The following is a 71834-nucleotide window of genomic DNA, read 5'->3' on the forward strand; positions in this document are numbered from 1 at the left end:
CGCACCGTTTTTCCAGGCCTAGCTCGATTATGCCCTCCTCTGGTAACCCTTTCATGCCGGCCTTCTCCCAACCCAACAATTACATGTGAGCTTTTGCTACTAGGTGGGTACCTGGGGAGACATCGTAACTGGCATGCCTGGCAATGCCATGGGCTCTGGGGTCAGACAGCATTGGGCTGGACACAGAATAAAGCCCCAAAGTATGCTTGGAATTTTGGCAAGCTAGCTGAGCTTGTAGCGAATGGGGGCTGGTCCGGGGAAATGAACACCAAAGGTCACTCATAGCAACCACCCAGGATTAATTGCCACCACGAATTCAAACAATTCCCAGCCATCACACCCTACCTTTTCCTCCCTCGACCTTGGAAACCCCCTTTTCGCTTTCAAGATTCAGTGTAAACATACTCTTGTCTGACCCCTTCGTGATTGCATGGTCCCGCCCACACCCCTCTGCAGAGGAAAGATTTCTTCTGTTGCCAACTGCAGGGGTTAAAGACACAGCGCTATCAAGCTATCGCCAGCCGCTGTAACATGAGTTCCATCCCCGGCCAGGGAACACTCAGATATCATCCTAAGTAGTGACTTCATTTAATGCGTTTGCTTAACTCCCCCGTATAGGAATTTACTTAGTTCCTGCAACAAACGTATGTGGTCGGTCGTCTTCTTCTAACCGACATGGCGCAGCAGACCTCTCCTGTCTCCCCGGCTGCTCCCCTCAGCAGTGTATTCCAGTAGATCCGCCTGTTCTGCGCCCCAAGCTGTCTGGTGAATCCTCCCACACACACTCCCCCCCAACTCTGGCCTACACCCCCTTTCTTGTATGCATAAATATATAAAAATCTTTTCTTGAAAAGATTATGTTCGGGGCAAGAGTGGACATAAGTGAAGTAAACACAATTTTGACTTATGAATTGGCCCCATCATTGGCCGTATGTTGAAAATATGTTTTAATTTAGGAAAATTTAACATCTTTATGATTGGGAGTCACCCTCTCTCGGACTGGGATATCAATTCGTGTTTGAGTATTCCTTTGTGTCCCTCTTAGGCATCCCAAACCTTTCTTCGTGTGGTTCTTAAGTTTAAAAAACATGATCTTAGGCATCATTTCCTTTGAATTGCTTTTCTGAATAGGATCCTTACCACCATTTTATATTTTAGCTGGTTATTTTTCCTACATGTAAAAGCTGGTGATTAGTTTATATTAATTTTTTTGTGTTCAGCCACACAATTGAATGGCCGTAATGTGCAATCGTTAATTTCCCCTACACTTTTGAGGCTCTTATTTAGTTATTCCTTTGGTCTATCCTAACATGCATACTTTTATAGAATATTTGGAGAGCATCCAACCTCTCTTACTTCTTTCTGTCTTTCAGTTACTAATATTGATTATTCTCTTTTGGTCGCTGACTATAACAAATTACGACATTTCTTAGCCTTTAATCATCCTTACGTTACCTGGTCATGGTGCATCATTCTCTGACTCTACTGCTCTGGATGTGTTGACTATTTTTTAGGGCTTTTCCATTCATGTTGCAGACCACTACACTTTGGGCCTAGGTGCCAGTAATCCCTGCCTGAGGCGTGCATAAATCAACAGGAAAACATGTTCACAGAACCTCACACAAGGGGTAACGGGAAGTCAAGGGGACACTAAGGAACCAAGAGCAGCAGTGAGCTGCAGGCAGGGAGAGTGTGCACCAGGCAAACTCCTTAGCCCTAGAGCACTTGGACCATCTCCTGTCCAAGCCCAGCAGGATCAGCCCTCACAACAGAGTGCCAGGTAACCTGGGCTCCCCCCTGATGCCCGTCCTCCTCCCCTGAAGCCCTGTCCTCTTCCTCGGCCAGCCTTGGAAAACTCGGCCCCGCCCCCCAGGTTCCGACCCCGCCTCCTCCAGCCGACTTTGGCCCAGCCCCTTTCCCTGGAGGACCCGCCCCTAGCTGGTCACCCCTTCTGTGTCCCCCTCTTCCAGTATAGCATCTGCGCACTGGCGACTACTCGGCCTTCTTCCTGCCGCTAGGGATCCCGTCTTTTATTTCTTCCTTCCATCTTCCTTCTTCCGTTTGTTTGTTTGTTTGCTTGTTTTTATTTTTTATTTTTTATTTTTTTAAATAATAAATTTTATTTTTATATTCCCGATACAATTGCAACCCCCCCCCATTCTGACCCCAATCCCTCCCCTCCCGCCCCCACCCCCCAAAAAGTGTCTCTGGTTCATAGTTTTTTGTTGATTTTCATTTTCACTTTCTTAGAGTTATTCATTTTCCTGGTCCCTTATTTAAGTTTTCTAGATTCCTGCTATGAGTGAGACCATCCGGTATTTTTCTTTTTCTTTTTGGCTTATTTCGCTGAGCATGATCCCTTCCAGCGCCATCCATGTTGCTGCAAATGGCATGTGTTTATCTTTTTTGAATGCTGAGTAATATTCCATGGTATATATGTACCACATCTTCTTGATCCAGTCATCTATTGTTGTTTGTTTTTAAATCTGCCTTATTGCACTGGCTGGAGTCTCCAGTTCAATATTGAATTGAAGTGGTGAGAGTGGGCAGGCTTGTCTTGTCCCTGATCCAAGGGTGTAAAGCATTCTGGCATCTTCTTCTTCTTCTTCTTCTTCTTCTCCTTCTCCTTCTCCTTCTCCTTCTCCTTCTCCTTCTCCTTCTCCTTCTCTTTCTTCTTCTTCTTGAGGCTAGCTATGGTATTTGTGGATGCCTTTCATGAAATCGAGGAGGTCGCTTCTATTCCAAGTGAGATGACAGTTTTTTTTTTTTTTTTCATAAGCACGTAACACCGAAATCCTCTCTCTAGGTGTTTACCCTAGAGAAGTGAAAACATGCTCACAAAAAAAATCTGTAATTAAAGTTTACTGCTGATTTATTTGTAACTGCCGGAAACTTTAAAATGCCAAAAGTCCTCGAAAGGTGAATGGATGACCAGACAGTGGTACACACATTCACACAGTGGCAGACAGACTTGAAAGTGGTCCCCGCGTACCCTACTTCCTGCGTATGCTTTTGAGTGTGGGTAGGGACTGTGGCTGGCTTCCAGTCAAAAGAAACGAAAAGGTGATGAAATGTCAATAGTATGACGAGGTTACACTACACACAACTACATCGTGCGAGCACACATTCCCCCTCCTCTGCTGGTCTGAGGATGCAAGCTGTGCTGCTGTCAACTGCCTATGGTGAGGGCAATATAGTAGAGAATTGCCACCAGTTTTAGAAAACAAAAAAAGTAAGAGATTTCTTACGTTTAACCCTCTTTCCACTAACTGGTTATGCTGCGATATTCTTTGTACATTCTGTTCTGGGTTATTTTGGCGACTATTTGGGGCTTTCAAATCATGGCACAAGGAAACCACACCTGCAAACAGCGGTGTATGTTTCTCTGACGGACAGATTCATGAATAAGCAGGGAAAAGAGTTCACAGACCCTCCCTCCAGTGGCGTCCAGAGGCGAGGGTCAGCAAAGGCTATGTACGGTAGGGCCTGTGACAGACGTGCGGAAGGCGGCGGCAGGAGGACAGCTCAATCGGCAAAAGAGGGAGCCCAGCGTCGGGCTTCCAAGCCCCGCGGGCTAGAACCTCAGCGCGCCAGACCAGGGGTCCTGGGCTCCTCACAGGCCCCACCCCTCGCCCTGGGCGGAGCCTCCTGGAGCAGGCTCGGCCCGCCCCTTTCTGCCCAGCGCCTTAGCGCAGCCTCCCCAGCTGCGCCTGCGCACGACCCGGCGAGGCGACCACCCGGCCCTGTGGGCGGGGCCCGCGCAGGCGCCGGGTGCCGCCCACGGCCCCGCCCTCCCCTGGCCCGGGCCCGCCCACGGCACACACGCACTTCCCGCCACGCCTCCCCGCCCACCTCGGCCCAGACCCGCCGAGCCCAGCTGAGCCCCGCGGCGCGATGGACGGCCGAGTGCAGCTGATCAAGGCCCTGCTGGCCCTGCCCATCCGGCCGCAGACGCGTCGGTGGAGGAACCCGATTCCCTTTCCCGAGACGTTTGACGGCGACACCGACCGGCTGCCGGAGTTCATCGTGCAGACGGGCGCCTACATGTTGGTGGACGAGACCCTGTTCTCCAGCGATGCCCTGAAGGTGACGTTCCTCATCACCCGCCTCACCGGGCGGGCCCTGCAGTGGGTGATCCCCTACATCCGGAAGAAGAGCCCCCTGCTCAATGATTACCGGGGCTTCCTGGCCGAGATGAAGCGGGTCTTTGGCTGGGTGGAGGACGAGGACTTCTAGGCGGGGGCGGGGAGACCCCCGGGCCTGGGGGCGGGCCCCGCGGAGGGCCCGCTGCGCCCGTCGCCTGCGGCCGGTGGCCGGTCGCCTCTCGGCGGCCCGTGGGCAGCGGGCAGTCGCCGCCCGGACCGCCACAGGCGTCCTCCCGCCGCGCCTCCCCGCTCCCTCACCTTCCAGTCGCCGCGCTGTCCCCCGCGCTCCTGTCCCCTCCCGCGTCGTGCTTGCCTTTGTTCCAGAATAGCGCTCCAGCCTGCCGCAGCTGCCTCTGGGCCTGGCTGCGGAGCGCGCCGCCGCCGCCGCCCCCCCGCGGCCAGCCCGGCCCCTCCCGTGCACGCTGGGACCCTGCGGGGCGCTCCCGCTGCCGTGGCGGCCCCGGTTGCGCCCTGGGCGGACCCCCCGGGGCCGGGGCCGGGGCCGGGGCCGGGGCTGGGGCCGGCCGCTGCCGGGGCGCGCCTGTCAAACTGCCAGGCCTTGCACCAGAGCGCCCAGAGACCAGCACCGCCGCTCCGAGACCAGAGACCAGAGACCAGCACCGTGCAGGCGCCCCCCACGACAGGCTGCTGCCTTCAGCCCTCTGGACTCCCCCAGGAGCTACCTGAGCTGGCCACAGCCCCTGGACAGTGACTGCAGCAGCTGGCCCCCTGCCTGGAGGGGCCCGGCCAGCCTTTCTCCTCCAGCGGGACCGCTCCCTCCCTGCTCCCAGGGAACATCCTCTGCTCCTGCCACCTGGCTGCCAGGTCCCAGGGGTGCCTGGCGGCCCAATCCAGCCACTCCCTTTCTCCTGTGGACCTCTTCTTTTGCCCACAATCCACGTCTCTTCTGAATTTGCCGCTGTCTCTCTGATGTGTGCCTTTTGTTCAACACAGTAACCCCTGCACTCTGCCCAGCTCTTCTACACTACCTGGACAAAAGTCTTTTCCTTATTTTCAATAAATGTCAGATGCTATTTAAAAAGAAATTGAGTCTCAATGACTATGGTGCCTCTCCCTCCCTGGTCCAGTACATGGGTCCGTGTCTTGTTCAGCAGATATGTCCCAGGCCATTCTGTGGCCGATGTCCAATCTCTGGCATCATAAAACAGAAAAGAGTCCAGCGGAGGTCCTGTGATGGACACCTCACGGTGAGTATTTTTTTTTTAAGATTTATTTATTTATTTATACAAGCACTGGGTACAGTCAGAAGCGCCGGAGGGTGAGAGGATTCACCAGAGCCAGAGAGGAGAGCAGAACAGGCAGACTGACAAAATACACTGCTGAGGGGAGCAGTGGGCAGCAGGAGAGGTCTGTGTGCCATGTGGGACCCTTGCCTGGCAGCCGGGGATCAAACCAGCGCTGCAGAGCTTCGCAGCCCAGCACTCAACTGCTGCGCCACCGAGGAGGCCCACGGTGAGTATTCATTTTGTCTCCCCTGATTTACGTGCCTAGAATGTGTGGTGTGTGGTAGAGTCCTGATGTATAGCACCCCCACAATTGGTACTAATATGCGTGATGAACAATATACCTGAAACATCACAGATTAAAGAAAATGATGAAAATTTCTATGAGTGACAGTGAAGAAAAATAGGCTAACTATTTTGAAGAAGCACATTTGGATTCTAACTGCATGCCATATATCAACATAAATCAGAGATGAATTACATTTTCAATGCAAAAACTGAGGGAACAGCAAAATTCAATAAAAATTATATGAATGTGTATCCTTTGTCTGCATGAGTAAAACTTTCTTTACCTGGATCAAAAGAGAAAACCAACTGTAGAGAAATAAGGGGTGAACACAGAGCAAGCAGCCTGAGTCTGAACTAATAATTGATCTGGTCAGAAAGAAGATAGAGCCCACAATAATCAAGAGGTAAACAGAGTCTGGGACTTTTTTTTAAAATAAGTATCACATATCAAGAAGTGTGAGACTGGGTCCCTTTTTATTAAGCCCAAACCTTCCATGGGACTTGGTGTTCTTTCAGAGCACCCTAGATGGGGCTTCCCCTCTGTTCAAAAAAATGGTTGTTGTTCTTCACTTTGAAGGGTAAATGTTAGGCTGAAGAAATAATGCTCTACTCTCTACTATAGTTAGGCCTTGGATATGGTGACCTGTTCACTGTACTGCAGGTATGGCTGCTGCTGGGAAGGACTGTTGCACCAAAATATTCTTTCTATTTCGGTTAGTAATTGTTCAGATGACATGGACTTCTTAATGCACCACAATGTCTTAGTCACTCCTGAGAAAATGTCTTCCTGTTTTCCAAGAGCATGATCATTCTAATGGTCTACCATGTGGTATCCAGACTGAGGATGCCATCTGCTTACTGATCTTGGTGGCTACTGTGAAAGACCAAGACTGCCGTCTAGCTAATCTCTACACCACCCTCTTACTTTGGGAGAAGAGTAATTGAGTAAGAATTTTTACAGAAAAAAATTAGAGTGGAACTCACCACTGATCAGCCTCCTTAAGGCAATTATATCACCAGCACTACCTTTCTTACAGGATAGGACTCTGGGTGCCAGGCAATGAGGCAGTGGAGGGGCAAGAGACACAGTAACCCAGAAAAGCCACAATACACACATGAAATTGCATATTAAGGCAGGCATCACAAATCAATAGAAAAGGGATAAAATAGTCAATGAATGATCTGTTTTTAAAAAATGTTCTTAAGTATCTTCTGGTTTTTAATGCATTTAGATGTATACAAATAACATTACATATAGTGATAAAAATTATAAAATCTGAAAATGTAGAAAACAAAATTGAGGCTATACCTGCCATAATATCACAAATGGTTAATATACTTCATAAATAAGTAGCTTATAAAAATCATTTAGAAACACAACAACCCTGCAAGAAATGTATGAACATTATCTGAGCAGCCAATTCAGGGTAGATGGAAAACAAATGGACAGTAAATTTATGAACATGGTTCAACCTTAATGTGACAACCATAGGAAATGAAATGGAAGAAATCATTAAAGACCCTTTTTGGCTGTCAATTTAGAGGAATGCAAAAAGATGAGCACTGCTTGAGGGAAATGGCATCACTGTGTACCAGTGGGAGTAAAATACAAGCTTAAGTAAAGCAGTTTTCCAAAATGCATTAAGAGTTTTAAAATGACCATATATTTTGTACAATAATTCCATTTCTAGAACTCTAACCTAAAGAAACCATTACAAAAAATATGAAGATTTATGTTCAAAAATAATGATCAAAAGTATTAAATAATAACAAAATGACTTGGAGGAAGTCACATCACAATAAACAGAATAGTCATTGCATATATATTACGGGACATTTGTATTACACAGGTATTAGAATTAGGTTTTGTCAAATTGGCAAGGCACGGCAAAAATAATTCTTAGACTGTGAAAAATATACTAGCTACCTGAGGGGATAGGGAAGAAAGATGATAGGACATTGGCACGGAAGTTTTGGTGGAGGGTGAGTGAAGCATGTGCATGTGTGGAGGGGTGAAGTTGTATTCCCAAAATTATATAGCCATGTAAATGATCGACAAATTAATAACATTTTAGAAAAAAATAGTGCTAGGTTTTCTGAAATGCTGCACTAACACAGGTTATGGTTCATGATATAAAATGAGTCGAAATGGCTGGATCCTCCACTGTGTACAAGAGCTATAACAATTTCTTTTTTAAATTTATTTATTTTCTTACATCTTTGTTAATTTTTGGACATTATTTGATTTCTTCACTCAGGCGTAGTTCCTGTAGTTCTCCCACCACCATAGCATATAGAGACAATTTAAAAAAAAAGATTATTTATGGACCCAAGAACTGGGGTACAGGCCAGAGGTGCGGCAGGTGAGAGGATTCACCAGAGATAGTGGGAAGCAGAACGGGCAGATCCACTGAAATACACTGCTGAGGGGAGCAGCGGGGTGAGGCCCAGGAGAGGTCTGCTGAGTCATATAGGTTAGCTCCCTGGCTGGCAGGGGCAGGGGATTGAACTTGTGTTGTAGTAGCTGGCGATAGCTTGCTAGCACTGTCTTTAACCCCTGAGCCACCAGGGAGGCCCCATATAGAGACAATTCTTAAAGAAAAAAAAAATAACATGTTAAATTGGTTATGGTGTGTGATACTCATTTCCTATTTGATACTATTCCATATATGCCAAGATGAACACACATCACATTTCTAAGCAGATGTTGATGCCTTCACTCCATTGGAAAAAAGCTGGAGGGCTTCCTTCCTCTTCCACTAAGGTTCCACTCTGAGTCAGCACAGGAATGGTCCAGAGGCTGTATATGAGAAAGCAAGTTTAGTGCCTCTGCTCAGGAGGCACTTACTTGTTGATATAACCTCAAAAGTTGGTTACCCATTGTGGATTCAAGAGGACTTGCTCCTGAGGGACAATTATAGCCAGGAGGAGGCAAGAAAGTTGGGGTCCCATGACTGTGACTCTCTGTCTTGATCCAATTTTTCCTCTACCATCAAGGAAAACAGATTCCCAGGAATTGAATTGGCTTCTTTGTTAGACTGGATTCAACTGCCTTAGGAACCCAGGAAGTAGAATATTATTCACTATTTAAAAATAAAATGCTGCCATTTGCAACAAGATGGATGAACCTACGTAAACTAAGTCAGAGAAAGACAAATACTATGTGATATCATTCATGTGTGGAACACTAAAGGTCAAACTCATAGAAACAAAGTAGAATGATGATTACCAGGAGCTGAAGGATGGGGGAAATGGGGAGATATTGGTCAAAGGGTACAGACATCCAGCTATAAGATGAATAGGTCTTGGTACCAGCTGGTGACTATAGTTAACAATACTGTATTGCATACTTGAAAGTTGCTAAGAGATATAGATCTTAAATGTTCTCACCTCAATAACAACAGAAGAAAATGGTAATTATGTGAGCTGATGAATGTGTTAACTAATCTTATTGTGCTAATCATTTTGCAATATATGCATACATCAAATCATCATGTTGTACACGTTAAATTTTTATAATGTTATATGTCAGTTATATCAATAAAACCTGAAAAAAGAAACTACCATTAAAAATGACATTAAGCGGATCAAAAATAGAGAACCCAGTCAGTGGCGCAAAAAAGGACTTCTTTTTTCAAATAATTCAAATTGTTCAATTAACTTTAATAGGACTTTGTCCTAGTGTATGAAAACTCTGAACTGATGAGATTTAATACTCATATTGCACATAATGTACCTCCAGCTTCATGTGCAATCCAGCAAATCCCCAGAATATAGTATTAATGGATGGCAAAACTTACCTGGCAAAAAGAACAAAACAGGAAAGATATAGCAGTTACAGATACACATTTCCTTCCCCTTTACTGGAAAAAAACACCCAAACATTAAATGAAGCAAAAAGATGGCAACAGATGGCACCTTCTAATATTAGGGGAGAGCATTTTCTAATAACCGCCCACCTTAGGGATTATCCAAGACTCTCCAGATATTTAATAACTGATTAGGGAGATTTTTTTTAACAATACTGTATATTTAATGTAAGATCTACCTTCTTAGGAAAATTTTTAAGTATACAATACAATATTGTTAGCACCATGCTGTACACTAGTCCAGAGCTTACTCATCTTGCATAACTAAAACTTTGTACCCTTTGAACATCAACACCTCATTTTTCCTTCTCCTTAATCCCTGACAATCACCATTCTATTCTCTGTTTCTAGATTCCACATATAAATGAGACCATATAGTATTTGTCTTTCTGTGTTTGGCTTGTTTCACTTAATTCCCCAGGTCCAGCCACGCTGGTGCATATAATAGGATTCTCTTCCTTTTTAAGGCTGAATAATACTCTCTTGTACAAATACACTATATTTTCTTTATCTGTTCATCCGTCAATGGACACTAAGATTGTTTTCATATCTAGGCTACTGTGAATAATTCTGTAATGAACATGGGAATGCAAGTATATCTTTGAGATCTTGATTTCAATTTCCATGGACATACATCCAGATAAGGGATTACTGGGTCATACAACAGTTTGTTTTTTAAGGAAACACCACATGTTTTCAATAATGGTTGAACAACATACAGTCCCATGAACAGTGCACCAGTTTTCTTTTTTCTCCACATCTTTGTCAACATGATATCTCATTTTGTCTTTTTGTTATATAAATTATTCCATGTCTTATAGCTTAGAAATATTTCAAGTGTTGAAGCTTTTACCGCTCTTCCAATTTCTTCAGTCTTCTGATGGCAGACTTTACTGTAACAGTAGAAGTGGCAAGTAGGTGCAGGCACTGCCAACCACTGTTTTCATGCAGGAACCACAATGCTAGAGCTGAACAGCTCGCCTCTTCATCTTGGTTTTGCCCCAGAAGGTGCAAGTGTGCTTAGTATGCTGGCTGACTTCAATTTTTATCATCATTTTCCTGAGGGGGCCACCACAATGGGCCCTGTATTTATCAACAATTCAGGATTTCTTGGTGTACTTAGCCATGTTTCCACAAATTAGGTCGTAGTCCAGAGAGCATCTTTTGGTTTTTGATAATAGCCATCTTAGCAGGTATGAAGTGATATTTCACTATAGTTTTGATTTGCATATTTCTGATGATTAATGATGTTGAGCGCTTTTTAATATGCCTGTTTACATATTGCATATCTTTGGAGAAGTGTCTATTCAGATATTCAGGTCCTTTGTTCATTTTTAAAAAAGATTAATTTATTTATGCATACAAGAACTGGGGTAAAGGCCAGAGGTGTGTGTGTGGGGGGGTGAGAGGATTCACCAGAGACGGAGTGGAGAACAGAACAGACTGACTGACTGAAATACACAGCTGAGGGGAGCAGCGGGAAAGACAGGAGAGATCTGCTGCACCATGTGGGTAGCTCCCTGGGGATGGAACTCATGCTGCAGAGGCTGCGGATAGCTTCACAGGTTGGGTCTTATCCCCTTGCGCCACCAGGGAGGTCCCTTTTTTCATTTTTAAATCAGGTTATTTAGTTAGCTTTTTGTTTTGTTTTGTTTTGTTTACTATTTAGTTGTAGGAATTCCTTATGTATTTTGGATACTAATTCCTTATCAGACATATGGTTTGTAAATATTTTCTCCTATTCTATAGGTTTCCTTTTCATTTTATTGTTTAGTTTGCTGTGCAGAAGCTTTTTAGTTTTATGTAATCCGACTTTTTAATTTTTGCTTTCATTGTCCATGTTTTTGGTGTCAGATCCAAAAAATCATTGCCAAGATCCATATCAAGGAGCATTTTCCCTATGTTTTATTCTAAGAGATCTTACATCAAGTGTTCTATTGATAGTAGATCATAAATGTTCTTCCACACACAAAATAATAATAAAAGGGGCAGGAGGAAATATTGTGAGGTGATGGATATATCAATGACCTTGATGGGTGTATATTTATCGCTAAACTCATCCAGTTGTATACATTAAATATATATCTTTTTTTTTACATATGAATCATACCTGAATAAAATGTTTTTCTAAAAAGAGACCAAAAAGGGCCTCCCTGGTGGTGCAAGGGGTTAAGTCTCAGCACTATGAAGCTATCCACAGCCTCTGCAGCACTACTTCAACCCTAGTCAGGGAGCTATCCATATAGCACAACACAGATGGTGCAGCAGACCTCTCCTGTCTTTCCTGCTGCTCCCCTCAGCAGTGTATTTCAGTAAATCCGCCTGTTCTGCTCCCCACTCTGTCTCTGGTGAATCCTCTCACCTCCCCATCTCTGACCTACACCCCAGCTCTTGTATGCATGAATAAATAAATCTTTAAAAAAAACAAAAACCAAAGACCACACCCTTCCTTGTCCCTTTGTAAGGATACAGCAGGAAAGTGGCTGTCCACAAATGAGTTAAGAGTGCCCTTACTATAGATACCAAATCTATCAGCACCTTGATCTTTTACTTCCTCTCAAGAGTTATTAATAACTCAATGTTTGTCATTTAAACCACCAAGTTTATGGAATTTTGCTGCATAAACCAAAACTAAGATAGGGAATGACTGATATGAATATGAGGTTTCTTTTTAGGGTGAAGAAGATGTTCTAAAATTAGATTATGGTGAGGTTGTATAACACTAAATATAAGTCATGGACTTGTAAACATTTTCCTCCACCACCATCCCTTATACCCCTCTGATCATTTCACCCTTTCCCCTCCCTCTTAACCTCAGAAATCTTACTTCATTTATGAAATCTGCTGGTTTTTGTAAGTCTTTTTGCTCTGTTAAATCATCTGTTAGGTAAATGTCCAATATTTGTCTTGTCATTTGACTTGTTTCACTTTACATATTCCCCGAGAATTCCTATTTTGCAGTAAACGTCAACATTTTGTCTTTCCTTATGGCTGAATTGAATTCTATGGTGTGGATATACCATGTTTTCTTGATCCAATCTCCGATCAGTGGGAACTGCCTGGACCTGGAAACTGGTTTCAGTTGACCAGACGCTATATGGGATAGGCTAAATGACACCTGGCAGCCTGGTGGACAGCAAATTTTATTTTATGCTCTTTCCCCCAACTCCTTTTTCAACTCCGCTTTAAACCAACCACTTTCGTTGCTCTGTGACAGCTTTAAGATGGTGTGCAACATTATAAAGTTTAACCATGAGGCCTTATGAACAGGATCATCCACATTTCCCTAAGTTTACCCCAATCACAAGTGGATATTTATTAAGACTCAATTTCTTTTTATAGCATCTGACATTTATTGGAAATAAGGAAAAGACTTTTGTCCAGATAGTGTTAAGTTGAGTAGAATACAGCAGATATTCTGTTGACCCACAAACACAAAACTTCAGAAAATACTCCATACAGAAGAGACGTGGATTGTGGGCAAAAGAAGAGGTCCACAGGAGAAAGGGAGTGGCTGGATTGGGCCGCCAGGCACCCCTGGGACCTGGCAGCCAGGTGGCAGGAGCAGAGGATGTTCCCTGGGAGCAGGGAGGGAGCGGTCCCGCTGGAGGAGAAAGGCTGGCCGGGCCCCTCCAGGCAGGGGGCCAGCTGCTGCAGTCACTGTCCAGGGGCTGTGGCCAGCTCAGGTAGCTCCTGGGGGAGTCCAGAGGGCTGAAGGCAGCAGCCTGTCGTGGGGGGCGCCTGCACGGTGCTGGTCTCTGGTCTCTGGTCTCGGAGCGGCGGTGCTGGTCTCTGGGCGCTCTGGTGCAAGGCCTGGCAGTTTGACAGGCGCGCCCCGGCAGCGGCCGGCCCCAGCCCCGGCCCCGGCCCCGGCCCCGGCCCCGGGGGGTCCGCCCAGGGCGCAACCGGGGCCGCCACGGCAGCGGGAGCGCCCCGCAGGGTCCCAGCGTGCACGGGAGGGGCCGGGCTGGCCGCGGGGGGGCGGCGGCGGCGGCGCGCTCCGCAGCCAGGCCCAGAGGCAGCTGCGGCAGGCTGGAGCGCTATTCTGGAACAAAGGCAAGCACGACGCGGGAGGGGACAGGAGCGCGGGGGACAGCGCGGCGACTGGAAGGTGAGGGAGCGGGAGGCGCGGCGGGAGGACGCCTGTGGCGGTCCGGGCGGCGACTGCCCGCTGCCCACGGGCCGCCGAGAGGCGACCGGCCACCGGCCGCAGGCGACGGGCGCAGCGGGCCCTCCGCGGGGCCCGCCCCCAGGCCCGGGGGTCTCCCCGCCCCCGCCTAGAAGTCCTCGTCCTCCACCCAGCCAAAGACCCGCTTCATCTCGGCCAGGAAGCCCCGGTAATCATTGAGCAGGGGGCTCTTCTTCCGGATGTAGGGGATCACCCACTGCAGGGCCCGCCCGGTGAGGCGGGTGATGAGGAACGTCACCTTCAGGGCATCGCTGGAGAACAGGGTCTCGTCCACCAACATGTAGGCGCCCGTCTGCACGATGAACTCCGGCAGCCGGTCGGTGTCGCCGTCAAACGTCTCGGGAAAGGGAATCGGGTTCCTCCACCGACGCGTCTGCGGCCGGATGGGCAGGGCCAGCAGGGCCTTGATCAGCTGCACTCGGCCGTCCATCGCGCCGCGGGGCTCAGCTGGGCTCGGCGGGTCTGGGCCGAGGTGGGCGGGGAGGCGTGGCGGGAAGTGCGTGTGTGCCGTGGGCGGGCCCGGGCCAGGGGAGGGCGGGGCCGTGGGCGGCACCCGGCGCCTGCGCGGGCCCCGCCCACAGGGCCGGGTGGTCGCCTCGCCGGGTCGTGCGCAGGCGCAGCTGGGGAGGCTGCGCTAAGGCGCTGGGCAGAAAGGGGCGGGCCGAGCCTGCTCCAGGAGGCTCCGCCCAGGGCGAGGGGTGGGGCCTGTGAGGAGCCCAGGACCCCTGGTCTGGCGCGCTGAGGTTCTAGCCCGCGGGGCTTGGAAGCCCGACGCTGGGCTCCCTCTTTTGCCGATTGAGCTGTCCTCCTGCCGCCGCCTTCCGCACGTCTGTCACAGGCCCTACCGTACATAGCCTTTGCTGACCCTCGCCTCTGGACGCCACTGGAGGGAGGGTCTGTGAACTCTTTTCCCTGCTTATTCATGAATCTGTCCGTCAGAGAAACATACACCGCTGTTTGCAGGTGTGGTTTCCTTGTGCCATGATTTGAAAGCCCCAAATAGTCGCCAAAATAACCCAGAACAGAATGTACAAAGAATATCGCAGCATAACCAGTTAGTGGAAAGAGGGTTAAACGTAAGAAATCTCTTACTTTTTTTGTTTTCTAAAACTGGTGGCAATTCTCTACTATATTGCCCTCACCATAGGCAGTTGACAGCAGCACAGCTTGCATCCTCAGACCAGCAGAGGAGGGGGAATGTGTGCTCGCACGATGTAGTTGTGTGTAGTGTAACCTCGTCATACTATTGACATTTCATCACCTTTTCGTTTCTTTTGACTGGAAGCCAGCCACAGTCCCTACCCACACTCAAAAGCATACGCAGGAAGTAGGGTACGCGGGGACCACTTTCAAGTCTGTCTGCCACTGTGTGAATGTGTGTACCACTGTCTGGTCATCCATTCACCTTTCGAGGACTTTTGGCATTTTAAAGTTTCCGGCAGTTACAAATAAATCAGCAGTAAACTTTAATTACAGATTTTTTTTGTGAGCATGTTTTCACTTCTCTAGGGTAAACACCTAGAGAGAGGATTTCGGTGTTACGTGCTTATGAAAAAAAAAAAAAAACTGTCATCTCACTTGGAATAGAAGCGACCTCCTCGATTTCATGAAAGGCATCCACAAATACCATAGCTAGCCTCAAGAAGAAGAAGAAGGAGAAGGAGAAGGAGAAGGAGAAGGAGAAGGAGAAGGAGAAGGAGAAGGAGAAGAAGAAGAAGAAGAAGAAGAAGATGCCAGAATGCTTTACACCCTTGGATCAGGGACAAGACAAGCCTGCCCACTCTCACCACTTCAATTCAATATTGAACTGGAGACTCCAGCCAGTGCAATAAGGCAGATTTAAAAACAAACAACAATAGATGACTGGATCAAGAAGATGTGGTACATATATACCATGGAATATTACTCAGCATTCAAAAAAGATAAACACATGCCATTTGCAGCAACATGGATGGCGCTGGAAGGGATCATGCTCAGCGAAATAAGCCAGAAAGAAAAAGAAAAATACCGGATGGTCTCACTCATAGCAGGAATCTAGAAAACTTAAATAAGGGACCAGGAAAATGAATAACTCTAAGAAAGTGAAAATGAAAATCAACAAAAAACTATGAACCAGAGACACTTTTTGGGGGTGGGGGCGGGAGGGGAGGGATTGGGGTCAGAATGGGGGGGGGTTGCAATTGTATCGGGAATATAAAAATAAAATTTATTATTTAAAAAAATAAAAAATAAAAAATAAAAACAAGCAAACAAACAAACAAACGGAAGAAGGAAGATGGAAGGAAGAAATAAAAGACGGGATCCCTAGCGGCAGGAAGAAGGCCGAGTAGTCGCCAGTGCGCAGATGCTATACTGGAAGAGGGGGACACAGAAGGGGTGACCAGCTAGGGGCGGGTCCTCCAGGGAAAGGGCTGGGCCAAAGTCGGCTGGAGGAGGCGGGGTCGGAACCTGGGGGGCGGGGCCGAGTTTTCCAAGGCTGGCCGAGGAAGAGGACAGGGCTTCAGGGAGGAGGACGGGCATCAGGGGGGAGCCCAGGTTACCTGGCACTCTGTTGTGAGGGCTGATCCTGCTGGGCTTGGACAGGAGATGGTCCAAGTGCTCTAGGGCTAAGGAGTTTGCCTGGTGCACACTCTCCCTGCCTGCAGCTCACTGCTGCTCTTGGTTCCTTAGTGTCCCCTTGACTTCCCGTTACCCCTTGTGTGAGGTTCTGTGAACATGTTTTCCTGTTGATTTATGCACGCCTCAGGCAGGGATTACTGGCACCTAGGCCCAAAGTGTAGTGGTCTGCAACATGAATGGAAAAGCCCTAAAAAATAGTCAACACATCCAGAGCAGTAGAGTCAGAGAATGATGCACCATGACCAGGTAACGTAAGGATGATTAAAGGCTAAGAAATGTCGTAATTTGTTATAGTCAGCGACCAAAAGAGAATAATCAATATTAGTAACTGAAAGACAGAAAGAAGTAAGAGAGGTTGGATGCTCTCCAAATATTCTATAAAAGTATGCATGTTAGGATAGACCAAAGGAATAACTAAATAAGAGCCTCAAAAGTGTAGGGGAAATTAACGATTGCACATTACGGCCATTCAATTGTGTGGCTGAACACAAAAAAATTAATATAAACTAATCACCAGCTTTTACATGTAGGAAAAATAACCAGCTAAAATATAAAATGGTGGTAAGGATCCTATTCAGAAAAGCAATTCAAAGGAAATGATGCCTAAGATCATGTTTTTTAAACTTAAGAACCACACGAAGAAAGGTTTGGGATGCCTAAGAGGGACACAAAGGAATACTCAAACACGAATTGATATCCCAGTCCGAGAGAGGGTGACTCCCAATCATAAAGATGTTAAATTTTCCTAAATTAAAACATATTTTCAACATACGGCCAATGATGGGGCCAATTCATAAGTCAAAATTGTGTTTACTTCACTTATGTCCACTCTTGCCCCGAACATAATCTTTTCAAGAAAAGATTTTTATATATTTATGCATACAAGAAAGGGGGTGTAGGCCAGAGTTGGGGGGGAGTGTGTGTGGGAGGATTCACCAGACAGCTTGGGGCGCAGAACAGGCGGATCTACTGGAATACACTGCTGAGGGGAGCAGCCGGGGAGACAGGAGAGGTCTGCTGCGCCATGTCGGTTAGAAGAAGACGACCGACCACATACGTTTGTTGCAGGAACTAAGTAAATTCCTATACGGGGGAGTTAAGCAAACGCATTAAATGAAGTCACTACTTAGGATGATATCTGAGTGTTCCCTGGCCGGGGATGGAACTCATGTTACAGCGGCTGGCGATAGCTTGATAGCGCTGTGTCTTTAACCCCTGCAGTTGGCAACAGAAGAAATCTTTCCTCTGCAGAGGGGTGTGGGCGGGACCATGCAATCACGAAGGGGTCAGACAAGAGTATGTTTACACTGAATCTTGAAAGCGAAAAGGGGGTTTCCAAGGTCGAGGGAGGAAAAGGTAGGGTGTGATGGCTGGGAATTGTTTGAATTCGTGGTGGCAATTAATCCTGGGTGGTTGCTATGAGTGACCTTTGGTGTTCATTTCCCCGGACCAGCCCCCATTCGCTACAAGCTCAGCTAGCTTGCCAAAATTCCAAGCATACTTTGGGGCTTTATTCTGTGTCCAGCCCAATGCTGTCTGACCCCAGAGCCCATGGCATTGCCAGGCATGCCAGTTACGATGTCTCCCCAGGTACCCACCTAGTAGCAAAAGCTCACATGTAATTGTTGGGTTGGGAGAAGGCCGGCATGAAAGGGTTACCAGAGGAGGGCATAATCGAGCTAGGCCTGGAAAAACGGTGCGAGCCCCATTCCTAACATCAGACGTGACAGGAAGTAGAGGATATGGTATGTGCCAAGGTATGAGTAGTGGAAACGCACATTGGGAGTGGGTGTAACAGGTACAAAAGCCATACCCCCGTGGGCAAGGAAGAATTCAGCGGGACCTTTAAGACATCTGCAGAGGTGGCCACTGCAGAACTGGTGCGAGTGGACCGCGTACCTGTCCATCACTGAGGACAACCAATAGCGACGTTGGAAGGCGGGGCCAAAATAACCGTTGGCGAAGACCCCCTAGCTCGTGCTGGGCCCGCCAGCCTTAACACTGTGGGTGACACAATGGATTTACCTGGCGGCTTCGCGGACGGTTCCTCCCGGTGACGAGGGCAGATGGCGTCGCCCTTTCCTACGATCTCAACAGATGTGAGTGTCGTTGGCTTTCTGTGGCCCTGGGCTCTTGGGAGTGTGCTCGGGAGTCTGGGCGGGTGGTGGCTCTGAACAAACTTTGACGGCTCTGCCCGTGGCCTCGCGCCCGGCTCCCAGAGAAGGGCCTTTGCCCTGTTGGGGCACGACGTACCCACGCGATGGCCCTTCGGACCAGTTTGTCGGTGGCAACGTGGGTCTCGAACCCCCTCGGTGGCCCTGTTAACGTTTGGGGGATGTTTTGGTGGTGACGACGACGACGACGAGGAGAGGGCGGCGGGATGGCAGGGGTTGGGGCCCCTAGGTTTACCATCTCGTTGCCTGTTCCCCATCTTTGATTTTCCTGCACTCTGGTCTCTCCCGTTCCCCGTGGAGAAATGTTCTTGAAGAGAAAACGGGGTGATGTCGATGGGATTTGAAGGGCAGCGCCGGCTGCTGGCCGAGGCCTGGCCTCTTCCGGCAGTCGGGGCTCCGCAGGGGGTGGGCCTTGAGCCCGCGGCTCACCTGTTCTGGCTCTGGTGTTCGGCGGTTGTGTTTGGTAGCGTTTTGTCCCGGTCGGTGTGGGTCGGCCCTTTTCCTAAGCTTTGCCTTGAACGTTTTCCAGTTACCTTTAATTCGCAAAGGAGGAAAAGTTGGTCTGCCCGCCTGTGGGGCGCTTGCTTTCCGGCCGTGGCCGGTGCCCAGGGTCCGCTCGTCTAACCTTTCGTTTTCTTTACCATTAAACATGTAAGACAGCATCGTTCCGTGTGTCTTATTCCATAGATGAGATCAAGGTGAATAAAGTTGTGTTTAAAACGTAAAAATTACACAGCTCGACCCTGTCGGGGGCGGAGGGGGTTCGGCGGTTTCACCCCAGTCGAGTCCCCGGAAGCGCCGCTGGCGGCCTGCGCCGGCAGTGGCTCCCGTTCTTGGGGCGTTCCGTTTCTCCAATAAGTGCATGAGGCATAGCACGTTATTTGACTTAGTTCTGCCTTTAGTGGTTTCGTGCATTTCCTTGGACAATCGCGGGGCTTTTTCGATGTGCGTATTAGGAAGTTCACCCCCAGAGAGACCTCTAGGAGTGAGCGGTCCTTGCAGGTCAACAAGCACACTTTTGAATTTTATTTCGGAACCAAAAGGGGCATCTCGTGTACTGCTATTTCTGTTAAATGTTGGCCTAGGGCCTCTGTCCAGCTCTTCTGCCATAGGAAAAAAAAGTACGCCTGCCCAGTCTGGCCCAGGACCACGCCCACGCTCCTGGCTTGAGCCCCTGGTCCAGACTGGACATGCTGCTCCTTCCGCCCCCATGGCAGAGGGTGCTGACCTGCCTCCTTGGTCACGAGCCACAACTGTGCCTTAAACCCCAGGTGCTAGCTCAGTGACTTAAGGAATCGGCTGTGCCAGCCCCTTTATGCTCCTGCCTCCTTCCGGTGTGGCACCCGAGGTGTTTTCCAAAGGGGCAATTCAAACACAGGCAAACTCTTTGTGTACTCCAACCCTGAGGACCTTCCTCCCCGGGAGTGAACTGATACTTGGTGTCCAATTAAACAGTTACTTCCTCGGGGTGAGGAGGATGGTTGAGTTTGCTTACTATTAGCATTTTAGCTGCTTGATTCTTGACATTGACTGGAATCTTGTGTATTACTCCATGTTGAAAAGGCCCTGGCATTGTCATGACATGGGTATCCCCCAATCCACCTCCATTACATTTTAGACGTGTGAAGGAATTCATTGCTGGTATTTCAGTTTTCCTTGATCTGTGTCCCTGGTCCTGCCAGGAAAGCAGTTTTCAGGAATTGGGATCCCAACTAGCCGGGCTCTAGAGCTTGAACAATGTCTAAGTGTGCAATGAAGGCACTTTGATTAACTGCCCATTGCCCATAGTGTCTGAGGGGCACACTTGCAAATGTGTGGAGCAAATGCCCCAGATGTCTGATGTATTCACAACTGCTCCACATTTTCATTGTTTTCTCCACGTTTTCACTGAACACCATGTTCAGTTTCACATGTTAATATACTTATTTATACATGGAATTCTCCATGAGGCTGTTCTATGTGGTTGTTTTTTTTTTTTTCCCGTTCATTCCTATGTAAGAAATGTCCCAACTTACTATGTTATCGATTGCTGACACCAACACACCAAGTTTGCATTCAGGCGGTGTTTATTTCACAGTCTGTTACTGTGAGCATTTGGTAACAAAGACTTGAAACCCACCGGAAATGTTTTACCCACCCACTTGCATGGCAAATGAGTGTCAGTAATGGATGACAAAGTGAGGAGAACACAACAGGCATTCTAGCGGTTGGTTGCCTATAGTTTTGCATAAGCGGTTTCCTTGTGCCTACAGGGGAGAGAAGTAGACTTTTCTCTGCCATTCCTGTCTCCAGTTTAGTGGCATTGCCTCTCACTGTAAATCAGCATCATTCCCCTGGGATGCTTGGTAAAAACAGGAGGAGCTGTGGTTCATTTTCAAGGGGCAGCCAGGCCTGTGACCAGCACTTCTGTCTTACCTTATCTTCGATAACATCTGGCCTACTCTGCTTGGTATAGACTACATGAGTGGAAACTCAGACTGACCAAGTGTTTTCCTCTCCTTGAAGCTCCCCGGCTTAAGGTAAAGTGGATGTTTGTCCCAAACACCCACCTCTGTGAGTTTCCAAGTTACCCAACTTTCTTGCAGTTATGCTAAGCTCCGTAGCCACAGGTAAGTCTCTTTCAGACTTGTGTAATCACTACTTCCTTCAGGGCCTGTGATGGAAAAGTCCAGTACTGACCAGCCTAGGGGCCTGTGATGAGAAGAGAGTGAAACCAGAACCAAGGGTGCAGAACCACCAGACAAGTAAGAGCGACCTTTTGTTATATACTGCCAAGGCGTTGGGTGGAGGCTAGCTCCCGTCTCCTCTCTCCTGGGTATCGTTTCAAATGGGGTTGAAGCCCCTTCCCTGTGTCTCTGAGATAGAAACTGTCTGGGCACTGTTCACCAACGCTGTGGTAGAAACCCTATGTCTACAATTTCTTTCACCGGGCAGTGACATGTTTGTTTCCCCAGTCCTATTTGTGTTCCTCTGTCCACTGTGGGTGCTCTTGTTACGGTCACATTGACTTTATTCGAATGTCAGCTTTCAAAATGGGCTCATCTCGAAATTCTACCGTCAAAGTTCTGATGGATTTTTTTATTCGGGCTGCAAATTCTGGCAGTAGCAGGCGGCATCGAGGTGGACTGGACTGGACTGGACTGGACTGGACTGTCGAAAGCAACTTTGGGAATGCAGGAATCGTGGGAGTGCTGCTCAGGTGTCTCTTTTCCTAGAATGAGAGAGAACGTCGATCAGAAGGTATTTTGAAGCATTTCTGTGTGTGAAAAAAGGGTAAAGGTGGGGCCTGTGGGCCAAGGAGGTGGTGGGAAATGGTAGTTACCAGTCTACCCCCACAGTTGTAGGGGGAGCAGTTACATGTGGTAGGGGTCCTGGAGACATAGGCTAACGATTAAGATAACACAGAGGCCAGTATTTCCTTCAGCTTCACCTGCCAGCATTCTCGGCCCGTCTTTGCTTTCAGACCTTGCTGGGACCGCACATCATGATTCATTCACAAACAGTCTCCTGTCTCTGAGCCTCAAAGTCTCACGGTTCTTTTCACTTTCATCTTTGAATCTCAGTTTCCTCCTTTGCACGGTGGGAATCGTACCACGATATCATGATGTCGTGAGGCTGAACTGTGGTCCCCGCTGTTAAGTGCTTAGCGCGCAGGTGACGCTCAAGGAATCAGTACCCTAGTCCTGAATGCACATGTGGGAGCAGATGTTTATGGTACTTGCTTTAGCTCTTCTCCCAGCAGCTGCCCACGCACCTCCATCCAAGCTCTGTAGACGGTGCCACATTTCATTAAACTTTTATGTTTCCTTTCATAGGGCCAGCAAGTTGCCTCTGGAGTGACTCAAGCATCCTCTTAGAAATCACCCCTCTTTAATCCTGCTGTGAAGCTAGAGGCATCCCAGGAGCCCAGGCTTTGCTTAACCTCAGCCACCTTCTGTTCGGATGGACTGGGATGGCTCAGCAGCCAGCACCTGGAAGGACTTTCTAGGGCGTGTGCACTATGCAGGCCAGAGGGTGCCTGTCCACAGGCAGTGCCAGAGGTCTCCACTCTATGCTTTTCCAGGTCAACCACTTGTGTTCTGTGTGGGGAGTAATTCACTGACATTCAGGTGAAGGCATTTGAGAAACTGAGAGGTGGGGAAGTGTGCTGACGAAAAATGCACTATTGTAAAATGTTTTCAAAGAGCACTAAGCTGCCTTGTCACTTAGCATTACAAGGCATATACCCAAAGAGTTTTTCCTCTTCCTGGGTTAGGAATCGTAATGTACCGTAATTTCTTGGTGTGAAATATTATACCTCAAACTCCCATTTTCCTGAACCGTTTGTCGCTGCCCCTTATTTATACGGGTAATAGAAAAAGGATGGATACTGTGGCAAGGTTTTGGAAATGGAGTATGGGCCTTGTTACACCGATTCCCCCTCACATGCAGACAGTAGTGTGATTGGCACAGCAACAGTCACTTTGAGAGGCGTGTCAGTCACCGGGACAGACTGATGACTCGGTGGTTATGATGGTGGTCATGATGCAAGTCGGAAAAGAGCTGCCCCTCCCACAGACAGAGAGCTTCACAGAGCCAAGGTCCGTGCTCACTTCTTTTCTGTGACTTCTTACCTAGTCCCCCCAAGCCCTGAAAACTTAAGTACTACTGCTGTCTACGTTTTGCAGAACTGTTGATGCTAGAGAGATGGGTCATTACCTTGTCAAAGCAATAGCCGAAAATTCGGGACCCGGGCAACTCAAATGGGAGTTCAGCTGGCGCTTTCCCGGTGGCGTTACTCCCTAAGCTGTGAGCACCTTCTTAGGGAATGTTTTCATGTCTGACGTGGTTACCCAGATCTCTGTGTCTTCGTTTCTTTCCCATATGCTTATGTACACGATACAGATTTGTATGCGAAGTGGTGGACATACCTGGTACGGAAACAGGCCTAGACGTAAATGGCTTTCAAGACTCATTTGCCAGGCACTTTGATTTTAGGCTGCTTTAAAGAAAAGTATAGAGTTTAGAGTGTCAGAAAGGGACAGGGACTTCCCTGATGAGAAAAGATAGGATGACGGCCTTGAGATGGCCATCCCGTCAGGGGCCTAACACCCAGAGGAGGGGAGAGGCCTATGAAGAATGGCTCTCTGTTGGATGCTCTCAGAGAATGAGCATGGGATAGAAAAGACAGCCCTGAAAGGCAAGGGGGTCATTGCCTGGCTCAGGTGTCTCCTGCTCACTGCCACAGCTCGTGTCAGCCCTGACTGAATAGGGAAATTCTACTTGGCCATACCTGTCTCCTGCTCATTGCCACATCCCTGATACTAGCCGGGTTAGACATAACTGGGGGAGAGAAGACCACGGCTCACGTCTTTGAGTGTGATTTGAGACCACAGGGCCCTCAGGCAAAGATGAGGGTGTTGATGGGCAGTTGCATTGCCTCGGAGGCTCTCAGCCTACCCTCAAGGAAAAGTTGTGGTTCTAGGCGTCAACTGCACATGGTTTAGGACTATGGGAAAAGCAGCTGTGGGAAAAGCAGCTGTGGGAGATGCAGCTGTACAGGGCTTTTTGAGGGGGGAGCAGTACAGTGGATTCCCCATGACTCTCCACCGTCAGAAATGCAGCGGACGCATGGTGGACCCCAGGAGATTTGGGGGCACACTGAGGGCATCAGGAAACAGGAAGGGCAGGAAAGGGGACCGCTGTCAGTGTTGTGATGGGCATTGCGGGTTCAGGCTGTGTGTACTGTTCCCAGTCCCCACTCTCCCCGGCTACCTGTTGGCTGGCACAGCTGGGCGGAGTGTTAGCAAGGCCCGTGGATTTATATAACATGAGAAACAGGCCTTTTGGGAACTTCAGACCTTTATGGGGTGGGCAGATCCTCATTTTCTGTCTGTCCGTGCAGGATGGGCTTTCTCTGCAGGCGACGCTTTGCTGCATCTTCCTGCTTCCGTGTACTGTTTTGTATTGCTTGTCATGCTGTATGTTGCTCAAAGGCAAATAATGTGAGGGATTTGAGGAAAGCCGGGCTTGCTTCTGTTGACAGTGTGCGTCATGAGCCAAAGCATTTTTCAGATTTTTGATATTCATGTCCCTTTTCCGGCTCGCGTGGCCCTGGCTTTGATGGAAATTTCTCTTTCCGGTGCTCATCAGGTTCAGGCTGAGATTATGGTTGTGGCTGTTCAGTCGGGAGACAAACCCTTCCTGTCACTAGCGGTTTCATCTACGCTGCTTGTGAACCACAGGACCTCAGAGATCCTTGGTGGAGATGGGGACTGAGACCCCCCGTTATGGACCTTTAGTGTGTCCATCTTTCCAACAGAGGGTGAAAAGACTGTGCAGGTTGTGTGCACGCGCGTGCAATGGAACAGCCTTCTGTAGATGGGCCTGCATTTGAACTTGGCTTCTCATTCCACTAGACTGTGTGCGAACACAGCTTCAAATGAGGGCTTCAAATGTCTGCTTCAAATGAGGGCCTCCCAGTTCACATTTAGGTGGGGCTGCCGGGCTTCCCTGGCCTCCTGTTCTCGCAGAACTACTCTACCGCTTCTTCGCCAGTTGGCAAAAGAGCATGGGTAGGCACGTTTTCATTGAACCCTACGTGGATGCACTGCTCTCGGTCACCCTCAGTCAGATCAAGTAGCCGTGCAGAATGGCGCAAGGCCTTGATGGACTGCTGTCTGCTGTGAGTGTGGAGAGTACAGGCTGTTCAGTTGGGGTGCTGACCCTCAAGGTGGGCAATATGCCTCCTACCAGGAGCCAGCCACTTGGCTCTTCCTCCTGTGTCCTGAACTGATGTCTCAGACCATGGGGTTAGAGTGAGCTTAGAACCTCCAGTGATTGTGGGTGTGTGGTCCTCTCACATGCTCTTTTATTAAGGGGGCACTGGTGGGATTCCTTCTGCTGGGGGGATGGGTAATGCCATTTACAGCTTCACTACCTGTGCTTTCTGATTCTTCTCTTGGTATGCAATACTTTGTGTTCAAGATGTTTAAGGCTAACCCATAATCCAAATGTTTCTGAATCTCAAAGTATTGCAGCTGTTCTACAGGGGCCATGAACTTCACCTGGAAGATGGCACTTGAGGAGCGGCCCCAGGGCTTAGCTATATGTTGACAGAAGGGATTGGCCTCTGGGGTCTGTGGTTTGGGCATTTGTTTGGATGTGGGGGTGCTTTCTTGGTCCACAGGATGGGTTCTTGTGACATTTTAGACAAACAAGGTCTTTGAAATGGAATATGTACCTTTTCATATCTTTGTTGTAGGTACCTGTGTGTACCACGTCCCCATCCTTTTATCCGCTGGTTGTTACCTGGGTTGTTTCCACAGCCTGGCTATTGAAAAGAACGATAGTGCTGTTTTTCATATTTTGAGAAGGCCCCGGCTCTTTCCCTTAGTGGCCTTACCAGTGTACAGAGGAGAACACATCGTGAACTGAAAAATGGATTCATGACTGGTTCTCTCCCCACTTTTGATTGTCGGTTCTTTTCAGGAGAAGCACTGTAGATGGGAGAGTCTCCAAAGGGAGAGGGCTTTGATATGGCCATCCCTTCCGGGGCTAACACTCAGAGGTGGGGAGAGGCCTAGGAAGAATGGCTCTCTGCCGTATGGTCTCGGAGCAGGAGCGTCGGATAGGCTAAGCCGGCCCTGAAGGTGACGGGGGAAATTCTCTGTGCCAGGTGTCTCCTGCTCACTGCACACTCCTGTCAGCCCCGACGGAAATGGGAATTTCTGTTTCCTAGGAGTGACTCCTGCTCATTGCCACATCCCTGGAACACCTGGGGTTGACATCAATGAGGGACGGAAGACCACGGCTCACATCTTTGCGTATGACGTGAGAACGTGGCGCCCTCTTCAAAGTGGAGAGTCCTGATGGGTGATGTTCCTTGCTTTACAGCAGCTTTGGGAGTTCTGGCTATGGTGTTGGGAGTCTTTGTTCTTTTTGCCTCCTGCTGTGTACTGCCTTCCCCCATGAGCCATGTAGTGTTTTCTCCGAGGGGATTCTTCACGAGTCTCCTCGAAGGCATCTGCTCTGTTTCTGGGTGGTATAACCGCCCACCCTTGCATAGTGGTAGCGGGCTGTGTCGCACAGAGTCACAGAGGAATGTGAGCTGAGTTTGCTGAAAACTCTTTCCACATACTGCATCTGTGCAGTATGTGCACAGACACTCCTTCTTGAACACTCCCAAGTCACAAGTGTCTGATGACAAATTCCTAGAGGAAGCACACGCTGAACTTGGCAGCCTCTAGGGTTTGAGGACCTTGGGGTTCTGGGGAGAAAATTGGCCCAGGCCTGTTGCCGGGCGTGTGTGCTCTGGCACAAATGTCCCAGCAGTGTGACGTGCTGTTCACAGAGCGGAGGCATGTGGCAATCATCAGAAATCCAGAAGTCTGGCAGGGAATACAGTTGGAGCATTTGCCGATTTGTTGTCAGCACGCACCTGCTGCCCTTCCTCTGCACCTTGGTGGGTAGAGAAACGTGTGGGCCTTGTTTGGGACATTGCTAGTCACTGGCCCTGCTTGCATCTTCAGGAGCATGTGCAGATGGGCCTGATTCTCAGGAACTTCCCTGGTCAAGCCACCAGGCAGCAGGATGAGCCTCCCAGTCCTCTTGCTGGAGAGGACTAGGCTCTCCTCACAGGCTCTAGCTTTCCCTTCTCCCTTTTGTCAGCCAGAAGTTATGGATGCTTTGTCCCAACCAATCCCCAAATCACAGCACCCTAGGGCAAGTGCATTCTTCTCAAGAATGGACAAAGCCTTGGGGCCCCTAAGTGGCTGTAGTTGCTGGAAGTCCTTGACCACAAGGTGTGGATGCTTGGTGTTCCAGCTCTTCTGTGATTCTTTCTTGGCATTGGGCAGTTGCATTGCCTCAGTGGCTCTCAGCCTACCCTCAAGGAAAAGTCGTTGTGCTAGGCGCCAACTGCACATGGCTAGGACTATGGGAAATGCAGCTGTGGGAGACCCAGCAGAGGGAGATGCAGCAGTAGAGGGTTGTTTGAGGGGGGAGCGGTGCCGTAGATCCCCATTACTACCACTAGTCACAAATGCAGTGGACTCATTGTGGACCCCCCAAGATAGGGGGGGCACTCTGAGGGCATCAGGAAACAGGAAGGGCAGGAAAGGGGACCGCTGTCAGTGTTGCGATGGGCATTGTGGGTTCAGGCTGTGTGTACTGTTCCCAGTCCCCACTCTCCCCGGCTACCTGTTGGCCGGCACAGCTGGGCGCAGAGTTAGCAAGGCCCATGGATGTATAAGACATGAGAAACAGGCCCTTTGCGAACTTCAGAACTTCATGGGGTGGGAAGATCCTCATTTTCTGCCTGTCCATGCAGGATGGGCTTTCTCTGCAGGCGACACTTTGCTGCATCTTCCTGCTTCCGTGTAGTGTTCTGTATTGCTTGTCATGCTGTATGTTGCTCAAAGGCAAATAATGTGAGGGATTTGAGGAAAGCCGGGCTTGCTTCTGTTGACAGAGTGCGTCATGAGCCAAAGCATTTTTCAGATTTTTGATATTCATGTCCCTTTACCGGCTCCTGCGGCGCTGGCTTTGATATAACTTTCTCTTTCTAGTGCTCAGCAGCTTCTAGCTGAGTTTGTGGTTATGGCTCTTGAGTTGGGAACCATCCCCGTATTCAAGACCTTTTGCGGCTTGTGTGGCCCTGGCTTTGATGGAACTTTCTCTTTCCAGTGCTCATCAGATTCAGGCTGCGTTTCTGCTTATGCTATTGAGTTGGGAGACGATCCCTGTATTCATGTAGCTCCTCCGGCTCGAGGGGGCCTAGCTTTGATGGAACTTACTCTTTTTCCGGTGCTCATCAGATTGAGGCTGAAATTATGGTTGTGGCTGTTGAGTTGGGAGACAAACCCTCCCAGGCACCAGAGGTTTCATCTCTGCTGCTTGTGAACCACAGGACCTCAGAGATCCTTGGTGGAGGTGAGGACTGAGACCCGCCATTATGGACCTTTAGTGTGTCCATCTTTCCAACAGAGGGTGAAAAGCCTGTGCTGGCTGTGTGTACGCGCGTGCAATGGAACAGCCTTCTGTAGATGGGCCTGGATTTGAATTTGGCTTCTCATTCCACTAGACTGTGTGCGAACACAGCATGGAGATGACTGTCTGCTTCAAATGAGGGCCTCCCAGTTCACATTTAGGTGGGGCTGCCGGGCTTCCCTGGCCTCCTGTTCTCGCAGAACTACTCTACCGCTTCTTCGCCAGTTGGCAAAAGAGCATGGGTAGGCACGTTTTCATTGAACCCTACGTGGATGCACTGCTCTCGGTCGCCCTCAGTCAGATCAAGTAGCCGTGCAGAATGGCGCAAGGCCTTGATGGACTGCTGTCTGCTGTGAGTGTGGAGAGTACAGGCTGTTCAGTTGGGGTGCTGACCCTCAAGGTGCGCAATATGCCTCCTACCAGGAGCCAGCCACTTGGCTCTTCCTCCTGTGTCCTGAACTGATGTCTCAGACCATAGGGTTAGAGTGAGCTTAGAACCTCCAGTGATTGTGGGTGTGTGGTCCTCTCACATGCTCTTTTATTAAGGGGGCACTGGTGGGATTCCTTCTGCTGGGGGGATGGGTAATGCCATTTACAGCTTCACTACCTGTGCTTTCTGATTCTTCTCTTGGTATGCAATACTTTGTGTTCAAGATGTTTAAGGCTAACCCATAATCCAAATGTTTCTGAATCTCAAAGTATTGCAGCTGTTCTACAGGGGCCATGAACTTCACCTGGAAGATGGCACTTGAGGAGCCGCCCCAGGGCTTAGCTATATGTTGACAGAAGGGATTGGCCTCTGGGGTCTGTGGTTTGGGCATTTGTTTGGATGTGGGAGTGCTTTCTTGGTCCACAGGATGGGTTCTTGTGACATTTTAGACAAACAAGGTCTTTGAAATGGAATATGTACCTTTTCATATCTTTGTTGTAGGTACCTGTGTGTACCACGTCCCCATCCTTTTATCCGCTGGTTGTTACCTGGGTTGTTTCCACAGCCTGGCTATTGAAAAGAACGATAGTGCTGTTTTTCATATTTTGAGAAGGCCCCGGCTCTTTCCCTTAGTGGCCTTACCAGTGTACAGAGGAGAACACATCGTGAACTGAAAAATGGATTCATGACTGGTTCTCTCCCCACTTTTGATTGTCGGTTCTTTTCAGGAGAAGCACTGTAGATGGGAGAGTCTCCAAAGGGAGAGGGCCTTGATATGGCCATCCCTTCCGGGGCTAACACTCAGAGGTGGGGAGAGGCCTAGGAAGAATGGCTTTCTGCCGTATGGTCTCGGAGCAGGAGCGTCGGATAGGCTAAGCCGGCCCTGAAGGTGACAGGGGTAATTCTCTGTGCCAGGTGTCTCCAGCTCACTGCACACTCCTGTCAGCCCCGATGTAAATGGGGAAATTCTGTTTCCTAGGAGTGACTCCTGCTCATTGCCACATCCCTGGAACACCTGGGGTTGGCATCAATGAGGGACGGAAGACCACAGCTCACATCTTTGCGTATGACGTGAGAACGTGGCGCCCTCTTCAAAGTGGAGAGTCCTGATGGGTGATGTTCCTTGCTTTACAGCAGCTTTGGGAGTTCTGGGCTTTGGTGTTGGGAGTCTTTGTTCTTTTTGCCTCCTGCTGTGTACTGCCTTCCCCCATGAGCCATGTAGTGTTTTCTCCGAGGGGATTCGTCACAAGTCTCCTCGAAGGCATCTGCTTTTTCTGGGTGGTTTGACTGCCCACCCTTGCATAGTGGTAGCGGGCTGTGTCGCACAGAGTCACAAAGGAACGTGAGCTGAGTTTGCTGAAAACTCTTTCCACATACTGCATCTGTGCAGTATGTGCACAGACACTCCTTCTTGAACACTCCCAAGTCACAAGTGTCTGATGACGCATTCCTAGAGGAAGCACATGCTGAACTTGGCAGCCTCTAGGGTTTGAGGACCTTGGGGCTCTGGGGAGAAAATTGGCCCAGACCTGTTGCCGGGCGTGTGTGCTCTGACTCGAATGTCCCAGCAGTGTGACATCCTGTTCACAGAGGGGAGGCATGTGGCAATCATCAGAAATCCAGAAGTCTGGCAGGGAATACAGTTGGAGCATTTGCCGATTTGTTGTCAGCACGCACCTGCTGCCCTTCCTCTGCACCTTGGTGGGTAGAGAAACGTGTGGGCCTTGTTTGGGACATTGCTTGTCACTGGCCCTGTTTGCGTCTTCAGGAGCATTTGCAGATGGGCCTGATTATCAGGAACTTCCCTGATCAAGCCACCAGGCGGCAGGATGAGCCTCCTGAAATCCTCTTGCTGGAGAGGACTAGCCTCTCCTCACAGGCTCTAGCTTTCCTTCTCCCTTTTGTCAGCCAGAAGTTATGGATGCTTTGTCCCAACCAATCCCCAAATCACAGCGCTCACAGGGCAAGTGCATTCTTCTCAAGAATGGACAAAGCCTTGGGGCCCCTAGGTGGCTGCAGTTGCTGAAGACCTTGATGCCACAAGGTATGGATGCTTGGTGTTCCAGCTCTTCTGTGATTCTTTCTTCACATTGGGCAGTTGCAAGCCTCAGGGGCTCTCAGCCTACCCTCAAGGAAAAGTCGTCGTGCTAGTTGTCAACTGCACATGGCTAGGATTATGGGAAATGCAGCTGTGGGAGACCCAGCAGTGGGAGATGCAGCGGTAGTGGGTTGTTTGTGGGGGGAGCGGTGCCGTAGTTCCCCATTACTACCACTAGTCAGAAATGCAGTGGACTCATTGTGAACCCCTGGAGATAGGGGGGCACTCTGAGGGCATCAGGAAACAGGAAGGGCAGGAAAGGAGACCGCTGTCAGTGTTGCGAGGGGCATTGTGGGTTCAGGCTGTGTGTACTGTTCCCGGTCCCCACTCTCCCCGGCTACCTGTTGGCCGGCACAGCTGGGCGCAGAATTAGCAAGGCCCGTGGATGTATATGACATGAGAAACAGGCCCTTTGCGAACTTCAGACCTTTATGGGGTGGGCAGATCCTCGTTTTCTGCCTGTCCGTGCAGGATGGGCTTTCTCTGCAGGCGACGCTTGCTGCATCTTCCTGCTTCCGTGTAGTGTTTTGTATTGCTTGTCATGCTGTATGTTGCTCGAAGGCAAATAATGTGAGGGATTTGAGGAAAGCCGGGCTTGCTTCTGTTGACAGAGTGCGTCATGAGCCAAAGCATTTTTCAGATTTTTGATATTCATGTCCCTTTTCTGGCTCGTGTGGCCCTGGCTTTGATGGAAATTTCTCTTTCCAGTGCTCATCAGATTCAAGCTGAGTTTGTGGATATGGCTATTGAGTTGTGAGACGATCCCTGTATTCATGTATCTCCTCCGGCTCCTTTGGCCCTGGCTTTGATGGAACTTTCTCTTTCCGGTGCTCATCAGGTTCAGGCTAAGATTATGGTTGTGGCTGTTGAGTCAGGAGACAAACCCTCCCTGTCACTAGCGGTTTCATCTCTGCTGCTTGTGAACCACAGGACCTCAGAGATCCTTGGTGGAGGTGGGGACTGAGACCCCCCGTTATGGACCTATAGTGTGTCCATCTTTCCAACAGAGGGTGAAAAGCCTGTGCAGGCTGTGTGCACGCGTGTGCAATGGAACAGCCTTCTGTAGATGGGCCTGGATTTGAATTTGGCTTCTCATTCCACTAGACTGTGTGCGAACACAGCATGGAGATGACTGTCTGCTTCAAATGAGGGCCTCCCAGCTCACATTTAGGTGGGGCTGCCGGGCTTCCCTGGCCTCCTGTTCTTGCAGACGTACTCTACCGCTTCTTCGCCAGTTGGCAAAAGAGCATGGGTTGGCACGTTTTCATTGAACCCTACGTGGATGCACTGCTCTCGGTCGCCCTCAGTCAGATCAAGTAGCCGTGCAGAATGGCGCAAGGCCTTCTGTCTGCTGTGAGTGTGGAGAGTACAGGCTGTTCAGTTGGGGTGCTGATCTCCAAGGTGTGCAATATGCCTCCTACCAGGAGCCAGCCACTTGGTTCCTCCTTCTATGTCCTGAACCGATGTCTCAGACCATGGGGTTAGAGGTGAGCCTGGAACCTCCAGTGATTGTGGGTGTGTGGTCCTCTCACATGCTCTTATACTTCAGGGACCACTGTGGAAATTCCTTCTACTGGGCAAATGGGTAATGACATTTCCTGTTTCAATACTTGTGTTTCTGATTATTCCAGTTGTGTGCAATGTTTTATAATCTCAGTGTTCAATGCTATACCTTAGTACTATTGTTTTGAATGTCAAAGTATTGCAGCACTTCTGCAGGGGACATGTACTTCACCTGCAAGACTGCACTTGAGGAGCGGCACCAAAGCTTTGTTATTTCTTGATATGAATAGATTGGCTTTGGGGACTGTGATTTGGGGTTTGATTTGTACATGGGGGTGCTTGCTTGGTTCATAGTACATAAGGACCTCAAATAACATAATTTTGTCCTAACTTTTATGAGGGAAACATCAATTCCAGTTCAGGCCACTGTGTGGATCTCGAGTATCCTCCCCACGTCTGCTTGGGTTTCTTCCCAAGCACCAAAGATACACAGGTGAGGTTCATTGGCATGTCTAAATTGTCCCACTCTGAGTGACGGTGGGCTTGAGTGCCCCTCTGTAGGAGGGCTTCCGGTGCAGACTTGGTTCCTGCCTTTTGCCCTGAGTGCCCTGAGATTCTCTGACCTCCTCAACCCTGAACTGGAATAAGTCATTTAGGAAATGAATGAATGAAATGTTTTGGGTGGGGGTCTGCCTTTAGAAATTTGGTCATAGTATTTTGACCAGAAATAGGCCATGGGAACTTCCTCTTGTGGATGTCAATTCGCCTGTGGTCACATTGCTCTCAGTCTAGGTCATTTCACTTAAAGTTTCCAGAGACCTGTCAATGATGTTAACTGAGGACTTACTGTATCTGCTTTTGTACTCTCTGGAGTGAGAGCTCCTGAAATATTACCTAAGGTCACAGTGTCGTAATATGTATGTTCTGTGTCTTGTGCCCTACAGTGTAGAAGCCAATAGTCCCAGGCTGGTGGTCTCTGCAGCAGGCACCTTTCCTCTGATACCTCTGCACATCTTGTTTTCTAGGCTCCGGATTCCCCAGGTTAATACTGCTTGGTTTTCTCACTACCCAAGTGCAGCCAATGAGAATCGTTCTCCTACCAATTTTGAATTAGAAAAATACACCTCCAGTTGTGTGATATTTTGCTATGTCCCTTATGCCTTATTTTGCTTGAATGTTTCTAATGGGCCAGCTTTTGAGTTTTCCTGTGTAAACTCAGGAAACCTTTGACTCAGAGCATTTCTTGGCCTCTGAGGTGTTTATTACTTGGTGCTTCAATTTTGTTAACAACATCTTATTATGTTTCTTGAATAAAAATTGTATGTGGAACAAGCTCTCATTTGTGTTTCATTATTTGCAGTGACTACATGCTCAGAAATGAAGATACATATCAAACGCTGCACCAGGGAAGTTCTCTGAGCTCTGTGATATGGGGTATTGATGGCAGGAGTTGGGGTGCAGGGTGATGATCTCCCCTGTCACATTATGAGACACAGAACACCTTCCTAATAGTGCGGGGTTGCTAACTATGAGGGAGAGACAGGGTGATGAACCTGTTTCTGCAGGGGTTGGGTCCTCTGGTTGTGAAAACCAACAATGGAAGCAGTGAGCATGGCGTTATCTCTTGGTGATAGCTTGTAGTAGAATCTCAGTCCCATGAGCCTTTGCACTCTTTCATGGTATCACACACCCTGCTACAATAGCCAAGAACAGAAACACTTGGGTTGATTTGGTGATGACTTCTCACTTTCATTTTCAATGTAGGATCGAGAAGTGGAGAGAAATAAACACATAAATGGGTAAATTACATTGGCCGATTGTGTGTTCCCCACGAGTACTAGGAATTTGGGAAGTAGGGCAATCTTCATTTTTGGCGTGTTTAAAATTTTGGAGCGAGTATTTTTCTCAGCCACCTTTGCTTACTGAAATTTTATCAACTTATTGGGTCCCACTGTTCAGCACATGGGTATTAGAAGCTCTGTTTGCCTGTGGATGACATTATAGCAATGATTGTGCCTTTGATTTTTTATATACACCCAGTGAGAGCTTTAATTTGGAAATGGGGAAGTGAGACTTGATGAGTCCTGTTTGCCCCCAAACAGGCAAAGAACTAGAGGACATACATAAAACAAAGGAGTCCATGATAACAAAAATTACTGAGGAGGCAAGATCAAGCTGTGGCTGCCTTGGTACCCATGCGAGGAGAGTGCCAGTGCCTTGTGGATGATGGATGATCGCATCAGTCTTAAGGCTGAAGAAAGTCCCTCTTTTCCCCACCCTCTGGGCTCTACAATGCTAGCATGAGTGGGTTTTCTTCTCTGGCTGATGGAAACCTCAGGTGACAGGGACCTTGGAGGGGATGGGTTGGGGGTGAGGAGGTTCGGGAAAAGCTCAGCACAGTTAGGTAGGCAGAGCACAGGTGGTTGGGCAGGTTCCCTGTGGGAGTGGCAGGGGATTCCTTGCATCTGCCCTGCCCAGTCTGCAGAGGACCAGCTTCAGTACTGCTCAACAAAGTGTTATGCTGCTCCACCCTCATCTTCCCAGCCTTCCTGCTCCCATCCTGTGTCCAGGGGCTGAGGGGACTGGGGAGGTCTTGGGTTGTGTGAGTAACTTCTTTATGTATGCAGGTGCATCTATGGGCCAGGGTGTATGTGCTTCCCCTCAACACCATTGTTCTGGGAGTTAATAGGAAGACTAAAAACAGCCTATTCAGAGGCAGGACACCCTGGGTCTCAGATGTTGGGGTTGGTGCGCAGGCTTTGTATATAACATAATGTGCCATGTGCGCATATGCAGAGCTCCTGATAGCCAGGTGGAAGGTTGAGGCAGGAGTTCACAGACCCTCCCTCCAGTGGCGTCCAGAGGCGAGGGTCAGCAAAGGCTATGTACGGTAGGGCCTGTGACAGACGTGCGGAAGGCGGCGGCAGGAGGACAGCTCAATCGGCAAAAGAGGGAGCCCAGCATCGGGCTTCCAAGCCCCGCGGGCTAGGCCCTCAGGGCGCCAGACCAGGGGTCCTGGGCTCCTCACAGGCCCCACCCCTCGCCCTGCTCCGTGCCTCCTGGAGCAGGCTCGGCCCCGCCCCTTTCTGCCCAGCGCCTTAGCGCAGCCTCCCCCGCTGCGCCTGCGCACGACCCGGCGCGGCGACCACCCGGCCCTGTGGGCGGGGCCCGCGCAGGCGCCGGGTGCCGCCCACGGCCCCGCCCTCCCCGGGCCCGGGCCCGCCCACGGCACACACGCACTTCCCGCCACGCCTCCCCGCCCACCTCGGCCCAGACCCGCCGAGCCCAGCTGAGCCCCGCGGCGCGATGGACGGCCGAGTGCAGCTGATCAAGGCCCTGCTGGCCCTGCCCATCCGGCCGCAGACGCGTCGGTGGAGGAACCCGATTCCCTTTCCCGAGACGTTTGACGGCGACACCGACCGGCTGCCGGAGTTCATCGTGCAGACGGGCGCCTACATGTTGGTGGACGAGACCCTGTTCTCCAGCGATGCCCTGAAGGTGACGTTCCTCATCACCCGCCTCACCGGGCGGGCCCTGCAGTGGGTGATCCCCTACATCCGGAAGAAGAGCCCCCTGCTCAATGATTACCGGGGCTTCCTGGCCGAGATGAAGCGGGTCTTTGGCTGGGTGGAGGACGAGGACTTCTAGGCGGGGGCGGGGAGACCCCCGGGCCTGGGGGCGGGCCCCGCGGAGGGCCCGCTGCGCCCGTCGCCTGCGGCCGGTGGCCGGTCGCCTCTCGGCGGCCCGTGGGCAGCGGGCAGTCGCCGCCCGGACCGCCACAGGCGTCCTCCCGCCGCGCCTCCCCGCTCCCTCACCTTCCAGTCGCCGCGCTGTCCCCCGCGCTCCTGTCCCCTCCCGCGTCGTGCTTGCCTTTGTTCCAGAATAGCGCTCCAGCCTGCCGCAGCTGCCTCTGGGCCTGGCTGCGGAGCGCGCCGCCGCCGCCGCCCCCCCGCGGCCAGCCCGGCCCCTCCCGTGCACGCTGGGACCCTGCGGGGCGCTCCCGCTGCCGTGGCGGCCCCGGTTGCGCCCTGGGCGGACCCCCCGGGCCGGGGCCGGGGCCGGGGCCGGGGCTGGGGCCGGCCGCTGCCGGGGCGCGCCTGTCAAACTGCCAGGCCTTGCACCAGAGCGCCCAGAGACCAGCACCGCCGCTCCGAGACCAGAGACCAGAGACCAGCACCGTGCAGGCGCCCCCCACGACAGGCTGCTGCCTTCAGCCCTCTGGACTCCCCCAGGAGCTACCTGAGCTGGCCACAGCCCCTGGACAGTGACTGCAGCAGCTGGCCCCCTGCCTGGAGGGGCCCGGCCAGCCTTTCTCCTCCAGCGGGACCGCTCCCTCCCTGCTCCCAGGGAACATCCTCTGCTCCTGCCACCTGGCTGCCAGGTCCCAGGGGTGCCTGGCGGCCCAATCCAGCCACTCCCTTTCTCCTGTGGACCTCTTCTTTTGCCCACAATCCACGTCTCTTCTGAATTTGCCGCTGTCTCTCTGATGTGTGCCTTTTGTTCAACACAGTAACCCCTGCACTCTGCCCAGCTCTTCTACACTCCCAGTGTCCACTTCCAGTACTTAGTCCTTTGTGCATACCATAACCTCCATTTCCTATCACTTCTGACTTTCGAAGTCATGCTTACACCGTTTATAGAGGCCTAGTGCAGAATTCTATGAATTACAATAAATTAGTATTCACTATATAGTCATTCTACCAAAATCACACATCAAATAACAATGTTAAATAATTAAATCATATCCTTTAGAGTTCACAACTGTAGGAACATTCCAATTCCCTCATCACTTAGTGAGTGACACCAAGAAACACCTCTGTAAATACAGATTATGAGTTGGGTCACTCCATGAGACTTGATTGACATTCACCCTATGTCTCTGTCTTCTGCAAACCTCATTGGAGAGCACACACTGATTGACAAAGACACTTTCAGCTCATCTAAAACTTTTTAAAGATTTATTTATTTATGAATACAAGAGTTGGGGTAAAGGCCAGAGATGTGGGGGGAGTGAGAGGATTCACCAGGGACAGAGCGGGAAACAGTACAGGCGGATCGACTGAAATAACTGCTGAGGGGAGCAGCGGGAGAGTCAGGAGAGGTCTGCTGCACCATGTGGGTTGCTCCCTGGCCCACCAGGGATCAAGCCTGTGCTGCAGATGTTGCAGACAGTTTCACAGCTTCATAGGTTGTGTCTCAACCCCTTCCGCCAACAGGGAGGCCCCACTTATCTGAGACTTTAAGCTAAACTCCACCTAAACAGCGAGGTTTAGCTACCATAAATAACTCAAGTCCTTGCTCCATCAGCTCTCTTTGTTATATCCATGTCGTTGCATGACTTCCACTTCTACTAGACAGGTGTTTGCACATGCCAAACTTACAGTTTCTGTCATTGCCTAATTTGGAAATCTTGCTCAACTACCTTTTCTAGACCCAGCTGTCCATCTGTAATCTTCTGCTTCCTGTAGATAAATACCAGTTTGTCTTTTTTTTTTTAAAGATTTATTTATTTGGGTCCTCCCTGGTGGCACAAGGGGTTTAAGCACAACACTGTGAAGCTATCCGCCAGCCACTGCAACAAGAGTTCAATCCTCAGCCAGGAAGCTAACCCACATGGCACAACAGACCTCTCCTATCTCTCCTGCTCCTCCCCTTAGCAGTGTGTTTCAGTAGATCCACCTGTTCTGTTCCCCACTCTGTCTCTGGTGGATCCTCCCACCCTTGTACCTCTGGCCTACACCCCAGTTCTTGTATGCAAAAATAAATAAACCTAAAAAGTACTTTTAAAAAAAAGAATGTAAATAGAGTTAAACGTTAAGAAAGTTCTTAAGGGGCCTCCCCGGTGGCGCAGCGGTTGAGCGCTGGGTTGCGAAACTGCCCGCAGCCTCTGCGGCGCCAGTTCGATCCCTGGCTGCTCCCCGGCCACCGGAGGAGGGTCCCACATGGCGCGCAGACCTCTCCTGCCGCCTGCTGCTCCCCTCAGCAGTGTACTTCGGTCCTTCTGCCTGCTCTGCTCCCCACTCTGGCTCTGGTGAATTCTCTCACCCTCCCGCGCTTCTGACTGTACCCAGTGCATGTATAAACAAAACAAACAAACAAACAAATAAATAAAACATGCCTCTATTAAAAAAAAAGAAAGTTCTTAATTTGTTATATTAGGTGACCAAAAAATGATAATAAACTCATTTCCATAGATGTTGAAAATATTAAATTATGAAGGGTTTAGGGGCTCCCTTGTGGCCTGGAGGATAAGTATCAGCACCATCATGTTATCACTGCTGCAGCCTGATTTTGATCCCTGGCCAGGGAGCTAACCCTTACATGACGCAGGAGACCTCTCCTGTCCTGCCCCCTGCTCCATTCAGCACTATATTTCAGTTAATCTGCCTGTTCTGTTTCCCACTCTGTCTCTGGTGAATCCCTTCACCCACCACACCTCTGGCCTAAACCCCAGTTCTTCTACACAAAAATAAATAAATAAAAATCTTTTTTAAAGAAGAGGGGTTTATATGATTTAACCGGGGGCATTTACTTTTAGTCTTTCACCAACACCACAAAATTGTATTACCGATCTGGTGATTATACTACTTTCTCTAAAATAATGACATATGTGCACATAATTCACCTTTAGTACACTAACACTTCAGTTCCTTTAGTAAATCGTGTGTTTTTATGAGATGATGCTGCAGGTCAAACCTAGGCCCTTCCCTCCCCACCAAGCTCAACAGTGAGTTCAAAGACCACGGGGTGCCTGTTGTTCCAATTTAAAATATATAATTAAATAATGGGTTTAGAGTTGGGATTTTAAGTAGAACTCTTACCAAGCTTATATATTGTTTACATATCTGAACATGTAACAAAAATTTTGTTTCAATGACTTTATAGGTTTGCTTTTTAAAATAAATAAAAGTTTAGTATTCATTAAGACTGATTTTATTTTCCCTCCCAAATCTGTTCTTCCTCTGTCTTCCCCATCTTGGTAAATGGCAGTTCTTTCCTTCCTATTGTTCAAGCCAAACACCTTGGTGTCCCCCTTGACTCCACTGTTCTTTCATGCCCACATTAACTCCATCAGCAAGACCTCAACATCCCTTCTACATACAACTAAAAGAAATCTGAGTGCTTCATTGTACATCCACTGTCACTACCCATGTCTAAACCACCTTTACACTCTCTTGATTATTCTAATAACCTGTTTATTCTCTACTTCCCTTGCTCTATATTATTAGTTCTTGTACAAATCTTTTGTTGTACAAATGTACCACTAGGAAAGTATGTTAGTTCTGGTAGATACTGCCAAACATCTCTCCCATTTAGTTGGACTAATTTACACTCCCAACAGCAGTGCAGTTTCATAGTAAAAGCAAAGAAAGGAATTGTGTGAAGAAAAAACACAACCACCCCATTAATGCAGCAAGTGTATTCATTCTCCCTCACCCTTTTTCTTTTTTCTTTTTTAAAAAAAGATTTATTTATTTATTTACACAAGCACTGGGTATAGTCAGAAGCGCGGGAGGGCGAGAGAATTCGACAGAGCCAGAGCAGAGCAGGCAGACTGACATAGTACACTGCTGAGGGGAGCAGCGGGCGGGGCAGGAGAGGTCTGTGCGCCATGTGGGACCCTCGCCCAATGGCTGGGGATCGAACCGACGCTGCAGAGGCTATGGGCAGCTTAGCAACCCAGCGCTCAACCGCTGTGCCACCGGAGAGGCCCCCTCACCCTTTTTCATAGTGGACATGCCTTCTTACCATTTGAATGACACAATAGTATCTAGAAGATCTGTATATGTGGCAGTTGGTGGTAGACCATGAGGCTACAGTGGGATATGATACCAGAGAGAGAGAGAGAGAGAGAGAGAGAGAGAGAGAGAGAGAGAGAGAGAGAGAGAGAGAAAGAGAGAGAAAGGGGTCATGTAGGCTAAGATAGTCAGGGCTGCCTCTCATGGCAAGTGAGAGCCAAGGTCACATTTCAGGGAAGGCAGGGCCTGGCCAACCACCCCATATAACCTTTCCTTCCTCTCAGCCCTGTCTTCTCAGGAAGACTTTTATAAAGTGGCTTTCTGGCAAGAGTGAACATTCTTGACAGGGAACAAGAATTCAGAGAATGACAAAAGGCTGCCTGGAAGATGTATGCTGGAGATAATGCAGATCCTCCTCTGCTCCTGGCTGCCCTGGGGATGGCTTATGGATGGCTTATATGAGCATGGGGTTCAGACACTTCTCTACCCTCCTGGAAAACTCTGAGTCACGGCCCAGCAGCCAGCAAGAGCCACTGGTCCTTTGTGTCGGACCCGGAGAGCAAGTCAGTATTTTCCAGAGTGACACAGGGAAATCCCTGGCCTGGCCTGGCCCTGTGCTCAGCGACTCTGTGGCTAAGGCTCAGGAGTCAAGCTATTTCCGTGGTCCCCAGGAGATTTAGGCCCCCAGGCTTCTTGATGTGGACGTTTCAGGATTCCAAGCAGACAATAGTGGAAGCTTCAAAACCCCCTTGACTGGGCTCAGAGATCCCACAATGACCCTCTGCCACATTCTGTAGAGTAAAGCAGTCATAGGTCAGCCCAGGTTCAAGGGTGGAGAAATAGACTCCACCTCCTGATGGAAGGAGCTCCAAAGGCCCAGTGCAGGTTTTGCATCCAGGGATGGGAGGAATTACTGCTGCTTTTCTACAATCAATCATCCATAATCTGTATGTGGAAATATGAGCCAATATCTGTAGCAGGGTTGCATAAACAGAATATGGACTCATAAGAGGACACAAGCTAATGTGTAGGAACAAAACCTATATGTGTGATATGAGCTTACTAAAGCATATGAATCCTTCCTAACTGACTGTAGTGAACATTGACTCCAAAACTGGATATAAAGGAACCATCTATGAGTTTTTAGCTCAACCTTTCCACTTCATACCTTCAGAGGAATAAAAACTAAAGGAAATCTCCTATGTACTTCCAGTAAAGTGAAGAGAATATAAACATCTAACTGTAATTTGAATGAGTGCAAAGTTCAGATGCAGGATTAGGGTTTTAGACCACTATTTGGGATCAATAAAACATTGTTTTATGATGATAAATAAGGCATAGTTTGGCACCATCTGGATTAGAAATGAGATGGAATATGGATGGAATATTGTTTCCTGTTTTGGCTCCATTGTTTCAAACAGGGACAAACCCCCCAAGCGATTTGTCAACACAGTAATACTTTACTGTTGTTTCGCAGTATCTTCCAGTGGAGAATGCTTTGAAATCACCCTCTTTTGAGGTCAGCATAAGCTCTTTTTCCACAGGAAATAGCATAATATTGTGAACCATGATTCATCAAAGAAAATGGCTATGAATCTTAGGATGTAGACTCAGAGTGGCCTTGGAGATCTCCTAGTGTTATAATCTGACTATGTTCCCCTCCCAATAAATTAAGGTTAAATGAAATTATGAGTTAGAGTCCTAATCCAATAGGATAGGATTGGTAACCTTAAAAGAAGAGGGAGAGAGCAAGAAAGTGCCTTTGTTCTAATCCAACCCCCATATTTTTTCATTCCCAGATACTTCCTTCAGCCCTCATTCAGCTGCTTCCAGATTTTTCCACAGTTCATTCATCATTCCCACAGGTATTTATTAAGCCAAATCCTGTACCAGACACTTGTCATTCTATGGCATTTTGCTTTCCCAGTTCAAACCAACTAAAACACCTAGTCTAGGATTTTCCTAGCTGTGATCTGAGAAACACGGATGTGCTTGGACTGTTAGTAGGTGTTAGTCAAACAACTTTGAGCATGCTGCATAATACTAGTGGAGATCCACAATGTGCATTAGGATATTAAAGGCTTCCAGAACCTTGCCTAGAGTGAGAAAATCTGGTTACTTAGAGGAGCACCTGTTAACATCTACATGATACGTTCCTTATGTAAGGAGTGCTTTGGAAGAAACTGAAGAATGTTTTTTGTTCTCTGTCCTGCCTTTGACTGTGCCCCACACCTAGTGAACCAAATATCTCAGGGTGAAGCGAGGGCCTATGAATCTTTTCAAAGATCACAGGTAATGTTGGTGAGTGACCCTAATTACAAAAGGCATATATGCTTTGTGGAACTCAGTTTGGGAACTACTGATTTAGGACAATACTGTTATTTTATAGGACAATACTCTTATTTTATGCTGTTTCCTTAGGGCTGAGTTTTTTTAAGACTTAGTTATTTATGCATATAAGAGCTGGGGTGTAGGCCAGAGGTGCGGGGGAGGGGGTGGTGGTGGCGAGAGGATTCACCAGAGACAGAGTGCAGAACAGAACAGGCAGACTGAAAATACACTGCTGAGGGGAGCAGCGGGCAAGACAGAAGAGGTCTGCAGCGCCATATGGGTAGCTCCCTGGCTGGCCAGAGATTGAACTCATCTTGATAGCCAAACTTGAACTGGTGCTGCAGAGGGGGCGGATAGCTTCACGGGGCTGTGCTTAACCCCTTGCGCCACCAGGGATGCTCCAGGGCTGAGTTTTAGAAAGTGAATTGGTAGGAGAAAAACAAGGCCTCTTTTATTTGTATAGAACTATTGACATGTTGCTTTTCAACAGTTTCACCTTTTTATGCCTCTACCAGTTGAGGTTCCAATATGGGAAATAATTTAGTAACCCAGAGCAAATAAGTGACTTGTAAACACAGAGCAAGCACTTTGATACAAATGACCTCTAGATGTCAGTGTAGTTGAGCAAATACTGGATAATTTTTTTTTTAGTTTATTTATTTATGCATACAAGAGCTGGGGCACAGGCTAGAGGCATGTGGGCTGAGGACTCACCAGAGACAAAACGGGGAACAGAACAGGCAGATTGACTGAAATACACTGCCAAGGGGAGCAGTGGCAAGTCAGGAGAGGTCTGCTGCGCCATGTGGGCTGCTCCCTTGCCGGCAGGGGATTGAACTCATGCTGCAGAGGCTGCAGACTGCGTCACAGGTTGTGTCCCAACCCCCTGCGCCACCAGGGAGGCCCCTGGATAATTTTGAGTGTGGAAATACAAGTTTGGCGAAATGAGTGTCTGTGATGATAAGGTGCCTGAACCAAGCAGCCCCTGGGCCACTCCTGTGTATTTTTCACACACCAGGTATCCAGCCTGGGAAGGAGAACTGAGGGGAGATGAAGCTTAGCTTGGGAAGGCAGAGATGAGAGGGGTGTCGGTACCTCTATGGAGAGCCTGTTGTGGCTGAGAAACCCACATCTTTGCCCACAGCACCATATCCAGGGTCCTGACTGACGGGCCAAGATACACGTCAAGCTGACACCACTGGTGTCACCCCAAGCCACTCCTCAGTTGATGTATTCTTTGAAACAAAAAATACTTTTAAAAATAGATCTGATCAAGGCTTCTTTAGAGAGATGTTTTTTTGAAGTCCAGTCATTTTAAGAACATTTTCTCTCATCCCTATGGCTCTTTATTAGAATATTTGGAGAGTTTCAGACTCTCTGAGGACAATACCCGGATTCTAGTCTTGGATTTGCTACCAGCTCCCAAACGTGACTTTGGGCAAGTCATCTCCCCTCCTTCAGCCTGGGTTCTGCCATCTGTAAAGGGAAGAGGTTGGGCTAGAGCCACTCCCAGATATTCTGACTTAATCCTCCATAAAACTGCTACGAGTATTTTGGTGTCTTCTTTTATCTTTTTATATCTATCTGTGGCTAAAGATATATTTTACATAATTCAGATCCATTTGGTAGCTTGCCAGTACAGCAAGTGTACTGGCAGCATTTTCTAGTACACTTATATTGTGAGCATTTTCCATATCATTAAAGATTATAACAAAACATAAACATAATGCCTGTATAATCTGTCCATTATGTGGATGCTTCATAATTTACCTATTCCCATATTGATGGATATTTGTTATTTCCAATTATTTTTCTGTTCTAAGTAATGCCCTATAAATATCTTTGTATATAGATCTTTACTTTTCTGCTTATTTCCTTAGGGTTGAGTTTTAAAAAGTGAATTGCTAGGTGAAAAACAAGACCACTTTTAATTGTACAGAGCTATTTACATGTTGCTTTTCAGCAGTTTTACCTTTTTGTGCCTCTACCAATTATATATGAAATTGCCCATTTATTGGACCTTCACCAGCAGTGGTTATTGTCTCTTTTTAATTTTTAAATATATTTCACAGGCAAGAAAACAAATGTACCTTGGAAGATTATTATTATTATTTTTCATTTAAAAATTACTAGTAAGGGGCCTCCCTGGTGGCGCAAGGGGTTAAGCACCACACTATGAAGCAATCCGCAGCCTCTGCAGCATGAGTTCGATCCCCGGCCAGCCAGGGAGCAACCCACATGGCGAGGCAGACCTCTCCTGGCTCACCCGCTGCTCCCCTCAGCAGTGTATTTCAGTCAATCTGCCTGTTCCATTCCCTAATCTGTCTCTGGTGAATCCTCTCACCACCCCCCACCTCTCTGGCCTGCACCTCAGCTCTTGTATGCATAAATAAATCTTAAAAAAAAATTACTAGTAAGGTTGAAACTTTTCCCTGTGTTTTAGTGTTTCCACTATTTACTTGTCTTTCATATTATCTGAATTGTTTGTAAATATCCTCTGCACAGTTTTCTATTGGTATCTCTGTTTTTGCTCATCTATTTCTATGAGCTTTTAGGTATAGGGCACACTAATTCTTTTTATTTTTTTAAAGATTTATTTATTTATGCATACAAGAACCAGGGTGTAGGCTAGAGGTGCGGGAGGTGAGAGGATTCACCAGACAGAATGGGAGGCAGAACAGGCAGACCTACTGAAATACACTGCTGAGGGGAGAAGCCAGCGAGACAGGAGAGGTCTGCTGTGCCATGTGTCTTAGCTCCCTGGCCAGGGATCAAACTTGTGCTGCAGTGGCTTCTGATAGCTTGATAGCGCTGTGTCTTTAACCCTCACGCCACCACGGAGGCCCAATTGTGTATTATTATGGAAACTGCATAGATTTTTGCCAGAAATTCCTTTTGCCATTAAAGACTTGAAAAATGCAGATGTTGGGCCTCCCTGGTGGTTCAAGGGGTTAAGTTTCAGCACTATGAAACTATCAACAGCCACTGCAGAATGAGTTCCATCCCAGGCCAGGGAGCTAACCCCCATGGCACAGCAGACCTCTCCTGTCTTGCCCACTGCTCCCCTCAGCAGTGTATTTCAGTCTGTCTGTTCTGTTCCCCACTCTGTCTCTGGTGAATACTCTCATTCCCCGCCCCCCCACCCGCACCTCTGGCCTACACCCCAGCTTTTGTATCCATAAATAAATAAATCTTTAAAAAATGCAGATCTTACTCCTACCACACATTGGTTAATGTGGACCCACAGCTAAAACAAGGCCCTCTAGCTGGTGTAGGCTCTCATACTAGTAGATCCGCCGCTTGACCCTTATGATCTAGCAGATCTAAGTGTCTAAAACATTTGTGGTAAATCGGCATGCTACCTGGAGCTGGTGGCTAATCCTGATAGGAGAATCACAGTGAAGGCTGCTGGGCTATAATCTCTGCTATGAACCAGCAACTCAAAGATAGTTTTCTCCAAGCCTGGGAACTGAGGGCTGGAAATAAAAGTGGTGCCTCTCATAATTACACCTGATCCATCTGAAGCAGATTTGCTTCTTGGCCCCTGCAACTCTGCTGACTTGGAGGTTTTCATTCCCTAAGAAAAACATCCAGTGTGGAATGAAACAATGGTTCTATTAAATTTGAATCCACTCTCAGCTCTTGAAGCTACTCAAAACAGATGATTATGGTGTTCATGTAATAGAATGAGGACAGAGAGGAATAGGGATGAGACTCGGGGATCCTGATGAAGGGCATAACAGAGAAGGACCACCAAGGGCTCAAACTCCCCAAGAATAAAGACCTGAGCTTTCCCAGTGGACAAGGCAAAAGGAACATGGAATTGATAAAGCCACAAATTATAGGACCACCTTCGGGCCTCCCTGGTGGCGCAGGGGTTAGACAGCACTATCAAGCTATCAACTGCCACTGCAGCAGGAGTTGGATCCCCAGCCAGCCAGGGAGCAACCCACATGGCACAGGAGACCTCTCCTGCCTCGCCAGCTGCTCCCCTCATTGTCTTTTTTCCTGTTTAACTTCTCTCACCTTTCTTTAATATTATAATTTGTATAGAATGGTGGTAGCACCTTCACCATGGATGGCATGGAATTGGGGGATATCAAGTTGGGATAATGGGGAAGCTAGAGAAAGGAGCCACCTGGGAGAGAACCTGAACTATAAATAGAGTCCCATGACCTCACCTGCAACCTGGAGAGCTGGAAATGTTTGTATGTGTTAACCTCTCTCTTGGGGTATTCTTGGTTATATGTGGAGTAATTAAATTAAGCCCGGAGGGAGCATTTTTTGGAATCATATGCGTGGAAGGAGGATGTTTACATATGCTAGCAATCCAGAGAGTAGGAGGCAATCATTGTCTGTATGACTTTCCTGTCTACCTAACATCCCCTCCCTTTGGGAATCTCTGGAAATAGAGATTCACTTCTCTAGACCACAAGAGTACTTGGGGTGATGGAAAGAACTTAGTATCCACTAATGTCCCCAAATATTGGATATCCTTGCTTGTCCTGCAGTCTCCACTTTTTAAGACTTTGGTTACCTTGCCCAGAATCATTCTGATTCTTTAATTCAACAAAATTTGGCTTATGAACTCGACCTTTAGGTTCCCACGAATTTATCATGAAGGATTTGAAGGGAAACTCTGAGATTTGCAATACCACTGCCTGAATTGGGGACTTTTGGTTAAGTGATGTCTTGAAAGACAATGTTGACAGCTCTCTGATCACTCCCACCCCTATATCAGGGGGAGTCTAGAGACAGTCTCTGAGTTGCTGGAGAAGGGAGTGAAAGCCAATAGTTATTCAGGCCACCAGAACTATTGTAAGTGCTTCTGAGGAAGGGGTCAAGGGTTACAACAGAAAGTCCAGGCTGTGGAAACAAGAGCAACACTAAACAAATGGGATTGCACTAACAAAAAGCTTTTTTATATAGTGACAAAAATACAAAAGGGCAGCCTACAGTCTGGGAGAAGATAGTTCACACATCTTACAAGAAGTTCACTTCCAAAATACATAAAGAACTAAACTCATACAACTCAGAATGCTTCTAATGTTTTATTAAAACTTCTTTGGTTAGAATTCAGATCCTCTCTAAATGACTAAGCGTTCCTTCTGACCCTCCACCAATGCCCAGGTACCCAGGAGGGCTAAACTGAAGCTCTAGGAATTGAGTACTTCATCCTGGTTTCCCCAAATTCCAGCCTCCTTGGCACCCACTTGGGTAGTGACTTTTATGTTAATGTTTTAAAGGAGGCATCATGATTTCACTAATAAGATTAAAAATTAATCATAACAATGGATGTCTCATATTAGTCAGGAGAATATTGTTTGCAACATCCATCACTCTGCTACTGTCTCCTCTTTTGAAAACTGGGAGAAATAATAGTCCCCATCTCTAGGTTATTGTGAGGATTAAATGAAATGATTTTATAGAAAGTGCTTATAATATGACGTGGCTTACAGTAAGCATACAATATTGTTAACATATTAATTATTAATAATATATTAACACCAATATATTAATATGTTATCTATTTCTCTCTAGCTGATATGGGTTAGGTGATTCACCTCTATTCAAGTCATTGCACATAGATCAAAAATAATTCCTTTATTTTAATGGCTACATAGTATTCCATTTATATAGACACGCTGTTTTGATTTAACCAAGCTCTTATTGTTGGACATGTAAGTTTATATCCGGTCTCGCTATTACGACTGTTATTAAAATGTAAGAAGCTTGTATAGACAGCAGGGGGCACTTGTCCAATTTTTAAGTCTGAAAAATTAAACATAATTTTTGTTTTGTGTTTTTTACTTTATGATATTGCAGTCATTTGCTGGTGCCGAGATTCAGAGTGAGGAAACTCTGGGCTAGCTGAAGATACCGGCCATTTTTAGTTTTAAAGATGGAAAGCAAGAAAATCACATTTCATATAATCATTCAAGAACATTTTAGGATGTACATACCCTGCAGAAAGACAGGGAGGCAAAATCTATGCAGCTTCTTCTGCCTTTCCCCAACCTTCCCCCAAATTTCCTTCTAATTGCAATAAATTAATTTTTAACAAGTTTTACATTTTTTATTGAGGTAGCATTGGTTTATAACATAAGTTTCAGGTGTAAATATTATAACTCAACATCTGTAAACACTGCATCGTGCTCACCACCAAAAGTCTAGCTTCCACCACATACAATTGACCCCACCCGCTCTATCCATTTCACTGGCCGCCCCACAGCTCCCTTTGGTAACCACCAATCTGTTCTCTGTATCCAAGTTTGGTTTGAATAAGTGTTCATTTTTAATCAAAGTAGTACATACATACGTGGTTTTTAAAAAAATCAAATACAAAAAGGCATACATGAAAAGCAGTAATCCCTCTGCCCATCCTCAACTGTCAGCTTCCCAATCCAGAGACAAAAACTTTTCCATGTCTATGTAGTGGTTGCCTCCATTTGCCTTAATAATATGCTTTTATTACTATTTGACTTTACAACATAAGGCACTTTCCGCTGGCCCTCTCCAACCCCTCCCCATATGGTTGCCCCACTATTTGACCTCTTCTGTTGGCTGCTTGTCCACGTTAATAATATAATCCCTAAGCTCGTCTTGTTCCTTCAACCAGAGACTGTATCTGGACTTCCTGCTGTATGAGCATCACACCACTACTCCAGTCCCTCTCCTCTCCTGTCTGCCCACTGTGGACTGTACTTACACCCTGTGGAGTGGGTAGCACGCTTCTGGACTGTAACCATAATTAAGTCTTCCTTGCCTTGCCTAGAGATTTACTCTAAAAATGAAAATCCATAACATCTCCATTGCCGTGATTATTGAAATCACTGTCCACTGAAAAGCCAGTGTGAATGTCGGGACTGGATTTTCTCATCCGTGACTGCAGTCTTGATCCACGTGCCAATCAGTGTGCAAGCGTGTTCCCTTTCCTGGCAACTGTTCAGAGGCAGGCCCCTTGGAGGTAGCTTCCTGTTTGAAGCACGCTTCCCTTGGGTGGCTTGAAATTTTGCTTTTCCCGGTGATTTCGGTTGGCCATTGTTTTTCCTTTGGGGATGAAGCAATGCATGCCTTCCAGATCATGTTTTTAATTTCCTCCTGCTTATAACTCAGTTCATCTACTGCTTGGAAGCCTTTCGTGCAGCTGGAAATCCGTTCATTTCTTCTTCTGATTTGGAAGATGTGCCTTCTACTTGGACCATTCTTGCACAGTTCATCTCTCCCGAAATTGTTAGTAACTTTTCCCTTTTATTTTCCTCAGGGTATCCTGGGCCCATAAGTCATCTCCTAACATTCGCGCTGGTTCTTAAGGGATGCAAGCACTTCGATATTGGAGGGTTTTCGGATTTTTAAGTTATTGTCCACAGATGGAATTAGCGATTGCCTTGGGAGTCAACTCTTCATGCTGCTTTTTCCCGCAAATGAATTCTAGCAGCTCACTTACAGTAAAAGATGAGTCGATGGCACCGCAGGCCGGCGGGGCTGCGCGCGCGAGTCCACCAGGCGGCTCCTCTCCGGGACCGGCGAGCTGGCCGAAGGGAAGTCAGAGGACTCACCGCGTGGCCCCGGTTCCATAAAATGATCCGCTCTACAGATGTACCTGTAGGCGGACGTTGAGGATCACCGACGCCACCAGGTAGACGTAGGGGATTTTGGTACGCAGATGCCAGGCCAGTTGAAAAAGAGGAGCAGCGAGCGCGTGAGCCCTTTGCTGAAGCCCTGGTAGGAGCGGCGCGCGGCGGCGGCGGAGCTGGAGAGCCGCCCCGCCGAGCCCGATAGGGCCGCCGCCGCCGCTGCCAGGGGTCGGATGTCGCCTCCCATCGGTGCCCAGGGCGTCCCAGGGGATGGACGCGGGGGGGGGGGTACGAGGGAACGAGGCTGGCCAAGCAGCCGCAGGGCGAGCGCCTCCTCCCCCAGCAGCGCGGCGATCGCAGGTGCCCGGCGGGACCACGGGGCTAGGCAGCCTCGGGACTGCCGGGGGCGGGGCCCGACGGACCCCGATATCTCCAGGCCCTGGACCCCTAGGGGGTACAGGGCGGGAGGGAGGAGGGCGCTGGGCTTAAGTCTAAGACCTGGCTTCCTCCTTTTCAAATCTTAGCAGTAGTAAAGCGAAACTTACTCAGAAACGTTCAAAAAATTCCCTTCCTAAGCAAGATTTCTAGCACCTTAGAAGCGTGAACCTATTTCCTGTTGCCTCAAATTCCTTTAGGAAGCCTTCCCTCCCCCCAGACAGATATACAAACCCCACGAATTTTCTGAACTTTAAAATGTGCGCATTGTATTATCATCATCATTATTATTATTATTATTATTATTATTATTATTATTCAAGCGACTTCTGTTTTGTCTTAGATCTTTAGTATTCTTGTAATGGGAAGTGATGCAGACACATTTTTAGAAATTCCTAACAACACAAATAACGAGAACAATGGCAAGCATAGTCTCCGCATGGCTTCTCATCCCCCTGCTCATCTCCCTCCGCACCCGCCTCGGCGGACGCCTATTCCCTTCCTGTGTGGACTTCCAGACTTGATTTGTTCGCCTATTGCTCTTCGCATGTCCGTCATATACACCTACCTCACTCTGACGCCTAAATACGCTGGCTAATAATGTACAATAACTTCTCTAGCCAAAAAGTGTTGCTATGGGAGTCTCCCTGGTGGCCCAGGGGTTAAAGACAGTGCTATCAAGCTATTGGCAGCTGCCCTAGCACCGGTTCCGATCCCCAGGCGGCCAGGGAGCTGACCCACACGCTGCAGCAGACCTCTCCTGTCTCGCCCGCTGCTCCCCTCAGCAGTGGATTTCAGTCGATCTGCCTGTTCTGCCCCCCACGCTCTCTGGTGAATCCTCTCACCCCCTTGCACCTCTGGCCTACACCCCAGTTCTTGTATGCATAAAAAAAATCTTAAAAAAAGTGTTGCTATGTATTTTGTACCAATGAATTTACAAGTGGCAGAAGACTGTTTAATACCATCCCAGCTTTAGAGAAACAGCCGCATTAGCTGTACATATGTACTTACTGTTGGAAGTCAAAAAGTTTTACGAATATCTATGACCCATCAAAGACAGACCAGGATTCAATATAACACTGAGTGTTAACAACCAGTGTTTTTTCCTGCCACTATTTTACAATAATTACATTTCATTCTTCTACAAGTTTTCTAAATTTCTATATTTTTCAATATTGTTTTTCTGGTTTCTGGTAAAAAATTACAACGTAAATATATATTAATGTCACAGAGCTGGGTGGGGGACATCCCAGGACCCCCAAACCTGCCAGCTTTAAATAGGTTCTGTCACATGCACCATAAAGACAAACATACCCTAGTGTGTAAGACCTTCAATAAAAAAATCTTTAATACAATTAGTGTGCAATGAAGAGAAATAATTCAGTTAAAATAATTTCCAATTAAACATCCCAAATTACCCATCCCCTCCTGGGTAAATGCCCAGCCAAACAGGGTTGGCCCAAAGCAGGACCACTGAGGCCCAAAAGCTTGCCACAACTCCAAGGCACCTTCTTGTGGGGACCCATAGAAAAGGGTATGAAGAGTCCAGGCAGACAAATCCGGAAGGAAAGTAACAAAATCAAAACCCGAGTCAAGATAAAGGCTGTCATTGTCAGCCTTCCCATGGGCCTCTCACCCAAGTCTTTCAAGGGTCTCCTTCCATATCTCCCAAATTCTTGGTACAAGTCCAAGGCAGAGAAGCAAGCATGTCTTCACTTGTCCCTCTGTCCCATGTGCTTTCTCCAGGTCCTCTTCTAGATGTCTCTCCCTTCCTTCTCCCAGTCTTCTCTAGCTTCTCCTTGCTAGGCTGTACCCTTCCTTGGGTGGGGCAGGGAACCTGGAACCTGCACTTTCCCTGTTACAATAAGAGAAAAGTATAATGTTAGGGTCACAACCCCCAGGAAAAAAGATATTAGCAAATCGGTATATGTTTTACCAATAATTTACATATATTAATAAGTGAGATATATTTACATATATCACACAAATCATAAAACAAAGATGGAATCATATAAACAATTGCTATGTCTTCGTAATTGCTTTTATTATTTATTTATTTATTTAAAAAGATTTATTTATTTATACAAGCACTGGGTACAGTCAGAAGTGTGGGAGGGTGAGAGAATTCACCGGAGCCAGAGCAGGGAGCAGAGCAGGCAGAAGGACCGAAGCACACTGCTGAGGGGAGCAGCGGGCGGCAGGAGAGGTCTGCGCGCCATGTGGGACCCTCCTCCGGTGGCCGGGGATCAGCCGGGGATCAGGCAGGGATCAGCCGGGGATCAGGCAGGGATCAGCCGGGGATCAGTCGGGGATCAGCCGGGGATCAGCCGGGGATCGAACCAGTGCTTCAGAGGTTGCGGGCAGCTTCCGCAACCCAGCGCTCAACTGCTGTGCCACCGGGGAGGCCCGGTAATTGCTTTTAATATAATGGTATGTCTTGCATATGTTTTTATGTTACTATCTGATGGGATTTGTATTATCCCGCTGGTGAATCTTCTTTCCCCCTCACCTCTGGCCTACACCCCAGTTCTTGTATGCATAAATAAATAAATCTTTAAAAAAAATAAATGGAGATTGTTGGTTCACAAAGGAATGAATCCCCTCAAAAGAACTCTGCATAAGGGCCTCCCCGGTGGTGCAGCAGTTGAGCGCTGGGTTGCGAAGCTGCCCACAGCCTCTGCAGCACAGGTTTGATCCCTGAGCCAGGTGAGGGTCCCACATGGCGCACAGACCTCTCCTGCTGCCCGCTGCTCCCCTCAGCAGTGTACTTCATCAGTCTGCCTGTTCTGTTCCCCGCTCTGGCTCTGGTGAATTCTACCCTCCTGTGCTTCTGACTGTACCTAGTGCTTGTATAAATAAATAAGTAAATCTTAAAAAGAAAGAAAGAAAGAAAGAACTCTATATAAGAACAACTCCTACTCTGACAAAATTCAGTTCCTGTCTCAAGACTCAGTCTATGTCTATGAGGGCATCTCTTTTAACAAAACTTTTCCATTCAAATGCAGCTGCAGCAGTTGCTCTCTGCAAACACCCTTATCCCCACCCTCTTGTCTATTCAGGGGCCCCTTATCTCCCTTTCCTAATAAACCTGTCCTTTTGCAATGCAGCCTTGGCCTGTTTGGGTCTGTGCAAATGTCTTTTCCTTAGTAAACACCCCTAAGTGCTGCTGGAAGGAGAACTCTGCCGAAATTGTTCTCAGCTATAACACAAGGACCCACACATTGAATGCCAAAATTACATCTGAACACCAAGGTTCACATCTCATCAGGACCACACCACATACTTCTGTTTCTTTCTCTGTGAAAATAAATATATATAGAAACTATTTAAATGAATTCAGGAGGCTCGAAGAGAGTTTCACACATGTGACATCAGCAAACTGCAACAACCAACATGCCTTGCATCTCCCACAGGAAGTGATGTTGCTTCCCAGTCTCAGCATCTTTACCCAGCAGCCCCTCCCAAAGGCTAAATAAAGATTGGCTGGTTTGGATTAAGGGGCAGTGCGAGTGCGTCTGCATAGGCTGCATTTACCAAACTGTCTTTTTGTTGTTACTCCTGAGTAAATCTATTTTGTTGGTGGAACTTCCAATTGCTTTTTGCTTGAGGTCAACACCTACACTTCACCTGATCTATAACTACCTATTTACCAGCTACCTTGTTTTTTGGCATGCCCCATCTCCCTAGAACATGAGATTGGTGATAATGGAATAATTTGTCTTAGTCTCTGCTGGATTCCCAGTGTTTAGTGCAGTATATGACAAATACTGCATGCTCAATAAATATTTTTTCACATTTGATTGTTACAGAGGTACAATTTAAAACAGTGGTGTAGTATGGTGTTGAAGATTTCCAAAGATATTGTTACAGGGCAGGGAGAGGGGCAGCCCAGACCCTGCAAACCTGCCTGCTTTAAATAGGTTTTGCCATTTGCTGCATTAACACAAAATATATGATACTTTGATGGGAAGGAACTTTAATACAATTAGGAAACTATACAGAAAAGGGAAAAAATATAGTTTTTAAATCAAGCATCCAATGTTACCCATCCCCTCGTGGGTAAAAGTTCACCCAAGCAGGATTGGCCCAGAGTAAGGCCCCAAAGCCTGTCACAAGTCTTAAGCATCTTTCAGTGTGGACCCACAGAAAAGTGGGGACCCATCTTTCTAATGGGGACCCATTAGAAATAACCAGACAAGTCTGGAAGGAAAGGAGCAAAATTAAAATTGAGACAAAAACCGCCATTGTCACTTCCCCACGGGTCTCTCACCCACATCTGTGTCACCCAGTCTACGACCAAAAGGCATGTGTAGATTTTTTATGTGTTTCTCGGCTCCATGTGCCTCCTCCAGGTCTCCTTTTGTCTCTCCATCCTGCTTCCTTCCTTCCTCAGTCTCCTCCCCAGTTTTTTCTCTCCCTGTTTAGCTTCACCCTCCATTTGGGTGGGCAGGGAACCTGGTACCTCCCTCTTTTTTGGGGACCACCCTGTTATAATGTTATAGGACAGGGAGAGGGGCAGCCCAAGCCCCGCAAACCTGCCTATTCTAAATGGGTTCTGCCATCCGCCGCATCAACACAAAACATATGAGACTTTAATGGGAAGGAACTTTAATAAAACTAGGAAACAATACAGGAAAGGCAAAGAGTCTAGTTTCTAAATGAAGCACCCAAAGTTACCCGTCCCCTCGTGGGTAAAAGTCCATCCATATGGGATTGGCCCAGAGCAAAGCCCCAAAGCCTGCCACAAGTCTAAAGCATCTTCCAGTGGGGACCCACAGCAAAGGGTCAGAAATAACCAGGCAAGCCCGGAAGGAAAAGAGCAAAATCAACATCAAGATAAAAACTGCCATGGTCACCTCCCCACGGGTCTCACCCACATCTGTGTCACCCAGTCCACGACCAAAAGACAAGCGCAGTTTCTTCACGTGTCTCTAGGCTCCACGCTCCTCCTCCAGGTCTCCTGGCTCCATCCTGCTTCCTTCCTCAGTCTCCTCTTGCAGCTTCTCCTCTTCCTGCTCAGCTCCACCCTTCCTTGGGTGGGGCAGGGAACCTCCCCCTTTCCTGGAGACCACCCTGTTACAATAATACGACTGTGTTGCAAATGACAGGACCAAAGCATCATTCTCTTACACTTCTAGGGAGAGTGGAATTATGACCTTCTTTCTAGAAAGTAACTCATCTCAAACCTAAAAGTGATACAGCAATGAATAACTTGTCTCGCTGTCCCACAGATAAGCATTCCTATCTTATATTATTTACCCTCTAGGCTTAACAAACTTTGTTTATTATATTCCAAGGGAAAAACATCACTAGGAAGATAATATCTGAATTGTTGACTGGCAGGTGATAGTGAAAGCAAGTTGGTGTCGACCAAAGTCTCCGGATATTTGTGTTGCTGGCGATGGAGGCTAAGAGCAGAAAATTTGGAAAGGAGGCATCACAAGACCAGAAACCGGTTCTCACAGCAGGCCAAAAGCTGGAGGTGGGGGTAGAAGTGATTGACATAGTTGTCATACCAGCTATAGAAATGAAAAACCCATAGGCGCCAACTGCTGCAGCAAGTATCAGATGCTATAGAAAAAGTATGGGGAGGCACAGACCAGAGGTGGGGATATGAGATTGAGGGTCATTTAGAGAATCACTGGTCCTTACAGATCAACCTAGTCACACACAAGAGGTAATTAATTTAACAAAATTAGCAATTCCACAAAGAAATGAGCCCTTCCCAAAGAGAAGAAGACTATATCGGGGCAATTTCTGCATTGGCAAAAGGCAGCAGCTCTTCTGCCCCCCTGTGCCTATGGTGTGTCTCTTCGCCAACCTCTCCCTTTGCAAAATGCAGCCGTGGCTGCCTGTCTGTGACAATGCAGGCCTCTGGGCAAAACTGCTCCTTTTGGGGACAGTTCTTTCTGCCTGCTTATGTCTTCTCTCCCTTTTTATGATAAAACTGTCCTTTTGGATATAACTAAACATCTCTGCTGCATGAGGAAACTTGCCTGGGAAACTTGCTGCGTGTCACCGGAAGGGGATTTCTGATGAAACTTTGCTCAGCAGTAACTCAAGGACCCCACTCTCTGAATCCATCCCCTCTCCAAACTGACATCACAAGGAAGGACTTGCTGACCCTTGCCTGCTCCCCTTCTGCCCCCTTGAACAAGTGTGCTGCCTTCCCTCAATTTGTGGACAAATTTAACTACTTTCCTTCTGCTCAAGCTGTTTCCTTTTATTGGCTAAGGGAACTGAGACCCGCAGGTATTCAGTAACAAAAGGACCGCATTGCTTTTGAGCCAGCAATTTCTCTTTTAGCCATTGTTAACTGAAACCAAGGAGCCTATCAATGGTGTTTTAGGGGAGCCACTACAAAAGATGCCTCTTTAGCATTTTAGTTATTTGGGACTGATATTTTTGAGAGGCTGCAGACACAAGTTCTGAAAACTCAGTAGAAATTGCCTTTTTTCAAGAGATATTTACATTTATAAGGGGAAATCTCCATTTGTAAGAGTGTGCCCTCTGTGTACCAGGAAGAGAAAGATGACCTTAAATCTCTAGAAACTCCTATCATTGGAGAAGTCAGTAACTGAAATCTGCATAACAATTTTACCCTGTTTGCTGTGCTTTTCCTGTAACTGGTTCCCTCACTCATCAACATCTTTTGTGTTTAGCTGGAGAAGTTTTTTTTTTTTTAAGATTTATTTTATTTATTTATGCATACAAGATCTGGGGTGTAGGCCAGAGGTGCAAGTGTGTGTGTGTGAGAGAGAGTTTCACCAGAGACAGAGTGGGGAGCAGAACAGGTAGACTGACTGAAATACACTGCTGAGGGGAGCAGCAAGCGAGACAGGAGAAGTCTGCTGTGCCATGTGGGTCAGATCCCTGGCCAGGGATTGAGCTCATGCTGCAATGGCTGCCTATAGTTTGATAGTGCAGAGACTTAACCCCTTGCACCACCAGGAAGGCCCCTGGAGATGTTATTTAAGGTGGTTTTCCAGGCCACTTGGGGAAGGAACTCAGTTTTCCTTAGTATTGCAACAGGGTGGTCCCCAGGAAAGGGGGAGGTTCCCTGCCCCACCCAAGGGAGGGTGGAGCTGAGCAGCAAGAGAAGAAGCTGCAGGAAGAGACTGAGGAAGGAAGCAGGATGGAGCAAGGAGACCTGGAGGAGGCACATGGAGCCTAGAGACATGTGAAGAAACTGCGCTTGTCTTTTGGGTTGTGGACTGGGTGACACAGATGTGGGTGAGACCGTGGGGAGGTGACAATGGCAGCTTTTATCTGGATGTTGATTTTGCTCTTTTCCTTCCGGGCTTGTCCGGTTGTTTGTGACCCTTTTCTGTGGGTCCCCACTGGAAGATGTTTTAGACTTGTGGCAGGCTTTGGGGCCTTGCTCTGGGCCGACCCCATATGGATGGAGTTTTACCCACGAGGGGACGGGTAACTTTGGGTGCTTCATTTAGAAACTAGACTCTTTGCCTTACCTGTATTGTTTCCTAGTTTTTATTAAAGTTCCTTCCCATTAAAGTGTCATATGTTTTGTGTTGATGCGGCGGATGGCAGAACCCATTTAGAATAGGCAGGTTTGCGGGGTTTGGGCTGCCCCTCTCCTTGTCCTATAACAGTATCACCCATGTATGTATACAGGAGGAATGTGTGTTACTGAACTGATTTTTCTCCTATTGTAACAGGGTGGTCCCCAGGAAAGGGGGAGGTTCCAGGTTCCCTGCCCCACCCAAGGAAGGGTGGAGCTGCGCAGGAAGAGGAGAAAGCAAGAAGAGACTGAGGAAGGAAGCAGGATGGAGCCAGGAGACCTGGAGGAGGTGCATGGAGCCTAGAGACACGTGAAGAAACTGAGCTTGTCTTTTGGTCGTGGACTGGGTGACACAGATGTGGGTGAGACCCGTGGGGAGGTGACCATGGCAGCTTTTATCTTGATGTTGATTTTGCTCTTTTCCTTCCGTGCTTGTCTGGTAGTTTCTGATCCTTTTCTGTGGGTCCCCACTGGAAGATGCTTTAGACTTGTGGCAGGCTTTGGGGCCTTGCTCTGGGCCGATCCCATATGGATGGACTTTTACCCACGAGAGGACGGGTAACTGTGGGTGTTCATTTAGAAACTAGACTCTTTGCCTTACCTGTATTGTTTCTTAGTTTTATTAAAGTTCCTTCCCATTAAAGTCTCCTATGTTTTGTGTTGATGCGGCGGATGGCAGAACCCATTTAGAATAGGCAGGTTTGCAGGGTTTGGGCTGCCCCTCTCTCTGTCCTATAACACTATTAATATCTCTTTTGTTAGGGAGTTGGGGGGGTGACCTCAAACAAGAACCTAGTAGGGTAAAGGGAAACACTTTTTTCTTCCCCTACAATGTGCACAAATATTTAACTACAACGAAGTATACTGTTTTTGGTGGGGGGTTTTTTGGTGATAATCAAACCTTAGAAAATAATGACATAGAAGAATGTGATAACACCCTAGAAGATCTTCCCAAGATTTTGTTACAAATCAGAAACAAGAGAAATGTAGAGAAATAGTGTTATAGGGCAGCCCCGATATTAAAAAAATTTAATTTGCATTTAGGTACAGGGGAAAATAGTGTAAAAAATGTCATAATGCTTTGTTGTTATTTGAGGTGCAGGATATCAGGCAATTTTAACTTTTTTAATTGGTTTCTATTTTCCACACTCTTGTAATAAGAAATAGGCAATTAGAATTTAGTAAATGAGAGCAGCTTCGCCCTCTAGTGGGTCACTTGGTAATTGTCTCCTGTTATTTGGAGGAAGGAATATTGTCATCGGATCAGATTGAAGAGCAGATATCACTATGAAGTGGTTTTTGGAGATGCTGGCTTCGGAGAGTGGGGTCCGTGGGTTAACTCTAGGAAAAGTTTCACCAAGGTTCTTGAAAGGTCCATGCGGGAGGCCGGAATGCAAAAACCCACCAGGTAGCCCACCTGGGGGCAGGAATGTGGAAAACCTGCCTGGAGGATTCAGACAATGAGCCTTCCCCCTCCCTCTATGGCTCTCTTCTCAGACAAAGAAACTCCCTCCGCCCAACAAACTTTTTCCTGCCTTATAAACTTTTCCCGCCGTAGGAGTCCAGTTTCCCACCTGACCTCTCCTCACCCTAGAAAACCCTGCTTCCCCCGACAACGTGCGCGGCTTCACTGACCCCCACCTTGGGTGCGTGAGGTCCGCCCGGGGCGCAATAAACTTTCCCTTCCTTTGAGAAATTTAGCCTGGCTCTCCTCGTCTTTACCGCGCCGAACCTGTCAGTTCTCTTTGTTGTAGAGCAACCCCGATACAAAACGGGGTGCCTGACTGTGGGTCCTCACCCGCGCGCTTAAAAGGACTTGTCAATGCTCTACTTCAGGCACACGTGAAAGGTTCATAAAAGGTTTATTTACAGGGAAGGGGAAATGAGGAAATGGACAGCTCAGGGAGGAAAGTGGGAGACAAAGTTTTAAATGAGTCCTACCCGATCCGCAGATCAGGAATCCCAAATGGCACTCTGAGAGCTGGCCGCGAGCCAGGAGCCGTGAAGCCAGGAGGCGAGCGACAGCGAGCCAGCCCAAGGCCCAAGGCCCACGTGATCGGTTTTTATACCCAACCTGGCTGCCCAACTCCACCCTCAGGTCCCAGCCACCCTCCCTTGGTGGTGATGGGATTTGTCTTTCCCAATGTCTTGATGGCTTTAGTCTGGACTGGGAGTGGGGTCCACAAAGACTGTATGGGATTAGCTCAGGACATCATTTCCCCCTAACATTTTCAGCAGCATTTCCCAGGCGAGTTTCTCCACGAGACAGATACATTAGTTATCCAGAAGGGCAGGTTTATTATGAAAAAGGGAGAGAAGGAAAATAGTTGCATAGACACAAGCAGGCAGAAAGATCTGCCCCCAAAAGGGATAGGTTTGCTAAAAGAGAGGTCTGCATGGTCACAGGTGGGCAGCCTTAGAAGGAGAGTTTTCTCTGTGTTAGGGGGAAATGATGTCCTGAGCTAATCCCATACAGTCTTTGTGGACCCCACTCCCAGTCCAGACTAAAGCCATCAAGACATTGGGAAAGACAAATCCCATCATCACCAAAGGGAGGGTGGCTGGGACCTGAGGGTGGAGTTGGGCAGCCAGGTTGGGTATAAAAACCAAACACGTGGGCCTTGGGGTGGGGTGCTCACTATCGCTGGCCTCCTGGCTTCACAGCTCCTGGCTTGCAGCCAGCTCTCAGAGCGCCATTTGGGATTCCTGATCGGCGGATCGGGTAGGACTCATTTAAAACTTTGTCTCCCGGGCCTCCCCGGTGGCGCAGCGGTTGAGCGCTGGGTTGCGAAGCTGCCCGCGGCCTCTGCGGCGCTGGTTCGATCCCCGGCTGCTCCCCGGCCACCAGAGGAGGGTCCCACATGGCGCGCAGACCTCTCCTGCCGCCCGCTGCTCCCCTCAGCAGTGTGCTTCGGTCCTTCTGCCTGCTCTGCTCCCCGCTCTGGCTCTGGTGAATTCTCTCACCTTCCCGCGCTTCTGACTGTACCCAGTGCATGTATATTTTTTTTATTTTTATTTTTTTTTTTATTTATTTATTTTTTTTTTAAATAGAGGCATGTTTTATTTATTTATTTGTTTGTTTGTTTGTTTTGTTTATACATGCACTGGGTACAGTCAGAAGCGCGGGAGGGTGAGAGAATTCACCAGAGCCAGAGCGGGGAGCAGAGCAGGCAGAAGGACCGAGGTACACTGCTGAGGGGAGCAGCGGGCGGCAGGAGAGGTCTGCGCGCCATGTGGGACCCTCCTCCGGTGGCCAGGGAGCAGCCGGGGATCGAACCCGCGCCGCAGAGGGCGCGGGCAGATTCGCAACCCAGCGCTCAACCGCTGCGCCACCGGGGAGGCCCCCCAGTGCATGTATAAACAAAACAAGCAAACAAACAAATAAATAATAAAACATGCCTATAAAAAAAAAAAAAAAAAACAACTTTGTCTCCCACTTTTCTCCCTGAGCTGTACATTTCCTCATTTCCCTTTCCCTTGTCAATAAACCTTTTATGAACCTTTCGCGTGTGCCTGCAGTAGAGCATTGATAAGTCCTTTTAAGCGCGCGGGTGAGGACCCACAGTCAGGCACCCAGTTTTGTATCGGGGTTGCTCTACAACATCTGCTAAAGTAATCAGAGGGTTGGGGGAAATTTCCTCTGCTCCCTAACAATAATGGAAAAAATCAAGTTGCGTACTTTAAAAATATTGAAAAAAAATCAATTTGCATACTTTAAACATGTAAACATGTGAATTTTAAAAGTTGATGTACCATTGATTACAATACTATATAACTTTCAGGGGTATAGCTTCACATCTTGATAAATTATTATATATACCACACTATACCTGGCACCAAAACTCAAGTACCATTCATCACCATTAAATTGACCCCTCTAGGGGCCTCCCCGGTCACGAAGCGGGTTGAGCGCCACGCTGTGAAGCTGTCTGCAGCCTCTGCAGTGCGGGTTCGATTCCTGGCCAGCCAGGGAGAAGCCCACATGGGCCAGGGAGAAACCCATATGGCACAGCAGAACTCTCCTGCTTGGCCCTCTGATCCCCCTCAACAGTGTCTTTGGTCGGTCTGCCTGTTCTGCTCCCGGCTCTGTCTCTGGTGAATCCTCTCACTTTCCAGCGCCTCTGACCTGTATAAATAAATAAATCTTAAAAAAAAATTAATATAAACAAACAAATAAATAAATAAATAAATTGACCCCTCTACCCAGTTCTCCCACCCTCTTCACCTCTGGTAACCATCATTTTGTTCTCAGAGTATAAGAATTGTGTTGTGCTTTGTTTATTTGATTTGTTTCTTTATATTGCATATATGAGAGAAATCATCCAGTATTTTCTTTCTCCTTCTGACTTACTCTGCTTAGCATAATCATTTCCAGTTCCATCCTTGTTATCACAAATGGCAAGAGTTCATCTTTTTTATAGATAAATAGTATTCCACATCTACTTCATCCATTAATGGGTATTTAGATTGTTTCCATGCCTTGGCTATTGTGAATAGTGCTGCAATGAACATGCATGTATCTTTTTGAATAAGTGTTTTCATATTCTTTGGATAAATACTTAGAAGTAGAATTGCTAGCAACAAGTGTTGGTGAAGATGTGGAAAAAAGGAACCCTCTTACACTGTTGGTGGGAATATAATTAGAGTAACTTCTGCAAAAAATTAAAAATATGTAACTTTCATGTGTCAACAATATCTCTATAAAGCTGTTTTTAAAATATTTGAAGTAGTGCAATATGCTATGGAATTTAAAAAAAAAGAAAGGAAGAGAGAAAGAAAGAAAGCAAGCAAGCAAGCACAAGAGGCTTTATTCATGGGTGAACAGTTGGGAGGTCAGTTCCTGGCAAAGGATAGAGCCTAAATTAGGTGAAGATGGACTGTAGGAGAGCAGTCTGAATCCCAGGTAGGTGAGAAGGGCATCCACAGGAAGGTGGATAGGCGTGGAGTGTCAGCATCCACACTGAGGGGTGGCAAAGCAGCAGTTGGCGATGACCCTATTAACCAGAGAAATAATACAATATTTAAAAATATATATGGCAGATGGTGACTTAAATGTAAGGAACTTCAGTGCTTTCAAAAGTAAGGATTTTTTTGTTGTTTGTATGTTAGCTTTTTAATTAAGGTCATGACAAAATCAGCCCCAAAGAGAAAATTTGCCTTATCTCCACATCCCTGCCAACACTTATTGTTTTGGTCTTTTTTGATGTGGATCATTCATTCTCAGAGGTTTGAGGTGGCATCTCATTGTGGCTTTGGTTTGCATTTGCCTGATGATAAGTGTTGACAAGGATGTGGAGGAAAAAAGGAACCCTTTTATACTAGTACAGCCCCTACAGAAAACAGTATAAAGATATCTCAAAAGATTCTAAATTGATCTTCCATATAACCCAATACATTTTTGTGTATTGGTTTTGTAACCTGCCACTTTGCTGAACTGATTGTTTCAACTAATTTTTAAATTAATTTATTTATTTTTGCAAAAAAAGAACTGGGGTGCAGGCTAGAGGTGCGGGAGGGGGGTGAGAAGATTGACCAGAGACAGAATGGGGAGCAGAAGAGGTGGGTTTACTGAAATATACTGCTCAGGGGAGCAGCAGGTGAGACAGGAGAGGTCTGCTGTGCCATGTGGGTCAGCTCCCTGGCCAGGGATTGAACACAGGCCATAGCTGTGACAGTGCAGAGACTCAACCCCTAGGCCACCAGGGAGACTTGGATTCTGTTTTTTAATCCAACCAGACACTCTGTGTTTTTTAACTAGTGAGTTCAGTCTGTTTACATTTAGTGATTATTGATACACAGTCTGCTAATGTCATTTTGATCTTAATTTTGTGTTTCTATCTAATTTGTTGTCCAGTTCTTTGTGGATAGTCTTCTCTTTAATTTAGATATGATAGCTCCTTTCAACATTTCTTTCTTTTTTTTATTAAACTTGGAATGCAATTTAGTGTTTGTTTTTTTTTTAAGATTTATTTTTATTTATTTATGCAAGCACTGGGTACAGTCAGAAGCGCGGGAGGGTGAGAGAATTCACCAGAGCCAGAGCGGGGAGCAGAGCAGGCAGAAGGACCGAAGTACACTGCTGAGGGGAGCAGCAGGCGGCAGGAGAGGTCTGCGCGCCATGTGGGACCCTCCTCCGGTGGCCGGGGAGCAGCCAGGGATCGAACTGGCGCTGCAGAGTCTGCGGGCAGCTTCACAACCCAGTGCTCAACCACTGCGCCACCAGGGAGGCCTCCTTTCAACATTTCTGGAGGGGATGTGTAGTGTTTGTGAGCTTCTTCTGCTTCTGTTTGAGAAAGCCTTTATTTCTCTCTCATATCTGAAGGAGAGCCTTGCAGGAGAGAGTAATCTTAACTGACAGGGTTTTTTTTTGTATACTGTTTGTTTTTAAAAGATTTATTTTATGCTGGGGTGTAGGCCAGAGGTGCAGGGGGGGAGGTGAGGGGATTCACCAGAGACAGAGTGGGGAGGAGAACGGGCAGATGTACTGAAATACACTGCTATGGGGAGCAGTGGGCAGGTGAGACAGGAGAGGTCTGCTGCACCATGTGGGTCAGCTCCCTGGTGGGGGATGGAACTCTTGTGCAGTGGCTGCAGAGAGCTTCATAATGGTGAGACTTAACCCCTTGTGCCACCAGGGAGGCCCTTAACTGACAGTTTTTGATCTAAGCGTTTTGATCATGTTGTTCCATCCTTTCTTTGCTCATAGTGTTTCTTCAGAGAAGTCACATGTAAGCCTGACTGGGTTTCCTTTATAGGTTTTCCGTTTCTTTCCCTTAGTCAGCTTTAATAATCTTTCTTTGTCTCGAATTCTTGGATGTTTCATTACTATGTCTTGTTGTAGGTCTCATTTTGTTTAAGTAATGTGGTGGTGTTCTTGTATATTTAGTTGCTTCTCCAGGTTTGGGAAGTTTTCCCTCTTATTATTATTTTTTTTTTAGTATTATCTTTTTTAAAAAATATTTATTTATTTATGTATACAAGCACTGGGTACAGTCAGAAGCGCGGGAGGGTGAGAGAATTCACGAGAGCCAGAGCGGGGAGCAGAGCAGGCAGAAGGACCAAGGTACACTGCTGAGGGGAGCAGCGGGCGGCAGGAGAGGTCTGCGCGCCATGGGGGACCCTCCTCTGGTGGCCGGGGAGCAGCCGGGGATTGAACTGGCGCTGCAGAGGCTGCGGGCAGCTTCGCAGCCCAGCGCTCAACCACTGCGCCACCAGGGGAGGCCCTCCCTCTTATTATTCTTAAAAAAACTTTTGTTCCCTTCTTTTTCTCTTCCCCTTCTGGGGAATTATTCTTATATTTCATTTCCTCATGGAGTAAGAAAATTCTCGAATTATCTTCATTTCTTTCTCTTTTTTTTTTTTCATTTAATTTGCTTTGTATCTCTCTTCTACCTGGATTCTTCATGTATTCTCATCTTCACGGTCACTGATTTGATCTTCCATTTGGTCTATTCTACTTCCATAGCTTTCTCAAATTTTTTTTCATCTCCTCTATTGATCTTTTTACATCTTGCATATCCTTTATTTTTCTTATTTAAAGCTTCAATTTTAATAGGACAGTCTTTTTTTTTTAAAGTTTAGTCATTCATTCATTCATTTATGCAAGAACCGGAGTACAGGCCACATGCATGGGAGGGTGAGAGGATTCACCAGAGACAGAGTGGGGAACAGAACTGGCAGGCTGATGAAACACACTGCTGAGGGGAGCAGCGGGAGTGACAGGAGAGGTGAGCCATGCCATGTGGGACCCTCACTGGCTGGCCGGGATCGAACCGGCACTGCAGAGGCTGCGGACAACTCCACAGCACTTCACTCAACTGCCTGCGCCACCAGAGGAGGCCCAGGACAGTCTTTTTTTAAAAAAAACATTTATTTATTTATGCATACAAGAGCTGGGGTACAGGCCAGAGGCGCGGGTGGGGTGGGGTGAGAGGATTCACCAGAGACAGAGTGGGGAACAGAACAGGCAGATCGACCAAAGTACACTGCTGAGGGGAAGAGTGGTTGAGACAGGAGAGGTCTGCTGCACCATGTGGGTAGCTCCCTGGCCACCCAGGAGTTGAACTTGTGCTGCAGTGGCTGCAGACAGCTTCATAGGTTGCGTCTTAACCCTTGTGCCACCAGGGAGGCCTCTAGGACAGTCTTTTTTTAAAATGAATTTTCTTGTATGTCTTTGATCTGATTTTCTGTGTTCCATTTCTTTGAATTTCTTTATAGTAATTTTGAATTTCGTGTTTTATAGGAAGAACAGATCTTCCACATCTTTATGGTTGGGTTATAGAGATTTTTTTTTTCCTCTGTGGTGTATTACTTCCCTGAGGGTTTCCATTTGTTGTGTTCCCCCCCATGACCCCCCGCCCCCCATTATTTATGGGTGCAGTGTTTTCATTTTCCAGTAGATGGTGCTATATGTCAGGGAGAATTAATCTGTAGCAGGGTCTTCAGTGAGTATAGGCTGGGGCTTCATTGCTCCTGAGTGCTGTGTGCCAGCTTGGCTGGTGCCAGCTTGGCTAGCACTGCTAGTCCTCTTCTCAGAGCCCCAAACCCTCATCTCTGCAGTCTATGGGGTGGACCATCAGCACAGCCCCAGAGTGTTCCAACACAGTTTCACTGTGTGCACTCACTACCCCTACCCACCCTTCCTGGGGAGAGTAGGTATTGGGGATTGTGCCTTTTTGGGCTTTGTCTTCCTCCCTGGGGACCCCAATCTGCCTGTCTCATCATAGCACTTTCGTGCCTACCATGGTTTGAACCATAGTTTCCACCCCAGCAGCTGTTGTCTTTTCTCACACTCAGCAATTGTGAATTTGAATTTCCTCTGTGTCTCCTCTTAGCCAGGGTTGATCCCTAATGATCATGATGTACTCTGATTTCACCCTACATTGTGGGATCGTCTGAGTTCAGTGCCTGTTTGGACTTCTTAGTTTGTTCTTCCTGGAGCAAAGCAGGAAGCTTCTTCTGTTGCCATCTTCCACTCTGAAATGTTCTTAAAACCAAAATTATCAAACCAGTGCGATTTGTCCAAGGATTAGCTTTGAACATGTGAACTTGGATGAAATGGACAACACATCACTTATAGAAATTCATAAGAATTACTACCAAATCAAAATAAAAATTCTTTCTCTCCCAAGCTAGGTTAAAGAGAGGAGTCATTCAGAATGGGACTTAGAAAAAACCCATAGAGCACTTGGGGAGAATATCCCAAGGCCAGAACACTAAGGAATCTCTTGAGCATGGCATCTTTTGCTTTTCTGCCCACAAGTTTCTGAACCAAAAATCTGGGCAAATGCAGAGATCAAAGAGCTTCTTTTGAGTTCCATATAAATGGAGTGATTATATCGCTGGTGTTATGGGTTAAGTTGTGTCCCTCAAAATTCATTTATTGAAGTCCTAATCCCCAGTACCTCAGAATATAACTATTTGGAAATAAGATGATAATTACATTAAATGACAGCATATGGATGGGCTTGAATACTATATATTTTGGTAAGAAGAGTAGAATACAGATACACACAGAGGAAAAGTATGTAAAGATATAGGAGAAGATGACCACCTACAAGTTGTGGAGAGAGTCACTGCTGACACCTTGATTTCAGATTTTTAATCTCTGGAACTGTGAGAAAATAAACTTCTGTTCTTCAAGGAATCCAATGTGTGGTACCCTGTTATGAAGGACCTTGGCAAACTACACCTGCATTCTGTAGTCAACATAGGAAAAAGTGGTGCAAGATCACCTAAGCATCCATAGATTCAAGGTGCACTTGCCTGAGCCACAGTTGATTTAGGACAGACATAAAAAGTGATGTACTTGCTTTGACATACATTCTCTAGGAATTGTGGAACTAAGATCTTCAGAACAATGGATTGCCATGAGACTTGGTTCATTTAATCAAGAGGTAAGTATACTAATGTTCACTCCTCTCAGCCCCTTCTAAGGTATCTGAAAGAGAGTTAGGAAATGATTTGAGGCCCTTTATTTTCTCTATACCTTTCTCAACTTCAGATGAAAAAAATAGCCAGTTTTAATTTACCAGCTAATGAGTTTACTCCAGCAGAGCCAGAGAAATTGCTGTTCTGGAAATTCATGTTATGTCACACCCACAAGCAAATCCAAGAAAAAGATGAAGGGAACATACTTACATGGGAAAAAGGGGTAGAGGGGTGGGGCTGTGCAGAGCCAGAGATCATTGGATGAGAATGAGAGTCCAGGGTGGTGATGACTTCTCATTGGCTGGACTGCAGTGGTTCTTATTGGTTGTTATGTTGCTGGGCGGGATAACTCTTCCTTGAAGCAGTAGATTACTTCCTGGTTTGGCAGTGTAAGGCTAGCCTACTTCCTGTTGGCGCATGCAAATGGTGGTGAGAGGTAATGTGTGAGAGCTCCCTCTACAGTCCTTTCTGACTCCAGTTTTAGTTAAGGTTTCATTATTCAAATTTCCCACCCTCTTCTCCATCAAAAGATGCAGCGTCCTAGCCTCAGAAATAAGAGCAACACCCTGGAGACAGTAGAAAACCAAGTCCCTCCCTAGGACAATAGGTGAAAGTGGAACATAATCTAATGTTGTTTGTGTGTGTCCTCTGAAGGACTGGTTAAAGTTTAGCTTAAGTCCCACTGGGGTTTTTAATACTAGCAAAGGGTAAGGGAGTTATGGACTTCTTCCCTCTTTTACTGTTCACATCTTGTGACACCCTACCCCCAGACATCAGCTCTCAATTACGGGCTCCTTCATTTACCATCAACATCGAAGCAAAAGTCTTCACACGGGAGCATTGCCAGTCTTCACACTATCCCTTGATGCAGCTTGCCTTGAAACCGACCTGGGACTCTCTGGCAAAGTCAACAGATTCCAAATGACCTGAGCAGCCACCTGAACTCCATCGAAGGTCTTCTTACCTCAAGACCAAATAGAGAGAACTTAATCAGTATGAACTTAATCTAAAGTTGTTTGTTTGATTGCATCGAAGGAATTCCTGACAAAGAGTGAAGAGGACTTGGGACTCCTTCACTTTATCATAGTTCAGGTCACCCTGTTCTGGACCAGAGTGGCAGGGTCACATGTATTTCTATATGCCAGAAAATACCTAGAAATAAATCTTTTTAAAATATGTAAGACCTCACACTGAAAGCTGTAACACATTACTGAAATTATAGTTTATTAATGCTATCTTTTTCTGTGTTGTTTGGTCACTGTTATTTATTGCCATTTTATTAGGTGTGTGTATTACCTCACTGTGCTTTATTTTAAATAAATTTTTATTGTGGTAGCATTGGTTTCTTACACTATGTAAGTTTCAGGTGTACATCATTATATTTCAACATCTGTATACACTACATTGTGGTCACCACCAAAAGCCTGGTTTCCATACATCCCTTTATTATGCTTTTAAAAAAAAATGTTTATTTATATATTTATTTATTTATACAAGCACTGGGTACAGTCAGAAGCGCGGGAGGGTGAAAGAATTCACCAGAGCCAGAGCGGGGAGCAGAGCAGGCAGAAGGACCAAAGTACACTGCTGAGGGGAGCAGCGGGCGGCAGGAGAGGTCTGCGCGCCATGTGGGACCCTCTCTGGTGGCCGGGGATCCAACTGGCGCTGCAGAGGCTGCGGGCAGCTTCGCAGCCCAGCCCTCAAGCGCTGCGCCACCAGGGGAGGCCCTATTATGCATTTTTGATGCTTTGACATATGGCACTTTGCTGACACTGGCAGGACTGCCCCTTCCAGGTTAGCCAATTAGAGATAATAAAGAGCTTACCTGTACGCATGCCTTTCAAGTGCAAACCAACAAATCCAGAGCCGATACACTTAGCTCCCAGCTACCTCCTTTATTGGGTTCTTATACTTTGGGGCCACTATCCATCTGCCATAATCACCTCAGGGCCAGGCACTAGACAGCTGAGAACAACACTTATGTTCCAGAGCCCACTGAAATGATTCAAACTAGCCAATCCTCAACCTGCTTACTTACTTACTGGTCTTACCCAGCCTTTCCTGTGGAGATCACAATAAAGGTCTTTTTTTTTTTTTTAAAGATTATTTATTTATACAAGCACTGGGTACAGTCAGAAGAGCGGGAGGGTGAGAGAATTCACCAGAGCCAAAGGGGAGAGCAGAGCAGGCAGACTGACGAAGTACACTGCTGAGGGGAGCAGCAGGCACGGCAGGAGAGGTCTGTGCGCCATGTGGGACCCTCGCCCATAGGCCGGGGATCGAACCGGAGCTGCAGAGGCTGCGGGCAGCTTCGCAACCCAGCGCTCAACCGCTGCGCCACAGGGGAGGCCCACGGTAAAGGTTCTTGCTCACCATTTACCCCACTCCCTCTGCCTCTGGACTAACCCCAGATTCCTTGTGTGGCCCCTGTGGCATGGCTCACACTCTCTTCTTGGGAACTATAGCAAGCTACCTTTTCCATGGCAATCATTGCCTGCTCTGTGAGCCTTACCATACCTAAATGATAATAAAATCTCTATTAAAATGAGACTTTGGAAGCTATCAGTTCTCCCAAAATAAATGTGTAGAGACCATACAAACCCAAAGAAAACTTCAATTGTTTGTATGCATGTGAAAATTAACATGTTACTTCTAAAATGTACAGGGACCTGAAAAAGACCAGGAATAACCAAGGCAACCTTCTCTTGGATGACTTACACCACCAGATAACAAGACCTATTTATTATACAGCTACAATAATTAGCTCAGTATAATATTTGCATGAGGATAGACAATAGTTGACCAATAGAATTGAATAGGGAGTCTGTTAACAAACCTACATAGATAAAATAGCGCAATTTATGACATGATAGTACATTGAAGAAAGTATCTCTTTTTCTTTTGTTTTTGATATTTAATTTAATTTATTAAATTTTTATTGCAGTAACATTGGTATATAGCTTTATATTAGTTTCAGGTGTACAGTATTATATTTCAACATTTGTATATACTTCATTATGACCACCACTTAAAGTCTAGTCTATACCCACTGTCATACATATGACCTTCATCTGTTTTACTCTTACACTTTCCCTTTGGTAACCACCATTCTGTTCTTAGAAGCTAAGAGTATTTGCACCTCCCTGGTGGCGCAAGGGGTTAAGCAGCACTATGAACTTACCTGCAGCCACTGCAGCACAAGTTCCATCTCTGGCCAGAGAGCTGATCTACATGGTGCAGCAGACCTCTCCTGTCTTGCTGCTCCCCCCTCAGCAGTGTATTTCAGTAGATCTGCCTGTTCTGCTCCCCACTCTGTCTCTGGTGAATCCTCTCACCCCTGCACCTCTGGTCTGCACCCCTGTTCTTGTATGCATAAATAAAATCTTTTTTTTAAAAAAGAAACTAAGAGTGGGCCTCCCTGGTGGCGCAGCGGTTGAGCGTTGGGTTGCGAAGCTGCCCGCAGCCTCTGCAGTGCCGGTTTGATCCCCGGCTGCTCCCCGGCCACCGGAGGAGGGTCCCACATGGCGCGCAGACCTCTCCTGCCGCCCGCTGCTCCCCTCAGCAGTGTACTTTGGTCCTTCTGCCTGTTCTGCTCCCTGCTCTGGCTCTGGTGAATTCTCTTACCCTCCCGCGCTTCTGACTGTACCCGGTGCTTGTATACATAAATAAAATAAGTAAATAAATAAATACATAAATCTCTAAAAAAAAAGAAACTAAGAGTATTTTTGTTTTGCTTGTTCATTTGCTTTGTTTCTTTATCTCCCACATATGT

General features: G+C 47.4%; 1 long non-coding RNA gene and 1 pseudogene across 2 annotated transcripts; one reads left to right on the top strand and one right to left on the bottom strand.

Moving 5' to 3' along the window:
* Positions 1 to 10395: 10395 nt before the first annotated feature.
* On the bottom strand, positions 10396 to 10673 carry LOC119246521 (60S ribosomal protein L37a-like; annotated as a pseudogene).
* Positions 10674 to 18256: 7583 nt separating this feature from the next.
* LOC119245876 (uncharacterized) lies at positions 18257 to 33901 on the top strand. 2 transcript variants are annotated; one of them, XR_008551965.1, is made up of 5 exons: positions 18257 to 18453; positions 21179 to 21272; positions 21632 to 21768; positions 22344 to 23108; positions 33554 to 33901. It is a non-coding gene; the product is annotated as an uncharacterized LOC119245876 (long non-coding RNA). The 2 variants fall into 2 exon arrangements; XR_005125424.2 differs by lacking the exon at positions 33554 to 33901 and having other exon boundaries at positions 18258 to 18453; positions 22344 to 28951.
* The last annotated feature ends 37933 nt before the right edge of the window (positions 33902 to 71834 follow it).

This window comes from Talpa occidentalis, unplaced genomic scaffold (genome assembly GCF_014898055.3).
Source record: "Talpa occidentalis isolate TD23 unplaced genomic scaffold, MPIMG_talOcc4v2.1 talOcc4.15, whole genome shotgun sequence".
Classification (NCBI taxonomy): domain Eukaryota; kingdom Metazoa; phylum Chordata; class Mammalia; order Eulipotyphla; family Talpidae; genus Talpa; species Talpa occidentalis.